This window comes from Microtus pennsylvanicus, chromosome 3 (assembly GCF_037038515.1).
Source record: "Microtus pennsylvanicus isolate mMicPen1 chromosome 3, mMicPen1.hap1, whole genome shotgun sequence".
NCBI lineage: Eukaryota > Metazoa > Chordata > Mammalia > Rodentia > Cricetidae > Microtus > Microtus pennsylvanicus.
The window spans coordinates 27,961,604-28,033,692 of record NC_134581.1 but is presented as its reverse complement, the minus strand read 5'-3'; the positions used below and the strand labels follow the sequence as shown (position 1 = coordinate 28,033,692).

At 38.5% G+C, this 72,089-nt stretch overlaps 1 protein-coding gene across 7 annotated transcripts; it reads right to left on the bottom strand.

Annotated features, from left to right (window-relative positions):
* Nucleotides 1-13,693: 13,693 nt before the first annotated feature.
* Nucleotides 13,694-67,521, bottom strand: U2surp (U2 snRNP associated SURP domain containing). Of its 7 annotated transcripts, none has more exons than XM_075964978.1 (28): nucleotides 67,401-67,521; nucleotides 58,174-58,218; nucleotides 56,043-56,174; nucleotides 50,946-51,044; nucleotides 48,759-48,873; nucleotides 48,191-48,324; nucleotides 47,365-47,432; nucleotides 46,765-46,859; nucleotides 46,650-46,685; nucleotides 46,480-46,562; nucleotides 45,363-45,528; nucleotides 44,981-45,192; nucleotides 44,033-44,076; nucleotides 40,949-41,053; nucleotides 39,384-39,450; nucleotides 39,144-39,307; nucleotides 37,257-37,419; nucleotides 36,824-36,903; nucleotides 34,976-35,063; nucleotides 32,668-32,790; nucleotides 29,415-29,571; nucleotides 28,459-28,554; nucleotides 27,637-27,703; nucleotides 25,147-25,306; nucleotides 19,130-19,240; nucleotides 16,809-16,927; nucleotides 15,382-15,558; nucleotides 13,694-14,270 (listed from the first exon to the last, which is right to left on the bottom strand). In XM_075964978.1, the coding sequence occupies exons 1-28, from the start codon at nucleotides 67,443-67,445 to the stop codon at nucleotides 14,132-14,134; spliced, it is 3,090 nt and encodes a 1,029-aa protein (XP_075821093.1). In that variant the 5' UTR covers nucleotides 67,446-67,521; the 3' UTR covers nucleotides 13,694-14,131. The 7 variants fall into 7 exon arrangements, with proteins under 7 accessions (XP_075821093.1, XP_075821094.1, XP_075821095.1 ...); XM_075964979.1 differs by having other exon boundaries at nucleotides 46,653-46,685; XM_075964980.1 differs by lacking the exon at nucleotides 56,043-56,174.
* Between the last annotated feature and the right edge of the window lie 4,568 nt (nucleotides 67,522-72,089).

Below are 72,089 nucleotides of genomic sequence, written 5' to 3'. Positions count from 1 at the left end.
ATTAATCTGTGTATTACCATGAAGTCATGGCTTACCAGCATGAGTCTAACCAGCGTCCGTCTTGGACAGGAGAAGCATGGCGTCTGCCAAATTACCTTCTTCCCAGCATTCTGTTCTGTCTACTCCACCCACCTAAGGGCTGCCCATTCAAAAGGCCAAGGCAGCTTTCTTTATTCAGCCAATGAAAGCAACACATAGAAAGAAGGCCCTCCTACACCATGTGTGAGCAGAGAGGGCAGGCAGGGCCACATAACTCAGTTTCCTGGCCCTTCTCTCTCACTGTCACCTGCCTTGTGACACCTCTTGTGGTGTATGCTCCCATTTCACAACCTGCTCATTCCAAATTACAAAGTCAGTAACTAAACAAAAAATGGACTTACAGAATTTTAAAATCCATATTTAAGTCATTAGTTTAAAAAAGAAGAAGGTAGCCGGGAGATGCTGGCGCACGCCTTTAATCCCATCACTCAGGAGGCAGAGGCAGGCGGATCTCTGTGAGTTCGAGACCAGGCTGGTCTACAGAGCTAGTTCCAGGACTGGCTCCAAAGCCACAGAGAAACCCTGTCTCGAAAAACCAAAAAAAAAAAAAAAAAAAAAAGAGAGAGAGAGAGAGAGAGAGAGAGAGAGAGAGAGAGAGAGAAGGTAGGGTGGAGAGAAATCACCCATCTGTGTGATTTCTACACTACATATTTCTACATGTATTTCTACATGTTTTTATGGGGTTTGTTTTTGTTTTTGTCTTACATATTCCAAATAAAATTCTGGTGCTTTTTATGTGCTTTTTTTCTATTCTTTCCTTAGACCTACCCTTTAAAAGCAGGACTTCCAGATCAGAAAATGATTAGGGTATGGAATACATGCCCACACTTCTTCTTGAAAAGGATATATCAATTTACAGTGCAATAATCAAAGAAAAAGAATATAAGTTACATAGACGTTTTGGCTTACATAAATGTTTAAAAGAAAATTTAAAATACATTTTCACAATCAATTAGCAAGAAAGATAGCAGCAGCATTCTGGAGTAGGTTGGAGTAACAAGGATCTAACCCAACTGTCCTGTCAGAATCCTCTGAGGTGTGTGTGTGTGTGTGTGTGTGTGTGTGTGTGTGCATGCACGCATGTGTGCATGTTGAGACTAGAGGTTGACATTTGGCATCTTCTGAAATCTTTTTAATAATGAGTCCCACTAAAGCACCTTGGAGAAATGGCTGTTTTGGGTCTGGAGTAGAAGTGTACAAGAGGGTCTTGGAGAATTTGTTATTTATAAAAAAAAACTAGGAAGTTATGGTAAAGCAATATTATCTATTCAAAGTACTCAGGGGCAGCTTGAAGAGGCCGCCATGGCCAGAGAGATGGATTGGTAGGCTAAGAACTGTGAAGAACTAAAGCCCACCAAATCCATCAGAATCAACAAGCTTCCGCCATGTGCAATGGCCACTTTAGAGAGCAATAGCGCTAGGCAGCCACAGAACGACTCAGTTGCTCATGCCATAGAGACACCATGCGCCTCTGAGGGATTACACACAATCTCCTGTAGTGGAATCATGTCAGAATACTTAAACTTTAAGTGCAACCTAGAATCAGGACAAATTACTTATTTTTAGAAAGTAAAACAAAGGTGGACAAAACCTAGACTGTGGGTCAATCTAAAAGAAAGCAATCCAGTTTCTTTTAAGGAAACTGAAATTGGGGCACATCAATGGACTAAAAATATTTGAGAGCTATATCAACGCATGAATGAATCTTGATGGAGGAAGGTCATTGGCTAAAAAAGGAACTGCCTTGGCCCATTTTATTGGTTAGAGCATAGGTAGGTGGAGTAAACAGAACAGAACGCTGGGAGGAAGAGGAAGTGAGCTCAGATTCCACAGCTCTCCTCTCGGGAGCAGACGCCTCAGAGAGAGGCCATGATCCCCGCTCCAGGGAAGATGCACGCATGAAGCTCTGACCCAGGATGGACTTAGGCTAGAATCTTACCGGTAAGACGGGTGCTACAGTTTATTAGAGATGGGTTGATTGGGATATCAGAATTAGCCAGTAAGGGCTAGAGCTAATTGGCCAAGCAGTGTTTAAATGAATACAGTGTCCGTGTAATTATTTCGGGGCATAAGCTAGCCGAGCAGGCAGCCGGGTTGCTGAGGACGCAGCCCCGCCGCTCCCCTTATTACTACAGAATCTGATTTAGGCTTTCAATGGAGGGGGGCAACCTTGTAAGACAATTGTGAATTTGTGAACACTGCCAGTACTGTGTCTGATGACACCAAGAAGTCACATGTAACTTTTTGTAGGGGTGCTACAGTATCATTTTGCTTTGCATTTTGCATCTTGTGGAAGAAACAGCATGCGGACATAGGGATAATTACAGTACCACGTCTGGGAATTACACAGGCTAAAGTGGCTTTGAAGCCTGGGATCAACTCTACTTTTCTTTCTCCTTTTACACACTTTGAATTTTTCCAGAATTTAATGCAAACAGACACTGAGTCCTAGGCCCCTCTCCAGATTTGCTGGATCCGAGATCTGAGTTTTTGAGAGTTCTATGAGTCTTCTGGAGTTGATCTTTGGGCTGGTGCCTGGGAAACTGATGATTCAAGAGAACTGGAACACACAGACAAGAAATGTCTTGCTCACACTCAATCTGTAGAAAAACCTAGGCTGCTTCAGTCTGACCCAGAGTCCTTCATGAGATACCTGCAGATACCTGTGAGCCTTCCATTCCTGAGTAACAGGATGCTTTGACCCAGTTTAACTGCACACACTCAGAAGCTCTCCAGGGAGATGTCTGGGATCTTTTATCACCCCTGACCTGAAACCATTCTTATTTGGCTGCTCGATCTGTGAGGACCTCCATGTCTTCTCTGTGTGGAGGGTGACTCACAGACAGCTGAGGCTAATTCAAGAAGGGACTATATAGGGAGGTCACAGCCTTTCCAGTCACCCTCCAGCACCAGAATATAGCTTTAGCAAAACTCTCTGTATCCTTATCTTTTATGGATTTTCTTCAGATAAACAAAATGCAACCCTTTTAGTCAGGATGCTAAAGATGCAAAAAGTTTTGTCAATAATGCTGGATTTTGAATCAGAGCTTGAACGGCCAATAGCTAGGGAGGAGAAAGGATAGGCGGGGCTGGAAGGCAGAGAGAATAAACAGAAGGAGACATGAGGAAGCGAGAGGGAGCAAGAGAACAAAGAGAGGAGGATGTCAGGGGCCAGCCACCCAGCCACCCAGCCAGCCAGCCAGCCACAGAGTCAGAGTGAAAGTAAGACATACAGTAGTAAGAGAAGGAAAAAGCCCAGAGGCAAAAGGTAGTTGGGATAATTTAAGTTTAGAAAAGCTGGTAAGAAACAAGCCAAGTTAAGACCAGGCATAAATAAGTAATAAGATTCTGTGTGTGGTTTATTTTGGAGCTGGGTGGTGGCCCCCCAAAAGACCAAAGAGTAAAGAGTCAGAGTAAAAAGCGACCAACAAGTGGTTGTCTTAGTTACTGCTCAATTGTTGTGAAGAGACACTATGACCAAGACAGTCCTTACAAAAGAAAGCATTTTATTAGGGGCTTGCTTGGTTTCAGAGGGTTAATCCATGGCCATTACGGGGGGGGAGGGGGTGTGGGCAGGCAAGCATGGCTCTGAGGGCTCACAACTGATCCAAATGTTACAGGCTGAAAGAGAAAGGCTTTGGGCGGGCTTTTGAAACCTCAAAGACACCACCAGTGACACTTCCTCCAGCAAGGCCACACCTCCTAATCCTTTCCAAACAGTTCCACTAACTTCAGACCAAGCATTCAAATATACAAGTCCATGGGGGCATTCTCATTCAGACCACCACGGTGGTGTTATAACAAAGAGAATTGCAGGTTTAGTTGATTCATGGAGAAGGAAGTTGAAACCAATTAACCTTAAGAATGAGCTCTATTAGAAGAGCAAGACTCACAACCATGAGACCATGAGCAGACCTTGAAGTGGGTATTATGAACATTCTCAGAATTCCAGGAATAATAGTTTGACAGAGCAGAAGAGAGAGCCCATATGCAAAGCATGGATGTAGGTGGGGAGAGCCTCAAGTACGGCATTGGGGCAGGCAGGGAAGATCCTTCAGAGGAATTTCCCACCAAGGAGGTTTTCTGTCTCTTACAGGCTTTCAGGAGATGGTGGGAAGCTTCCCATGACAAGATTTAGTGTATCACAAACTATGGCAAGGAGCCAGGTGTTGGTAGGACCCATAGATTTATCTCATAGCTATGAAAGGGAGAGGCTGAACTTGCTCTCCTAACCCATCTCTTCTTGATTTGTGTCCTCTAACCTTCACAGCAAGGGCCCTGTCAGCTGCAAGTAGGTGTGGCTTGATTTGAGATTACAGACTCTGGTAGCGAAAGGCTCTGACAGGAAAAGGAGGGTTGAGTGTCTGGTTTTCTCATGACCATTGTGAGGGCCTCTTCTTGACTCTTAGCAATGGTGGTGTCACTATTGATAACCTGACCACTCTTTGGAAAGAGGCAACCCATACCAAACACTCTGACAACAGGCTTGGGGTACCCTCACTCATGGCGAAGGGAGGGATGCCTTCCTCTTCCACATGGCAGCATCTGATACTCATTCCTGCTACTCTGTAGACAATGAGCACAAAATAAGATCTGGAGGTAAGAATTCATAATGTAGTGTCCGATAAGCTCTCCGTGAAGAAGGGCCCAGAGCATCCAACCTCATCTTCATTTTGAAGAAGACTCCCAGGCAAATCATCTGCAAGCACACAGTAGAACTAGCTGGATGCACTCCAAGGGGTCTCTCTTTGGAAGAGGACAGATACTGTTGTTCAGTTTGACTTTTTTTTTTTTAAAACTTAAGAAATGTCTTCCTTGATCCCCACCAGGCAACACAAGCAGACTTAGGGTAATATATTTGTACATACACAAAACTAACCCTGCAAAATTACACATGAAAATTGAGAACAGGTGAAGTCATCCAAAGACTTGCCTTGAAGCTGGTATATATTTTCTCTCTTTTATAAATAGTAGAGTGGTTTGAAGAAGGGAAATGGGCTACAAAAGACTCCTACTGGGTGGCTTTGGCTTTGGGCCTCAGCTGTCAGAGGAAATCGGTGAGCATCTGGGGACATGGCTGCCACTCAGCATGGTTTATGCAAGTGTGACTGCTTTAGAGGCACAGATTTCTCCAGATGACTAAGCCAGTTACTTCACTCATCTAGACAGCCTGCCAAAATCCCCCCCTGCTGTAGAGTCCAGAAATCTCCCCAGCTGGGAACAAGTAATTTCATCCGATTTGAATTCCTTTTTGAAACAGTGTGTCACAGATTCCCAGGGCTGGTAGAGGTGTGGTACATACTCAACACCACAAATCTAAAACAATGGCACTTTTTCTTCCTTTTTAAAGAAACCTGACAACATGCACCATTGAACTTTAAAATGTTTATATTCTTTGACCCAATAGTTCTATATCTAAAAATAAGCCCAAACTTTTGTGTGTGCTAACGGTATCAGACATGGTGAGTCATCACAGCATTGTTTAGAATGGGAGGAAAGTAGAAACAACCCAAGCTGCTAGCTGGGTACTGGCAAAGTACACTACAGTAGATGATCTGATCATAGGTACCCTTAACTTCTCAACATTGATGGCAGGGGTGGATGGGTGGGTGGTATCAGGCGCCCCTTCCTGGAATCTCTGGCCAAGACAGAGGCTGAGGACTGGGGCTTCCACCCTACCTGGTGGGGACCTGCTGGACTGCCCTTGTGATCAGTTCCTAAGCCTGCTGCTTTCTCTCTCGGCTGCACTGTCATTTCTCTGTCCCCAAACGGATCTTCCCAGGGAATTCATTATTAAAACAGCTGGAGACAGTCTTGTCTTTTTTAATCAAAAGACATGAAATAGTAGTTACCTAACCATGGTTCCAACGAGTTTTCCAAAGTGTGTCTTGTAGTGCTTTAGCCTCCTGAAATGAGGTTCAAGGACATGCATGGTCAAGATGGACTCCTGTAAGGAAGCCTGCTTAGCCCAACATAGTTCATCTCACAGCTCGGCTTTCCACACTCCACCAGCCCTCGGCAGTGCACCAGGGGGCGGTGGCAGCAGATGAAAATGCTGAAGACAGAAGAATCATTGTGTAGTATATAGTTTCATCATTTCCTCACGTGCCAGCAAGAGCAAGGAGCCCTGCTCATCGCTGGCAGTCCTGCATAAGAAGGCAAGCGAAGTCAATCCGGGCGAACACTCAGCCTCTGTTGTGGGTAGGAACCACAGGACCCCAGGAAATGACGAAAGTGCTTATTTAGATGAGAGCAGCTACATGTTGGGCAGTGCTGGATGCCTTACTCACATGATCGCGTAACCTGCACGGCCATGAGCCCCTCTCTGGTTTCCCTGCTGCTCTTGTCCGTCCCATCCCGTCTGTGCAACAGTCATCTTTTGAAATTGCACCTTGCTTCCCCTACATAAAATGTCAGGCTTTCCCTGGTCGCATCTTGTGCCATCCTCCATTCCTCCCTGTCCTCAGGCTATGGTGCCTCCCATTGTCAGTGCAGGGGTACTGTGGTACAGGGTATTAAGACAAGCTAACTCCCAGCCCGTTCAGCTTGGAACTCTGTTCCCACCGCCAGCTCCATCCTACTACTGAACCCCCAGTTCAGGCATTACTACCCTCTGTGGCAGTTCCTCTCCCTCTCCTCCTGTTTTCCATTTTTCAGAACATGTTGTCATCAGAAGCCATCCTGTTCAGTTCTGGGTCTGGCCCCTCCCATTACGAATTCCCTGACAGACTTCTCTGTGGGAGCCCATCTATATCAGAGTTGATAAAAAGCTTAGGTACTGCTACCAAAATCACTTTACAAACTACCTTAAGAACTCAAAGGTCCTGAAGTCTGACTTTTGGATTTACTCATTAATGAGATTGTTAGTGCCAGCCTTCCATACCCTTACCCCAGGCTTCCTGCATTGAGCCGCTTTGGTCAAAGGATCTATATACATTAAACAGTTGAGAGGAACATCATTCTGGCCAAGACCAGGTAGTTTGTTATTTTCGGCTTGTTCCCAGCACACAGTGCAAAGGAAAAGCGCTAAAGGCTACAGAGAAGAAAGAAAAGCACTGCTCAGGAAGGCAGGGCAAGTCTTCCATTGACCCCCCCCCCACACACACACCCAAAAGCCCATCACAGGTACACCTTTCATTGCAACGGAGACAAAGTATCAATACCCACAGAGCTTTTGCAAGGCTCTCAGGGACCCACAATTCCCCGGCGGGTGTTAGGTAAAGACACAATATAAACTGGCATCAGACACCAAGATCACAGTGCAGGCTTCCTTCCTATCACCTGAGTTCTTTAAGGAGATGAGGTCCTGGGAAAACTGGCAATCTGTGTCACTACGGACTTTTGAATTCCACTGTAAAGTCTGGCCCCGAAAAGCACCTGAATTCTTCACTGAATAGACACTGTCAGTATAGATGCCACAAGTACAAACCAAGAATATTTTAGAGATAAGCTATTCTGACACTTAGGAACAGATGTGAGGTATAGAGCAGACTGCTTAGTTCTTGACACCAGACCTCTCCCATTCTCTACACATTGTTAATTCTGGTTCTATCATTTAATATTCACAAAATAAAGGTTCCAATAGATTTTATTCCAAAACATATGCAAATATTCTGAGAAGCTTTCACAAGTTCTTATGTCAATCATGAGAATAAACAAGTAAAATGATCAGGCCCACTTCACGACTTTCTCTAACATACCTGCTATTTAAGTCAAATTAAGCACGCTTTCAGGGCAATCAATTCAGAATTAAACCACTATTTTTAGACGCAGATGTAAATGCTTCTTGAGATATATGGGGAGTGGTACCTCTGCCTTGTGGCACTTACACTCACAGAATTTAGCATCAATGGGCATACTGCAGATCTTTCTGGGGAACACATTCTTAGGATAGATATATCCTGTGCACAATCTAAAACATATAAGCTACATGTAACATGCCATTTTAAAATTTGCAGATCATTAAGTTCACGTTACCTAAATATTATGGCAGTTAGAAAAGATAAAGTCTTATTAATGAAACAATTTCTGGTATCTAATACCTCCCTACACTCCTGGAGAGGCTCGTCAAGGCTCTGCTAGCCTTTATTGGAATGTTAGCACAGCAAACTTGATAAAAAGCAGTTTCCTGAACGCTTTAATAAACCGCTTATGCCTGGTAGCTGCCGCACACTCCTGTAAGATATGCTGAAACAAACAAACAAACAAATCAACTAATACCACTTCTCATGATGGGAATATTCAGCTGGTAAGGCAGTTGATCTGCAGCGGTGTTTATTCAGGGCAGTGTTTCAGCTATATGATGTTTTTAATCAGCTAGGCTCCTCCAAATTCATGTTTTACAGCTCAGAGAACTCCAAAGGAGCTTTGCCAAAGTCCTGAGGACATTACCACAAAGCTGCTATTTCTGAGTAGAATTTAAAGTCTCATTTCCTTTTCAAATCCCATATAGTTATAGATCTAGTCTAAAAGTAGTTTTAGGGCACATTCCTTCTTGCACAAAGCTACGGGCTCTAACTGGCAAATACATCTAAAATACAAGGGTGATCATGTCCGCTTGGCCCGCCTTCATTTTCTTAGAGGACTTTGTTCTGTCAGGTTTATGAAAAGTACTTATGTTTGCTCAGCTCTATTAATTTGCATAGACTTAAACAAACAAATAAAAAAAACACACTTTGAACTTGGACAACAAATCTCCGGGCTCACCCCACACACCTTATTTCAGCCGCTCATAGTCAGCAGCATCTCCTTCCAGAAGTCTTCACTAGAATTCCACAATAGCAGATGACAACTGGCAAAGATATTTTACTTTATACCCTTATTATTTCAAGACAGGGTCATACCATGTAACTCTGGCTAGCCTTGAACTACGTAGACCAGGCTGGTCTCAAACTCACATGATCCACCTGCCCCTGCCTCCCAAACGGGATTAAAGGTGTGCACTGCCATGTCTGGCATTTACAATAATGTTTTCTTCTAAGGGAACTGAGAACAAAAGGTTATCCTGGGTTAACAGATTAAGAAGTGACCGATACTGTGTAACACACACCAAGAGACCACAGAGGTTAAGAAATAGTAACCAAATGTAGTGATTTTTTTTTTTAATTTTTAAAAACTGTTTGAGTGGTTTTGTTTTTGTTTTGTTTTACTTAAGCACAGGATGCTTCCACCATCAGTTCCCAGGAATAGTGACTATTTCTTTAGTACCACGAAAGAGTCACTATGCCGCTGCGTAGATGTCTGCACCACCAGCTCCCAGGGGATAAGAAATAAAGCACCACACATACCCTAACCTGATCCCACAGCCCAGGTTCTTCCTCCTCTTCTACTATGTTATCACGCCACACCAAGTTTTAAAGCCCCAAAATGAGGTTCTTTATTCTAAGACAATCTGACAACACTGTTAACTAAGAGGAAAACAACATTCAAAAACCAAACCAGCAATTTATCTCCCCTCCCGCTTTGTAGCAAAATGATTATCAAAGCGAGCTCTAAGCTTAGCAAGTTCTGAAAAGTTCCACGAGCCAATAAACATAAACAGAAAAGCATCTGAGCATGGTCATTAATATTAATCTACTGCAGTTTCAAAACAGTTTGCTTCCCGAGTACATTTTGCCAGGCTATGACGTATTGGTGTGAAATTACATCATACAAACCATAAGAGAGACCACAGAGCACACCATGTAGTACAAATGGTAAAGAATTTTAATTAAATGTTTTATATTTCACTTTCTAGATTAGTCAAACAGCAACAAAGCAGAATGTGGCTGTAAGGGGCATGGCAGGGGGAGAGGGGAACTCAGTGGGTACAGAGTTTCAGTTTTGCCATGAAGGAGTTATATAGGTTGGTTGTACAACAATGTGAATATACCCAACACCAGCAAACTGTACATTTTAAAATGTTTAAGATGGCAAATATTGTCAAGAGCATTATCATAACTAAAACAAAACCTGAAAAAGGAACCAGTGAGTTTTTAGTGTGATGAAACCATGTTGATTTTAAAAATCAAAACACATCACTACTAATTAACAAGTTGATATTTACAGCCTGGTGAATAGATGGCCGTTATTTTATGCTGAAGTCTGTAGTTTTCCTTGGTGAAATAAACAGAACTTTAACATAGAGAATAAGTGTATGAAATTTCCTAGTTAATAGGGAATCAGCTATCATGAAACTATCTGGTGAGAATGTAAGAGCATAAAATGTCGCAGCTGTGTACCTACAATGGACAGACATGGCTCCTCGCATCACCGTTCTGCATGGGAGAAAGCTGGTGAAAGCTAGGTTACCCTATAGGGCTCCCAGTAGAAAACTGTATGCAGAAAATTACATCAACAATCTAAATTTACCATTGAAAACAACGTATTTTATTTAAGTAATTAAAAGTAAAAAAAAAAAAGCAATAAAAGTGAATTCCATGAGCTTTGTTTGCGACTAATCTTCACGTCTCGTCTGGAAAGCAGCTCCACTGGCCGTCCATGGAGTCTGCCCCACTCAGGGCACTTCCGCGGAGCCGCTTTCCTAGGTCACTCCACTTCTAGAAATCTGTCTTTTCTGCTATTTCAAATCACCAGAGACAACATATAAGACCCTGCTCAAGTGAGAAGAATAACTCTAAGCACAATTACATATGAAAGTGAGGACATTTTATCTACAAAACTATACAGATTACCATTATACACATAATTCATTTACACTGGAGATCCATGAGGCGGTACTGAATCAACAGAGGCATTGAAATTAGCAATGGAACAAGGCTCACTTGGAACAGCAGCGCATTCCCATCTCCTCGCCTATCATTACACTCCCCTGGGATTTATAGTCATGTATTAGCTAAATCCTAGAAAGCTGATAAAAAAAATGAAACAGTCGAAAAGATAAGAAACACTCCCTAAAATCTATCCCAAAAGACACACGTGAGACGTGGAAACACCAAACTTTGTTACTAATCACAAGACCCTTTAAAGTTACAGTCTTCAGAATATCTGCGCTGAATTCTCTGCGGCTGGGCTTGTCCACTAAAAGTCAAACAGTTGGAAACAAGAGCAAAAGGCTAATTTCTAAAAAGTATTGTTTTAGAAAAGTGGTACTGTTTATTTTTAAAAACAACTTTCTCTGCTAAAGAAATCACACTGCTGTCGTCTCAGAATAGGTTAAAGCACTTTGGCAGAGGTTTATCTGCCCTCATTTTTAACCATGATCAACTATTATCGTTCTATAATTTTTCAGAACTTATACCACCATCACAGCAAAAATGTATAGGATATTTCTAATAATCCTAAATTTGATCATGAACAAAATTTATTTAAAGTATTTTTAAGTACTCAAGAATATTAAAGAATGGGGGATACATAGGTCAGAAGGAAGTATGTCCTCTGACACTCTCTAAATGGAATGCAATTCTCAGGTTAAGACCACAGGAATGGTCTGCAATAAAGAAAATTGGGTCAGCATAGAGCAATTTCTACAAAATTTAGCAAAAAAGAAAAAAGCCAAAAATATTGTGAGCCAAATAAAAGGATCCTTTGGGATCAGGGCTTTCTGTCTGCCCCAATACTTTAATCTCCAACTCCCTAGAGACAGAAACCCCCACATGCTGACTCACAGCGATACTGAAATACAATGCCAAAGAAAACCAAACACAATCCTTTTAAGTCACAGGTCTCTTTGGTAAAAAAACCGACCACCACGTAACTTTCCAACTGTGTGCAGTGAAAAGTGAGACAGCATTGCCTTGGTAAGGGACCCCTGTTTTAGGTCCTTTGAAGGGATAGACCACAGAGGCTCTGCTCACACATGCAATTTAGTGGAGGACAACAGCTTTGTGCTACATAGCTGGAACCATCTTTCCTGTAACTCAGATCATTTGTGAACATTTTAAGTCAACTCACAGCAACTATGCTATATGTTCTTTAGATATGAAAATTAAGCTATTAGGAAAAATGTGCAGAACAGCTTACTTCTTGTAAGAATGTACCAGTTCCTAATCCCACGACACTTACAAGGAACATGTTTTTGAGATAGGCTCTCTGTCTTTTGCCCAAGCTGGTCTCAATTCCTGAGCTTCTGATCATTGTGCCTCTGCTGGGAACAGCTATGTGCCACCCAAATCCATTGTGAACTTTAACAGCTTATTCTAGATGTTTCCTTATAAAGTAAAACTGGAAATAACCTAGTTAATGCTATTTACAATTCAAGAAAACAAAATTCAACACAACTTAATATATACATTAAAAAACTCCAGAAAATATTCTGTCAGGTCTAAGTAATTTCCCATCTACCCAAAGGGAAGCCAAGTCTATCTGCAGCAAAATTTAACTAGCGATGGATTCATTGCAGTAGAAAACACTACAAATGAACACCCAAAACCAAGCTCAGGTTTTTTACTCAAGAGAGAAAAGTAACTAGCTATCATAACTTGCCTGAAACTAAAAGAAAAGAAAACTACTTTCTGACCAATTATTTCTTGGCCTATCCAAAGACCCAGAGAAGAAAAAATGTGTGCCTTCTGTAACAGCTGTATTTATAAAGGTCTTTAAGTGTCAGCACCAAATGTTCACATAAATTATTCTAAGCAACTTTAAGGATTTAATATTTCCTAATAAAGTAGGTAAACAAAGGACTGAACAATATTTTCATGCTAAGAACCACTAATGTCTAACAAAATGATTGGCTCATTTCTAAAGCTGCTGGGGATGTGCTGGGTGGGGAAAACAAGCCTTACTGTACAGCTGGCGGGACTACTCCCTATCAGGGTCAGGAAGCCTTATTCTGTGATTAGGCAAAATTAAGTAAACAAGGTAAAAGGAGTTTTAAAAATAGGTTAAATAAAACAATCTGTTATTAGAGGAAAAACAAAACAACTAGGCACACAAAGTACCTAAATGAAACACTGAAGGCAAGATTGACAAATACAGTGACAGTCTGAGTCTATGTCACCCTTTATTACATTATATTCACTGCAGTATTTTGACCAACATTCACAAGTTTTCCTATTTCTCCCTCAGACTACAGCAAGTTCTTTCCTGTTCATAACAGAATTCAACTCTGCAAATGGTTTAAGTCAACTTTTTGCACCTTGAATTTACAAACCACTGAGTGTTAAAATTGCCTGAAAACCATTTAATTTTTAATTTTATTGAAAGCTGTACTTCAAACCCAAACCTTCAAAACAGAAAAGCTGTTTCAAACAAATTTGTACAAATATCATGATACCAGTGTTTTAAAGATAACCTACAGACAATTATAAAAAGGCAACTATTATACAAAAGAATTCTATGGCAAATCTTTTTTATAAAATCTTTTATAAATAAACTTGCTTCATGATAGAAGATAAAAATTAAATCTACCCTAAAAATACGTAATTGCTCAGAAGACGGGTTGAGTGCTTTTGAAATCATGCTGCTTTTTGAAAAATGAAATTTTAACTGGGCAACAAATACCACGTCATACCCACTCACTCAAGCCTTCTCATCTCTGGGTATGGAAACTTACGGGTTTTATTTTGGTAGCCACCTTAGTAAACATAAAACACTAGCTGCTTTCACACTGGAGCTTGTACAGTGCACTTGGTGTAAAAAACAGCAATAGTGCCAAATTCACTTAGTAGGTCTTTAAGGGACTTGGTGTCACCAACTGGGCAAAAAAACAACATTATAGTTTTCTGTTCAGATTTTATTTGAAATCTAATTCAAATTGTCAAAGCTACAAAAGAGGGGAAGACATCTGTATTATGTGTCTAAGTCACAACATCCTAAAACAAAATACTACTACTGCCAGCAGATCCATTATACACATTTCTGATGAAATTCATTAGCACAATAAAAATTTCATCTTGAGAAACAGCCACAACAAAAGTAATTTATACAATATAAAACAATGACAGGTCTACAGATGCAGTTACTCATGAGTTTACACATGCATTCACAAACAAACAAACAAACAAACCCAGGAATGCTCTTTCATTAGAATTTTGTTTTTGTGTGTGTGGTTTTTTTTTTTATTAAAAAAAACAAACAAAAAACAAACAGACCATTCAGGCACAAAACAAACTTGCATTTCCAATAAGTGACAGCATCTTAAAAATATATGTCAGTGTTTGTTTTTCTTTGACTTTTTATGAGACCTGTGTGGAGACCGGGACTGGGATCTGGATTTCTTTCCTGACTTCTTAGGCGACCTAGACCGAGACCGCCTAGACCTTTTAGGCGTCCTTGAACCAGATGGCGACCTGCAGAAACCAGTAAATAAGAACAATATCTGAGTACTTGCCTTCCAAAACTGCTTACATTCTTATATGGCTTAAGATAAGCTTCAAGTGGGCATATAAGCCACTAATAAGAGAGCAAACTCAAATTTATTCTTACTGTATACACACACAGATTTATTTTGTACTTAACATTCATGTGTGATCAGTCAACAAATCACACATGATATAAAAAGTCAGATTTCTGAACTTTACTACCGCTCTACTGAGAGTGTGTATCTTTAATAAGCTCCCCAAGAAACTAATACCCCCAAAATTTGAACCTGTAATCCACAAGATAAAATTCAAGGTGGGAACTAAGACATTCACACACTTTAAAAGCACAGAAGCTGTGCATTCTATGATTTTGTGGGGGGAAAAATTTTCTTACTCAAGGTCATTTGAAACAACATAATTTATTGTTTTTGAGACAGAGTCTCCCAGACAGTGAGTGGGCTTAATCGCACCTGCCACCACATCTCACCCCAGTAATTTTGCTAAGTTTGTTCATGAAGATTTCCCAAATAAAAAAATATATATACACACACATACATATGAGTATGTGTAGTCTTCAAGAGGAGAAAGTAATCTATTACATAAAGACTGCACAGAAAATGGTTACAATAATGAAATATTAGCATATATATTCAGGTGCAGCTCAAGAAAATTTCCCTCTGTAATATCAATATATTTATGAACTACTTTTGTGGAATTAAAAGGCTTAAATAAAAGTATGAAAGTGTGTATCGAAGAAATGATCTACATAGTATTCTATTTCCTTACCCACATACTTGCTTCTGTGGGGAGGAGGTATTCTTTCTCTTCAGTTCTTACAAAATCTAAGGCTATTTATTACCCAGAAACAAAGATCAGAATGAAAAAGTAACACCCCATCCCCAACAGTGGACAGCCTTTAACTGCTAGAATTCTTCTATACCTGAACCATGACAAAACTGGAAAAGGAGCAAAAGAGATAATCTAAAATAATTAATCATTTTTCTGGGTTTTTGAAATCTTAACAAAAGGGCAATCACATCCTCTCCAAAGCTGTAGAACACTGGTGACTGACCTGTAGCTAAGGGTGAGTTGCACTTACCTTTTGGCTTTCTTGCTAGCATCTCTAGGAGAATCTTTGTGAGATGACCTGGACCGTGAGCTTTCTTTATGAGATCTTTCTGAGCGTTCTGACCGTTCTGATTTTGGAGATGGGGACTTCACTCGCCTACCACTGCTACTCCGAGATGGGCTGGGAGAAGTACTATGCCGTCTTTTCCTACAAAACAAAGCACATAAACTCTATAAGTGACGAAAAATACTTAAGTATTCATTTTCGATTTTTACTGAATTAGCTACAAATGCTTCCCAGCTTACAATAACTTAACTCTCACTATTCATACTAATAATATTTTCCACCAACAGTCAATGTCCTTTATTTCATAAACAAGTAAGTTTATGGGCAAAAGACAGTTTGCACAAAAAAAAGACACAAATGAATTCGATTCTTTTTTTTTTTTTTGCTGTAGAAAAGATTACTAGGAAGATGAAGAAAGTCTGACACTTTAGACTGGGTAACAATGAAAATTTTTTTCAGTGCTAACTTCTTAATGTGGTACTTTTACTGAACTTGGATGACCACTTAACTGGCTGCAGGTGAAGTAGAAGGGAAGAACTAAGAAGAGAAGTAGAGTGTTTTAATAGGTGGAGCAATTGGGTGAAAGATACATGGGGATTATTTGACCTATTCTTATAACTTCTATGAAACCGAAATTACATCAAAATAATAAGACAAAAAAGGTTGTATTTCTTTGTTAACCAATCTGTACAATTTTGCTTTTTACAAGTATGGACAGAGTGATTATGACAGGTTTCTCATTTGCAACCATTGGTTTTTACAATGTGGAAAACTTTGATCCTATTTACTGAAGCAGCTGCTTCGCTCACTAGACATTTAAGAACTACAGAAGTAGAACATGGTCCAGGGAAATGGTTCAGCAAGTAAGAACTCTTAACCTGAGCTTGACCCTCTGGAACCTACATGGCAGGAGAGAACCAACTCCCACAGCTCTCTTCTGACCTCCACAAGATAATGATGGCATATATGTACCCCAAAGAATAACATACACACTAAACAAAAAGAACTTAACATGACAAGCAAGCCACTGTGGCTTCTATATAATCTTATTTCATGACGAAAAAAGATGCTTACAGTGGAGTCGAGAGGCAAATATCACAAGTTCTTATGTAAGCCGTGGGGTTGATACCCAATAGTGTAACTGAATTCCTACAAGGAATTAAGGCTGAGGCTACCACATGAACCAAGTAAAGAGATGATGTCCTAATTAGTTAAGCCAAAAGGCAACTGCCACTCTCTCAGTCAGTTCTGCCTCCTACAGGCAGAAGCCAACCAAGTATGTTTACTGTGAAAAGGCACTTCCAATTTGTTGCTACTAATGACAGAAATACTTTAAAACCTAACAGCACTCCAACTCTGAAACAAGGCAGAGTAACTACGACACGCCATACCTTTCTTTTCTTGTTGGAGTACATTCATCTTTTTCCTTCTTGTCTTTGGATCGGGATTCCAATTTTTCTTTATCTTTTTTGTCTCTTTCTCGTTCTCTTTCTAACTCTTTCTCCTTTTCCTGTTTTTTAAAAGAAAATAATTGTTTTTAAAAAATGTCAGTCTAGGCTATCCTATGTGTCTAATCCCAGTTTCTCTAAATAGTAATTAAGGTATGATTATCATTTTCATTTTCAGAAACTATCTAGCCATTTCTCATATATCACATCATCGTCATCATCATCACCATCATCATCATCATTGTCGTCCTTGTTCAGCAGCAAAATATTTCCTGAGTGCTCATCACAGCCCAGACAACATAGTGACAATTTTCCAAACACTAAGTCATTCTGTGATCCTTTACCACACTATCACTCTCAATCTAGATATGGAAAACCCGACTCAGAAAGTTTAAGCACAATGACCATGGTCACACCAGAAAGTCAGGAACTCAGTCTAAGAGTTCCTATCTCTTCACATCCCTACCACATCAAAATAAGGGAAGAAGGTAGAGAGGGAGAGAGAGAGAAGTAGAAGGGGAGGGAGGGAGAGAGAGAAGAAGGGAGAGAGAGGAGGAGGGAGGGAGATGGGGAGGGTAAGGAAAGAAGAAATGGATCAGGAAGAGCTAGTAAGCAACATAACTGACCTTCCCATCACAGATTTCAAGAACCTAGTTATAAAAGCAATTCTGCCTGTATACAGCAGGTTCACTTAATAAAACATTCTTGCCAAAGACTTTATTATAAGTAATGATAAAAGGAAATGTAATCCTTACTTATAAACTGATTATATAATTATATAAACCAGAAAAATAACTGTTCATTCCTAGTTGTCCTAACTGCCATTTCTCAATAAAATTCTAATTTCTATTAATAGCAGAATAGTCAAAGTAGTGGCTAAAGATACTGAACCAACTTAGTTCTTTAAGAGCAGAAATAGAATTTATTTATAATTGGCATACATCAGAAGTGTTACCTAACTGCTGCTTCCTATTTTTAAAAAGAAATTCTTATAACTAAACACTGGCAAATTGTTTTACAGAGTCAGACCAAAACTACTTTGTCTTGTGGGTTATAAACAATCCTTTTAACAATGGCGCAACTGCACTATTGCAACAAGAGAACCACACAGACAATACCTAGGTCAAGATGCATAGCTGTGTTCTAGTGAACTTTATATACAAACTGACAGAGATCATAGTTAACTGACCTTCAGCATATGCCTTCTAAAACCACAATCTTGTCTCCAAGTAATGCTCATGGGATACAGAAGACTAAACTAGCAATTGACATATCTTTTAGTTTGTAGTCACTGAGATTCAGGGAGCATTTCAACATGTCATCTTCAATGCAGGCTAATAACCAGTTACCATCACCAAAGGGACTCAAAAGGGTATATATAGACAACTAATACCATTTTAAAAATAATCTCATTTATCTTTTCCCCAAGTACATCACAGAATACAAATCCAAGGAGATACAAAGGAGATCAACTTCTCTTAATGATACTCAGTATACACTTACCTGAATGAAGATAAAATTATTTCTTGATTGACTATACATTTTATAGAAACTATACTACAATTAGTCTATTTTAAACATTCTGATTTAACACTACAGAGCAATAATAGCAATCCTATCTAAGACCCATCAGAGAAAACTCCAGTGGCACACAGCAGCGATGGCAGAGGATTCCACAGTCAGCACAGCTGTCCAGTCACTTTACTAGGCAGCTCCCTCCCACTGTTTCTGTACCTATAAGCTCCTAGGGATGCCTTTTTCTTGTTTGATACTGTTACTATCACTGTAATGATGGCAAGGTACAGGACAAAATAGCAATTACAATGGAAATCCTGGGCATTTCCATAGTCACCACATGGGGTCTTAGAGCTGGTGCTCTGCACATCCCTAACTCACTGAACCTAAAAAGCCCAGCACTCCCTGATGCCGTAAGTATTCTACCCCTTACTACACCTTCCCAAAAGCAGGACTTTCCAGCCCTCATCTTCACCTTCATTAGTGTTACTTCCTAGGACTCCTGGTTCTTACTAGCATCAATGCAATGTCTTCCCATAGCATTTTCCAGTTAAGAAAGCATATTCTTAGCAAGATTAGCTAGTCCATGGGTAGTGCCCTGAATAAAATATTTCTAACCATCATTCAATATTTATACATTAAAGACTACTGTTTGCAATGTACTTCCCTTTAGTATGCTATGACCCTACTAGTCTACAGATAGGTAGGTAACTGTGGAAACGCTATTACTGAATAAACATATTCCTTACTCGTTGCAACAATTTATCTCTGTAGTGCTCGACTTGTTCCTGGAAGCTCTGGCCTGGTTTTTTAGGTCTCTTTCCAGATTCCAATTCATCTTGAAACTTCATAACTTTGAGCTGTAAAATAAGACATTTTTATAAGAATTTTCTATAACACTTTCTCAAGCACTGCTTTTCTCCTACAGCAAAGCAGTGACTGGTTAGGACATGATCAAAATATAACCACAACAGAAGGTCTGTTAAACAAACCCTCTACACAAAATTCAAGCCATCAAACACAAACACAATATTCTCAACTTGGAGAAGATTAAACCATAGACTGTTTTACATCCTTAAGAACATACTTGTTAACCTAACAGTACCTAGTTCTCCAAATCAGAAGGAAAAAGTGAGTACAGGCAAGCACACTTGGAGCAAGATTTAAGAGTCAGCAGGACACAAACAGAAAACAGGTTAAAGCAACAAGAAAAACAATGTTGGTGTTCTAGTTACAGCTCCTTAGAACAACATACACCGCTGCATGGCATGAAGGCTCCACTCTATTTACAGCAGTGTAACCACGGACCATCAAAACACAGACTTAAACCATATTCACACTGTACCTTTTAAGAAGAGTAAATACTGATTTAAGAAAGAATTTCTTGCTTCATTTCTTAAAATGTATCCCTTAGAATATCCATGGTCCGTATTCTGTCAATTACATTTTAAATAAACGCTGATTGGCCACTAGTCAGGCAGGAAGTATAGATGGGACAACCAGACAGGAAGTAGAGGTGGGTCAAGGAGAACAGGAGAATTCTGGGAAGAGGAAAGCCCATTCCTCTGCAGTTGTGAGCCCGCCAAAGAAGAAGCAAGATGTGACTGCCTCGCTGGTACTGAGCCATGTGGCTAGCATAGACAAGAATAATGGGCTAATATAAGTTATAAGAGTTAATAAGAAGCCTGAGCTAATGGGCTAATCATTTTATAGTTCATATAGACCTCTGTGTGATTTCTTTGGGACTTAAGGATTGTGGGAACTGGGCAAGACAAAAATTTCACACAATACCCCAAGCTTATATGATGAATATTTCCTGTAGCATACTAGTAGACCACTTACATATTCATTCTAACATTTCTGGCTAATTCTATGCAAAAAATCACAGATTCACACACACTTGTAATGGGTATCAATCTGAGAGCCTACACCCACCATCACAATTCCCCCTCAGAAAAACCCAAACATGTAAAATCAGTAACAGAAAAAGAAAATATAAGAAAAAGTGAGACTAATTTCACATTTTATTCTGGAGATTTAAATATTTTGGCCAACCCTTACTCCCAGAGACAATGTCTTACAATCTATTCCAGGCTGGTCTCAAACTGGTGACCCTGACCTTCCCAGTGCTGATTATAGGGGTGCTGTGATTATAGGTATGCATCACCTTGCCTGAGTAAAACTTTTACAATTCTGTAAAGACTACTAAAAAAGATAAACATGGGCCAGCGAGATGGCTCAGTGGGTAAAGGTGCCTGCTGCCACATCTGATGACCTGCTCCATCCTAGGGACCCACATGCTGGAAAGAGAGATCCACAGTTGTTTTGACTTCCATTTGACTGATGTGACACATAAAATAATAAATGTAATTTTAAAACTTTTTGAAGAGAATAAACTCATGATAAAACTTAAAGTAAGACACTAGGGTTGGAACGATGGCTTGCTGAGAAGATCAAGTGTCATGCGAGCCTGACCACCTGAGTTCAACCCCCAGCAGCCATGTTTACCTGGATCTGTAATGCTAGTACTCCTACATGACACAGTCACTGGGAAGTCTGCAGGTCACTTATCCTGGAGCACACAGAATGGCAGAAATAGTAAGACCTGCCTCAACAAGGAATAAGAGAACAGACTCCTGAAATTGTCCTGACTTCCACACAATGCACCTGCTCTCTCCTCCCACCACATCCCCTAGACAGACAGACATACACCCACACACACATGCATGCACACGCGTGCGCACACGCACACACACACACTACAAAATTACTAAAATAAAAACTGTGAAAGCTTCCAGGAGCTTAAATGTCCATGAAAATTTAAAAGGTAACAGTAGTCTCCCTTTCAACTAAGGGCAGGAAAGTGATGAGTGAGCAGCACACGGACATCCCACACCTGTTCAACCCTGTCTACGTAAGAAATAAAGAGAGCGTCCTAGCAGGCTAATATCTCACTCTACTCTATGTGTAGATATGCATTTGAACAGACTATATACTTAGTAAGACATTTAGGAAATGAAGCCTGTGCATTGGAAAAAGGTTCTAATCCTCTCCCTGTCCCACAAGTTAAAGAAGTATTGTCACAATATCTGAATTCATGACTGTATCTTCTAAATTCTTTGATTTTTGTCCTTTTTCTACCTAGTTCACTTCCATAGCAGTGTTTTATAAACCAGAGACTAAGATTCTCTCCATTTTTTCCTTCAAACAAATCTTAAAATTAGTCTTTACACTTTTCATCTCTTAATGAATTATACATTTTAAAAGACGTCAGACACTAAATTGAGAGAAAAAGCAGGATGATGCAAATGCCTGAATTCACCACTGTATGACTCCTCCTCTAACCAAATTCTGTTGCATAGAATGTAATGTTGGTAACTGGTTTAAAAACTAAGTTAAACAATAAACTGAATTTTTTGTTTTGAATAACTCAGTTCTTATTCCTTAGAGTAGCCAGCACCCTTGGTTTCTTTTTTTGTTGTTGTTTTGTTTTTGTTTTTTGTTTTTCTTAGAGTCTCTTACTGAAACCCAGAGCTCAACAATTAGAACAAGCTGGGTGGCCAGAAAATTCTGCAACTTCTGCCTTCTCCTCTATGGTGATGCAACATCGCATGCACAATACCAAGCCCAGATATTTACATGTGTTCTTGGAATCTAACTCAGGTCTTCAAATTTGCATGGTGAGCTCTGTAGAGACCGCACTGTCTTCCAGCCTATTTTATTTTGAGATAGAGTCTCACTATGCATCCAAGCTAGAATCAAACTTGTAATCTCTGATCTCTGCCTCTTGAGCGCAAGGATCATAGGCATCAGCCACCACATATGACTAAAATTATTTTTTGAAATCATTATAAATCCCACCTTAAGAGTTCCTGACACTGGGACCTAACTAGGCCCAAACACAAGTTAAGATATCCATAAAAAAAAAAGTGACCACACTTCTCAACACAAAGGGAAACAGTCAATGCAGATGCTGCCTTGAGACAACAACCAGGCTCACATTCTCACTTCAACAGTCTTTTGTTAGGGACAAGCAGAAAAGGTTCCCCATCACCAAAGACTTTTCTTGGTCTTTGGCTCCCAGCATTCTACTCCCCAACCTCTGTTGGCAGAACCTGGGAAAGCAAGCAGCACAGGAAAAATAGTACTAGCCTATCTTGTCAGCACAATACATGGTTATAGGTTTTCACATGTCTTTGTAGAGAATATGAGTATTGTAAAGCCACACGTCCATTGTTTCGGTTGTTTTTTTTTTTTAAATTAATCACTGGTTAAGGTTTAGCTGTTAGGCATTTTTATAAAGACATCACATTTGAGGGAAGAAGAAAAACTGTAGTATAAAATACAGTATATAGTAAAACTACCTAGAGAAACTAATTTAGAACTGTATTCTTTACTTAAACAGTTCTCTAATAAAAGCACTGGATTTTAAGACCCAAAACTGATACTCAAAGGGACAGGGAAACAAAGTTTGTGAGACTTGAGTTTTGGTTAGTCTGCTACCTGCTGTGAAACCGCTCCAGGACTTAAATGTCCCAGAGTAACAACAGAGAAGAATCTAGGTACTATCAAGACGAAGACCTACCTGCCTTTTAAACCTAGGATTTGCCTTATTTCCCAAATTCTGAGATAGGTGAGAATTATGAGAGCTGGGGAGATAATGAGTGAAATTTTAACAAAGGGATAGGGAGCAGACTATAAAAGATCACATACAGTGCACACACACAATATACACCACATATATACAGAATTTGAAAATGATAATGCTCATAAAACCCAGCTAACAAAGATACATTATATGGTTTTCTTCTCTTTATATTAATAAAGAAACAGAACATTCTAAAAGAAGAATTAGGCAGTCCGTATTGGCATTTTTTAATATTTGTGTGAGTCCAGACATGCCATGGAAATTCATGTGGAGGTCTGACTAAGATCTGTCCCTCCACCATGTATGTCATAACCATCAAACCCAGCTCATCAGCTTGGTGGCAAACACCTATTCTCACTGAGTCATCCCTTCTCCCCAAGCCCTATACTGACATTGAAACTCCAATTATCAAGAAAATGTATTTTTATTGAATGCAGTCTTTATTTCTATACCCTACTCCCCAGTCCTGAGGACTGAACGACCAGTCTTTTACATGCTAAAACAACCACCCTATCAGAGAACCACATCCCCCTCCCCCCCCACCAGATACTCAGTATTGCTTTCTTTATAGTTTGAAACAGTCTGCCCAGGCTGTTCTTGAGCTCTCTAGGTAGCCCAGGTATGTCTCTACTTATCCCCTTCCTGACCCAGGCTCCCAAGAGTCTGAGGTTACAAACATGCACCACCATGTATAGCTCATTTTTACTCTTAGTAGCTGTGCCAAATTAGGAAGAGCTGCTCAAGAAGACAGAGGGAGTTATACGTTACAAAAGTTTCACAGGAAGAAAAAGGTCCAAAAGTGAGTGTGTTCACCTCTACACAACACCCCATTCCTCTAAAATTGTTAAGAGAACAAAAAAGTATCCTATGGAGAAATTAATTAAATTACTAACTAAAAGCTTATCTCTACATACTAACTAGAATCATGCTGATTCTACACAGGGTTAAACCAAAATGTTTTCTTTGGTTTGGTGACACTAGGGAAAGAGGTAGTGGAAAAAGCCTTCAGTGATTATGTAGAAAAGTAGGAAGGAGATCATCCAAATACAGCATGTATCATAAGAACTAAGATACTGGCACATCGCAGGCATTCCACATTACTATTAAGTGGGGACTATGGATTGAGGACTCACATATTCTTTTCAAGTGCTAGACTAACTGGCCATTTTGCTGGGAAAGTTTACCACCCTGAGCACTCAATAATGCTTTTATCCTCATGAGGTCCTGTCCCTCCCTGAGGATCTATAACAGTTAAAGGTTCTCATGTGAAGGAGAGACTTCCCTGTAAATAAGCTCAAGATCCCAAAGCAAACCTAATGAAAATTCATTGGGAGATGCACACATTCCAAGCACAGACAGACAGACAGACAGACAGACACACACACACCAGTCATGAAAGTGTAAGATTGATTGGAAACAAGAAGATACTCAATGGAAGTTTGGAGGGTGGAGGGGACAAAGGATAATGGGAGTTGAATATGATCAAAATACATTAAATCAATGCATGAGAATGTCATAAAACTCATTATATAGAGTTAATAATATGCTAATAGAAACCATTTATTTTAAACTTCCCCAAATGCTTCTCTCCAACAAGTCCAAGTAGCCTGAGATACAAAACAAACAGCATTGTAAAAAAGCAGTGAGAGAGGAGGGCACAGTTTGCCTGAGATAGTTTGGGTTTTCTTCTTCTTAATGTTAAGACTCAGGCAATGTATACACTATACCCTATCATAAAACCTTTCAAAGAAACCACTATAATTAATAAAATGTAAACCTAAATTCAATGTGTCAGAAAATATTTTTACCTAGTTATATATGGTATGCATTCAAAAATCAAATGGTTTTTCCTATTCCTTGGAATCCATTTCCCAGAGGCTCTCCTGTATGCCATGCATTCGAACCGAGAACAAAATACACACATACACACATCCAAATAAAATCATAGCGATAAGTGGGACAGGAAACAAGGCTAGCGTTGAGAAAAAGGGATACTTGAACCAAGAAGCAAAGTTAACTCGGTTTCCAAGCATAAAGAATGCTGTGCCAAGAGGAAGCTGACTTCGTGTGGAACGTTAAAAACCACTAAAGTAGTTTTCATTTGAATGCCATACAAACCTCAATTTCACGAAGCTTAGCTCGTTTTTCTTCACTCATTTCTGAGTATTTAGAGAACTTAGACTCAGTCATTTCTTCTCTGACAGGGTTAGAATACAAATGATGTTCTTCTGATTTGGAACTCTGAGTGTCTTCTTCATCTTCACTTTCTTCTTCTTGACTTTGGAAACAGAATACACCGCATGTCACAGCAGGGACACAGAATACTGTATTCTACAGTTTGGGTATTTGTTTCTCACTGTCCTGGACCTTAAATGATACTGCAGAACAACTAAACAAAATACTGTATTCTACAGTTTGGGTATTTGTTTCTCACTGTCCTGGACCTTAAATGATACTGCAGAACAACTAAAACATTTTCTGCACCTATTTTAGACAGTTCTGAAAAACGTATCCTTCTACAGAGAAAGTTGAGTTTCAATATAATATAATCATGCTTTTAATAAATTCTGTGGTAATGTTATCAGTGTGCTTTTCATTCTGCAATAGTCATCCACAGAAATAAAATGAAGAACAAATGGGTGTTGCATACGCCTCAGTTCAGTAAACTCATGAAGGCTTGTGCATAAAAAGCCCAATGTTCAGCCCTCCTTCTGTAGAGTATACCCTAGAAAATACATGATTTTGTCACACTCACCATAAAAACACGTAAGGGCCTCAATCCAACACATAAGGACCCCACCTGATTAGCACATTATACTAAAGCACCACATAAAGTTTGAGCATTAAAAACCTTCACCTAAGGTTATAGCTCATCCTGAAAGCTAGCTCTTGTTTTATTTATGTTTATAAATAAATAATTTATGTTTATTTTATATTCATTTATTTGCATGTATGAATATTTTGTGTACCCATGCCTGCTGCCCATGGCCATCGGTAGAGGGTTTTAAAACCCCTGGAACTGAGTTAAGAATGGTTGTGAACCTCAATGCAAGTACTAGGAATCAAATCCAGGTCCTCTTCAAAAGTAACAAGTAACAAGTGCCACCTGCTAAACTTTTATGAAATGTGGAATTTCAAAATTCTAAATCTATACCAAATTCATTACAAATGCTACTATTTTTAGCATTTCTTTCCAACTGCTACAAGTACTAATTTTAAACTCCACCTCTACTAAAAATGTAATAGTTTATTATTATATGAAGCAGCCCTCAGCAAAAAGGCATTTCTGATCCAGCCACTAGAGAGTAGTAGTGAGCTGTAAGAAATGTTGAAGGACCAGGAAGCTTTGTGCAAATCAGCGTTCCTCATCTGCATAAGCCGATGCTTATATTAACATGGGAGTTCTAAGAAAAATTAAAAACATGAATCCTACTTCTACTGACCCATGTTTCTAGCAATGATTACTTCAACATCAATACTAAAATAAACTCATACAGTAACACAAAAATCAATTTTATGCCCCTAATGCTTTCAGAAAATGAACCTAACAATGTATCTGGCATTCTCTGATGAACTTTCTACCCTTCACTGTAAAAGGAAGAATTATTTGATCAGTACAGTATATAGTTAGCTAATATTTGAGATGTTGCTAATGACAGAGTCATGGATATAAAAGTCAACAAAACAGTTTCAAAGCAAACTAACCTGAATCATTCACTCTAGTATTCTTCAGTTCCTGAGACCTATCGCCCCTGGTTTGCCACACTTCTACTTTCTAATCATTACCAACTTACTCAGTCACACCAACAGAACTGCCAGTTTCCCCATGCCATCAAACCGTCTACAAACTACTGACTGAGCACACTTCCTTGCAAGCCATCAGTCCCTCTACCAAGTACACACAAATGCACATTCTGTGCTGGGACAACAAAAGGGCTTCCCCGATTTTCTTCTTCCATCTGAGAATAAAAGATTATAGTTTTTACAGAACAAAAAGTTCTTCCCAGAATAATCTTGATAGCAATTTTTCCTATTGCAAAACTCGATTATTCAAAGCAATGAAGCTTCATAAAACTTATCATACAAACTTTACATTCTTACTACCACAATGTTAAAAGCAAAAATACTTCTGATGATTGCAAAAGAGAAAAAATCATCATTTCTTTATACTCATAAAGCCCACTTATTCTTACCTCTTCTGACATGTTTTCATTTAAAATAACAAAATAGTTCTTAGCCATGCACTATCCAGAAAAAAAGGAGTATAATCTTCCCACTTAACATTTTAAAAATCACTTTTTTGTGGATCCAAAACAATATTTGATGACAAAGATTTGAAACAAATACAACAGATGAAATAATAGCTACAAGGCAGAAATGTATAGCCTCGGTTAGAAAACCCATCCATGTGAAACCTAGTGCAAAGACCAGAGACCAAAGCTCTTTATTCACTGTAAAAAAAAAAATGAAGACGAAAGGTGACTCTCTCACAAGGATTTGAAGGTGAAGTTATCCTCTTCACTATTATTTCAACTATAACTGTCAGTAAGAAAAAGGGGATGTATATGTGCAGGGAACTGTGTGTGTGTGAAACTTAAAGATTCTTACTTTTGGTTTTCTTCTTCTTCTGATTCTTCATGCTGGTCAAATAGCTCCCACTTGGAAGTTGTCACAGCTGCAGAGGGAAAGGTAAATTAGCATTCTGCTACAGCACAGTAGAAGCCCAGCTTTAGAGCTGAAAGTTTATATTACAGAAGCTTTTATCTTCATCTTATCTTTTCATGTACTATACATCTTTTCTCATACCTACACTATCTATGTAAACTCAGAAATGATTAAAAGCACTGTCTGTATTTCTATGGTGAATGGCATGACTTATTTTATCACATCAACAAATACTAACAGACACGGGTCCCAGTAAGTGTAAAGAGAAAGGCAAATGTAAACGGGATCTAAGAACCACTATGGGAGGTCAAAACTCAGTTTCTAAAACAGATTTCCAAATGGATGCTGCTTCCCATCTACACTTTCTATAGAAACACCTCGGCCTGAAAGGTTATCACGATTTCTCTAATTGTACTCTCAAAGCTTCCAAATTGCAGGATCTAAGACAATAACATAAAGGAGTAGTAATTCAATGAATTTCATTGAAATTCAATAAAGTCCAGTGAATGCTTATGACAGACCTAAAACATGATAGCACTGACTCTGAAGGCTGAAAACAAAGGTTTTACATACAAAGAAAATATACACAAGCAAATACAAAGGCACCAATAATTATTGTAAGAACTCAACTTTCTTCCCCCTCAGCAAGCGCTGGGGATTCAATCCAGTGCCTTACACATGCTAGGCAAGTACACTCACTACCAGTGAACACACCACTAACGCAGTACACAACTGCATAAAGCTCAGTATTTGTGATTTACTCACCTTGTGCTTCTAATTCAGATTCATCTACAGCCTCCCATTTTGATGGGGCAACTTTAAATATGGGTTCATTCTTCTTAGAGTCTTCAGTTGCATCCACTATTGAAGAAAAGATTAGCTATATATTAGGGGATGACTCAAACTAATGGGCTTATCAAAAAGCTAATAAAAGTAAGTCCACATGTAGGAAACACTGACAGCATCAAGGATTATAATTAACACACTTTTTTTTGCTTCAACCCAATTTTTAAGCAGTGCAAAGCTTTCTTTTACCATAGCAGACACAACCCAAGACCTCTAGGAAATGCCTGAGCCTATGAACACCTCGGAATTATGCTGTTTTCTTATCCACACATACTTATAAACAAGGCACAGTAAAAAAGTAATAGAAACAATCATAAATGTACTCTGATACCTAAAACTTATGAATTTTTTGGAACTGTCCATTTAATATTTGTAGACCAAAGTTAGCAGCGGGTAATTTTAAGCATGAATAGCAAGGCAGAAAATGGGCTTAGAGGAATTACTGCATAGAAAATCAGGTAAAACACTTTAAGCATATGGAGCTGAGAGGAAGAAAAATAAATAATACTTAAATCATTTTCTAAACTAAAAATGCCATACTTTATCAACACTTTAATGTAATTTTAGACAAGAGAAGAGACAACACTGAGCATCTGACATCATGACTATAATCAACACAAAATGTTGCCCATAGCTTTAAGACAACTGAGACAAAAGAGGAAAGCTGCTATTATGATAGAAGAGTGGCATCCTACAAAAGAAAGATGGCTGTAAGAAAGCCCTTTCCTTGCCACAGTGAAACATACTGCTAGATATCTGAGTTTCAAATGTCAGAAAAGTAACTTGACACAGTCAGAAACAAACATTTCTCCAGAACACCATCTGTGAAATTAAACCTCTTAGTTAGTCTTTAAATGTTTGAAATTGGAACTTACAAGGCACTCCATCCAGATCATCATCAAGACTTTTTATAGGGACTCCATCAAGATCGTCAATGGGAGTAGCATCAATGGGAATCCCGTCCACATCTTCCAGAGGCGCACCATCAAGCTCTTCCTCAATGGGAGCACCATCAAGATCATCTGGGACATCCTACAGAAACATGCACTACTGTAATATTTTTTTGACTTGCTTAAGTCTCTCACTATTAGATTAACAAAATCCAATATCAATGTGGCTGGAGCCAGACACAATGTAAACACACACTTTATTGTCTAGCCAAAGCAGCAATTATCTATACGTTTATTTATCTAATATGTACTAAGTGCTTGTTATTGGTGCCAGGTAGCATGTGATGCAAAGATGAACAAAATCAGGTCTGGTTCTTCTGTCAAAGAACTCAGTAAAGGTTTTTGTTGTTTAGAAAAGAACAGAGCAATAGATCAAAAGGGTACATCACCATCTTATACTATATAATAATTAAATTTTACTTAAAGAAGTCAGAAAGTACCCTAAAGTTACACTTAGACTGAGATCTGGTAACACACAAGGTCCAGAAAGAACATGTACGAAGCCCAGTGGCAGGAAGAACACTGTACCTGAAGAAACTAAAACAAGAGTTTAAGAAGATGGCAGAAAAGTAGCTGTCTCCTCACCAATTGGTGAAGGAGTCAGGGAAATCTACAAAGGAATAGAAAAACATCCTGGAAAAGAACAGAATCAAATAAGTGTAGTCAAAAGCAATTTACTAACCTCACTAAAGGGTATTGCATACTGAGCCCTCAAAAGGCGGCTTCTCAGTAACATTCCCTACTGCAAAACCCCAAAAGGATAGTCAAACCTACAGGTACACAGGCTACACCACAGCAACAGGAAAAAGATGAAAGTCAAAGACCACCCAAAGATCCTAAGTCCTCAACTAGGAAACTCTAATACTGATATAAATTAAAAGTCAGAAGAAACTTTGCAAAGTTTTCTTGTAAAACTAATGAATGATACAAACCAGGCCCTACAGAAGAGTCAGCAGAGAGAAAAATTGTTAAGAAAATTAACAATATGGATTTAAAAAATTAGAAATGAAAACCCCAATGAATCAAATAAAATTACAGTAGTGAGTCAGCAAGACGGTATGGCAAGTGAGACACTTGCATCTAGGCTTCACAATCCAAGTTCAATCCCTGGACAAAGTAAGGTGAGCAAGAGAGGCTGACAAATGTTGAGACAGCTTCTGGCCTCTCTTCGTGAGCTATGACAACTGCATGCCCACTCACACTATAAAGTTAAAAAGCTTTTAAAAAAATAAATTAAAAAAAAAGGAGGTTGGGTTTTTTTTTGTTTTTTAGCTGTGGGGGGCAGACTGGGGAGAGGGCTCAATGGTGAAGAACACTTGCTCTTCCAAGAAAATTTGGGTTCAATTCTCAGCACACACAAGGTGGCTCACAACCATCAGCAATTTCAATTCCAGGGGATCTGATCCTTTTGTCTGATCTCCATGGGCACTACTAGGCATGCATGTGGTACACACGCACACATGCAGACAAAACACCCATATGCATATAAATCTAAAGCAAAACAAAACAGTAGGAAGTATCACCAATACTCTACCAAACAAAACAAAGAATATCAGGTATGGAGGACAAAGTGGATGAAATATTGCACTCAAATATCTATAAGGAAAACAAATGAATAAACGATCAAGACCATAAACATCCAAGAACTCTAGGATATGGCCAAGAAGTAGAACCTAATCATCCCTGGGTTATAGAACACATTTAGATAAGCACTAAAAATACAAGGGATTAATGGATTCAGTGAAATTTAGGAGCAGCAAATTTCACAAATCCAGAAATTTTGAAACACAAAAGGTTCTTGGAACCCCAACATGGTCAAGACAATAAAATACAAAGTAAAGTAACAATAGGTAAGGGGAACGTGTCAACTAACCCACAAAGGCAGAAGCATCAGAGTAATATCTCTCAGCAACCCCAAAGTAGGAGAGCAGTGAATGATATAAATCAAGTTCTGAAAGTAAATAACTGCCAACCATGCTATATCTAGATGTCTTTTAAAACAGCAAATCTGTCTTTTAAACACTGAGAAATAAGAACATTTCAAGACAAGCATAAACTAAGGCAGTTCACAAGCACCAAACTAGCACTGCAAAAGATATTTAAATACTATATACAAAAAGAAGACAGTCTCAATCACAAGCACCAGGAATGAAAAAAATTTCAGGAAAGGATGAATAAACAAAGAAAAGATAGGAAAGAATTCATATCTAACCTGATAAACCAGCAAACCCTGCTCCTAACGGGAAAAACTCAAGAACAATAAAACAGAACAAAACAAAGAACAATTAGGATTATAACAATTAGGAAACCTTTCTCAATAATAACCTTAAACATGAATGACCTCAACTCCCCAACAGAGATTCATGTGTTACTACCAGAAATGAAGATGAAAGATTTATAAACCATTTAGGAGGGAAAAAGCAAGAGAATGATGAACACAATTTGGTACCATCAGGCTGCATGATATATGTTTACTTATTAAGCTAACTTTAGAAGTTTTTATACAGAGATAATCCCCAACTCTTGATGGCTTGACTTACACTTTTTAAAAGCTTGCAACAGTGAAACACAATACACATTCAGTAGTAACTGTACTTCAAATTTTGATCTTTTCTTAGGGTAGTGATACAGTGTGATGTTGGGCAGTGGTACTTAGTTATGGGTACCAGTCAACCATCTGATCATGTGGACAAACAATATCTATCTACAGTGTTTCATTTTTAAATACAGGTCTTCAGTAAGTTAAATGAGATACTAAATACTTTCTTTTAAACTGGGTTTCCTGTTAGATCATTTTAGCCTAGCTATAGCTAATTTAAGCTCTATGAGATATTCAAAGTAGGCTAGGTTAAGTGGTCAGGTTCAGTCATATAGGTAGAAGAATTCAATGTATCTTTAACTTAATGAAATTTATTTAGATTATGAAGAACCCCTTGTAAGTTGAGGGGCTTCTGTGTATTATCTATATTCTACTAATATATCACAGATCTTTTTGTGCTAGAAAAAAAAAAACAGCCACCATCACATAAGAACACAACAATGAACGGAATATCCCTGTCATATCTCACATTGACTCCTGGGTTACTTAATGGTAAACAGAGGCACTTTTCACAAAGAAATGTTATATATGTATATACCTCTCTCTCCCAAGAACAATTTTTAAGTACAGAATACCTACCTCTGTTTCCTTTTCTTCAATGATATTTACAAGTCCTAAGAAAATATTTTGAAGTTTGATCAAAAATGGCTCTGGGTAGATTGCCCAATCTTCCCATGCTCTGAAGCAAGTCATTACCCGTTGCTAAATAAACAGAAAACAGACAGTCAATGACAGTTGAGGTAGTATGTTTCAAATGAGGATAACCAATGTGATTTGATGAATTTTCCTTTAAGTTGCTAGATCATTTTTCTTCAAATTAAAAAAATAATTATATATGTCATTTCCAAGCTTTTTAAAGCAACACTATCTTCTAAGAATAAAGACCTAAAAATACTTGGGGGTGGGGGAGGCACCACTTGTCTTTTAATTAAGGCCAAATCTTACATTGTCTGTAGTGAATGTGAGCCACATTCTAAAAAGCAATCTCACAGTGCCTTCTGATAACTAGAAACCAAAGCAATCAAGCTTGACCCTGAACGCATCTGACCCAAAGATGTCTTGTTTAACACTTTTCTTTATACATTTCCTATACTTTTCTAAGAAGTATAACTTATAATCAAAATATGAGACAAAAAAATTTAATGGATCTATTTGAATATTGTAGTGATTTAAATAGGTAAAGCTCCCATAAGACTCATGTGCTTGAATGCTTGGCACACAGGAAGTGGCATTATGGCCTTTTGGAGAAAGTGTATCACTATGGGGGCAGGCTTTGAGGCCTTCTATGCTCAAGTTATGTCCAATGTAACACAAAGTCTCCTTCAGCTGCCTGCACATCAAGACACAAAACTCTCAGCTCCTTCTTCAGCTCTTTCTTCTGCCTGCAAGCCACCATGCTTCCAGATGATAATGGACTAAACCTCTGAAACTATAAGCCAGGACGAATTAAATAATTTCCTTTCTAAGAGTTGCTATGATCATGGTACTTCTTCACAGCAATAAAACCTTAACTAAGACCAATATCTATATAACGGGGTCATGGGACAGCTTCCCATACTAAAGAAATTTCTCAACAAAGTCTTCTTCCCACAACAGTATATTCATTTATTCAATTACTGCCTTGGGTGGGAGGAGCTTTGGCTGGCCTTCTCCTAAGATTGGTCTACAGCTTAAAGTTAAGGCTATTGATTTTTCTTTTAAGAGGTTATTTTAAAAAGAAAAAAAAAACGGAATAGGTTTTTTCCCCTTCAAAGCAGCTCATGAAAATTATTCCCAGTCTGTCTTAAACATGTACTCATGATTTAAATAAGAACAGTGTCCAGCACTCCTCATACTCCAAGAAATTTTAAATCTTCCATACAACTTCTGAAGATCAAATTTCCAGATCATTATCAAGGACATTCTCAAGCCACCTGTGCTCTCACAACTGCACAGCGTCATGCTGTCATGTGGTTAGCGTCATGCACCCATCTGCACACTGGGAAACCAGTGGTGTCCACTCTATTTCTACCAAGGTCTGCACCCAGACACAGCTGTGAGGAACTGGGTCTCAGATGGCACTCTGCTTTCAAAATGACACACTTCACACTAGGGTACAGAAGGGGCTTTCTGATCTGGTGACAATTTGTGGTAGGTGGCCAATAAATCTAATCAGTTTTCTTATTTTATGGAGGAGGGAATACAGGCCAATGCTTCAGGCTACCCTGAGATTCTGGAAGAAGTGGTTGGCTGCTGCCTTCCATGCTGTTCCAGATCCTCATCCCAGCTCTAGCATGGTACCGCAGCAGACACAGGGCCAAGTGGCACCTCCAGGCCCCATGCCACAGTAGGTGAGGCCACATATCACAACCATCTGCTATATTGAAGCTATCAATGCCCTGAAGATACTTTCTACACAACCATGAATAACCAAAATGCATGTTCCTAATCCAGACAATTTATATATACCATTATAAAACACATGGTCTTCTGAATATGTTCTGTGAGGAGGAAAAAAATCAGTATTAAAAATATTTAAATAAGACTTGAGGACCTGAGTTCAGCTCCCAGCACCTACATCAGTTGGTTCACAATTCCCTGTAACTCTGACTCCAGGGGATCCTATACCTCTGACCTGGATATGCACCTGCACACATGTATACATATCCACACAGAGACACATACACATAATTAAAACTAATAAATCATTAAAGAAAAATTTAAACTAAGAATATTTAAATAATTAAAACTAAAAACTGTCTGACAATACAATATTTTAAAGAACTTTGAAGCATAATTTCAAAAAGACCAAGTCTTAAATATTATATTTGTCTTACATTCTTTTATAGCCCTCTAATGCCCTCCTCCTCTATAACACACCAGGGCAAAAACAATAAAATATACATACCTTAAAATTTTCAGATTGTAAATGGCCTTGAATTGTACGATAAGTAGCATTGAGGTCTGAAAATATCTGACATAGCTTTGTTTCAAAACTGAAATTCAAACAATACATTCTTTAAAATAGAATTTGTTTAAAAACTCACATTCTCTTCAGCCTGCTAGCCAATGAAAACCTCTCCTGGTCTTAGGGATAAAGCAAATTAAGAAATGTAAAATACCCAGTGTCCTTTAGCAAGCAATTTTATATTTAGGATGAATTTAGCCATCTGTCTCTCCTCTTTTGTGTCATATAATAGCAAACTTAAAAGGTAAGTGATGTATAGAAGGAAAAAAAGTATTAGCAGAATTAAAAACTGGGCTCTTTTCTTCATCCCATTCTCCTTCTCTCACCTGCACAAGTACTTACAGACACACATGCATATATACCCAGTATAGGCTAACCTAGGACTTGCTATGTAGCCAAGGATAACCCTGAACTTATCCTCCCACCTCAACATTCCAAGTGCTAGACACATACCACCTCATCTGATTTTATACAGTGTTAAGGACCAAACCCAAGAGTTTGGGGCACACCAGGAAGCACTCTACAAACTGCACTGCACCCATCCCTAGGTCATGACTTGTGGTTTCAAAGGATCACCTGGACAGAGAACAGAGCAGGGGGGGATAGAAGAAAAACCAGTTAGGAGACTACTGCTGTAATTCAGATGAGACAATGGGAACACAGGCCAGCAGCCAAGAAAGTGGTGTCAGTCAGCTTCTGGATAGATTATAAAATATGTTTTTATCAATAAATAGTGTTATGGACAAGGTATGGGGTTAAAGAGAAAGAGGGGAGTCTGAGAGACTTCAAAGAGCTAAAGAGACTAAAATGCAAATCAGTCACCAGTTTCTTCCTGACTATATAGCTTAGTTAGGATGACCTTGAGAGCTGCGGATCCTCCTGCCTCTGCCTCTGGACTGCCAGGATCACAGTGTGCACTACTGGTTTTAAGTGGTGCTGGAGATCAAACCCAGGGGTTCTTCATGTCAGGCAAGCACTCAACCCTGAGTTACAATTCCCAGCCTGGGCCACAATTTTGAATTTCCTTTTAGAGTCAATTCCTTTCCCCGAGCCTGACTATTTAATAAACACAAATAAAATGCATGGCGGTTCATATTATAATCTCAGCACCTGGAAGGTTAGGGCAAGAGGATTGCCACAAGTTTAAGGTCAAGTTTTAGACTTAAGTTTAAGGCTACAGAGTAAACTCTAAGCAATCTGGGTGAGAGTGAGACCCCATTTCATTTAAAAAAAAAAAATCAAACAAGAGTAAGCCACATGGCTCAGTAGATAAAAACATTGCTGTCAAGGAGGACAACTTGAGTTCAATCCCTGGACCCATGTATGTGGTGGAAGGAGAGAATCAACTCCAAGTTGTTCTCTAACCTCTGCTTATAGGTCATGTTTCATGTTCACACATACGTAAACACAAATAAATGTCATTAAAAAGAAAAACTGAAAAAGTTTTCAAAACAACTAATTTAGTTTACACTGGTTTATTTCAATAAGCATAAGTCTATTTCTTTAAAAATTCTACTAAATTTCTTTTAAATTGTATTTATTATTATTGCTATTATCATCATCATTATTATTATTGTGTGAGAGTTAAAATCAGGGTCAGGAGAAAACTGTGGAGTCATTTCTTTCGTTCAAACTTAGTTATCAGGTTTGTATGGCAAGCATTTTTAACCCGCTGAGCCATCTCAATGACCCCTAAAATAAAGAATACTAACAGAACAACCCTCCTTTTTGATCTCCTCATCCTCAAATCCATAATCTCAAGAGTTTCAGCTCGTATCTTATACTTACAATTTCCTATAATATGAAGCATTGGCAACTTTGGCTGAAGAGTTGTACAAAACATCAGAAACCAAATATAACCTGGCAATCTGTAATACAAAATGAGACAAAAGGAAAACATTAGCCAACAGCATACCTAAAAAAATTTCTTTTAAAAATTGTACACTCATTCCTTGAAACAGTGACAGAGGCTAAGTTTAGGTATAATTTAATAGTAAATACTAATTATTACTATATGAGATCCGTCATTACAAACACAATTTTCGCAGGAATACAACCCTATTGATTTACTTACATTTCAACCAGTTTATCAGCCAAAAGAATATATAGAAAATAATTCATCAGTCAAGCTCTTCATGTAAAAATAAGCTTATTCCAAGAAAAAAAAAGTCAACTATTCCCCCCATTAACTAATGTTCAGAAAGAGAAGCCATTCCAATACCTTCTTGGGAAGAGGTGTCTTTAAGATGGACAAGGACTCAGTAATGCAATCCACTATTTCTTCAGCAGCTTCAGCATTATTAAGACAGAAAACCATGGCATCTCCAATATCATTTTTTCTTGGAGTTAATCCTCGCAAGATTTCTTCTAATTTATCCCGCTGCCTGAATATAAGTTTTTCACTTATAATTATTAAACATAACATTCCAAATGTTCCAATAACCACTGCTCAGACTAGGTGAAGTCTCTGAGTGTTCCTCTACTATATACCAGTTACCATGTTCACCTCACAAAAACTCAGATAAAATGGTTTTAAAGACACCACCACCCATCTACACTTTTTTTAAAGAACTTATACATAGAGCAGAATATTTTTTCTAAAATTAACAACATATTTTATGACTTTTTAAAAACTTAAAGTATGTAAATTTCAAATTATGATCATTTAAAGTCTCCAAAAGTATTCTACTCTTACTACCCCCCATTAAAATAGAAACTGTTCAAGTTCTCCATAGCCTTCCTTTGGAAGAACTATTACTTTAGCACTTCTACAAGGAACTAAGTAGGACTAGCCTTTTCTGTAAGGGAAACAATATTTTAGGTCCTGCAGTCCACATGGTCTCTGAAACACACTTCCTCTACTGCTATTATTCCAAGGCAACCTTACATACATGTAAAGAAACAAGCACCATTGTGTTTCAAAAAAACTTTATTTGGAAGGCAAGATGGCAAAGTAGGTAAAGGCACTTGCCTCCAAGCCTGATAACCTGTTTCATCCCTAGGACCCACAGTGAAAGGAGAGTCCTGCAAGTTGTCCCCTACCTAACCTCCACATGCATGCCACAAGTACACACACACACACACACAAATAAGTAAATGTAATAAAAACTTTAACCTTCGTTTACAAAACAAGAAGATAGCTATATTTAGACTAAGGACTAGATCTATAGCTAATGTAATGACCATAAACCTAAAGGAACAAATACACTCAACAACTGTAAGATTCCAATGTGAGCAAATACCCTTATTTGTATTAAATATTAAGTCTTCCACACTGTGCATCAAGTATGTAATATTACACACTAAAATCTTTTAGCCAACGTTTTCCATGAGGTATGAAAAACTTCTAACACTTAACGTGTCTGTCTTTTAAAATGTAGTTAACTCATTATAACAGCTCAGAATGAGCACTAACTTTTTTTGTAAGATTTAATTTTTATCTTATATGCTTGAGTGTTGTACCTCCATGTATGTATATACATACACAACATGCATATCTGGTCTGTGGAGAGGCCAGAAGAAGACATTTGACCCTAGAATTGAAGATATATAGATGGTTGTTGGCCATCATCTAGATGCTGGGATCTGAACCCAGTTCCTCAGCAAGAGCAACAAGTGCTCTTTTTAGGTGACCCACCTCTCCCAGTGGACACTAATAATGTTTTCCTACCTGCCATCTCAGAACTACTACACACTATTAGTAGTATTTCCATAGTTCTATATAAAACTATAGAAGTAGTAATGCCTGACCCCACTACATAGTCATTTTTCTTCTTTTATGTTGCACTCTGGCAAAAATTCTCTAGTAATTTAGTGTCTAGGTAATTTCTATAAGAACATTAAGTATTGCAATGCTAAAGAAAGAGCTCAACTATGTTTAAGAGATGATCACTAGTTTCCTAAGGAAGTGGTCAAGGTCAACAGGATACACTCTTATTATTTACCATTGTCTTTCTCCAAGATGTCTAAAATCATAAAACATGTTACTATTTAACACTGGCAAGTGAAAACACCATTTTATCACATGGCTGAAAGAGCTACAGCAAGACAACTAAAGACAGCGACCAATAGAGCAACTTTCCTGAACACAAAACAGAAAAGCTCTTACTCTTCCTTGAGTGCTCCCTTTTTACTAGGTTCCTCCACAAAGGCTTCTGCCTCTTGCTCTTCTGACATCCCATGAAGGTAAGGATTTAATGGTGGTGGCCTCCAAAAAGATCCGTTTTTGAACATACGAAAATCTTCTGTCCGCCATTTAGTTGGAGAATCTCCCTAATAATTATTAGAAAGCTATTAGAAAGCTCTAAAACTCAGAGTTCAAGTCAAAAAAGTAATTGACCCTACTTACCTGCAGAATAGAATAAAGCTTCCACCTGTAGTAAACATGCGCTGGTGTCTGGTTTTCAAATAAGAACCTAAACAGGACAAACAAAACAATAAATACCTTATTCTTTAGGAGGGTGCTATCTACTTTAGTGTCTACATAAAACCAGCTACTTGTAAGCCTGAGAGGGAGGGAGGGAGGGAGGGAGGGAGGGAGGGAGGGAGGGAGGGCAATTATCAATTAAATAAAACAAATGAGAAATATTATTTGCCCTCTTACTTCTAAAGACCAAAAGCAGAGTCCCTGGGGCATGGAGCTAGGGAAGGGGTCCTTTTATCTTCCATAATATTCACCTTCCCCGTCCCAGACTGCCTTAGAAACTAATATGAACACTCAGAATGACTGTTTTTATAATTAAAAAAATTTTTTTTTGTTTGGCTATTTCAGACAGGATCTCTTTATGTAGCCATGGCTGTCCTGGAACTCACTATATATACCAACAAGCTACCCTCCGATTCACAGATATCTGGCTCCCTTTGGCTCCAAAGAGCTAGGATTAAATGTGTGGACCAACACGCCATAACTGGCATTATTAAACACAGGTCAGAGAATATTCTCAAGTACTAGAGAGGTTTTCTCAGCATGTAACTTGAAAAGCTTTTACCCTATTTAATATAGTATAAAATCAATGTCTTAAGTCAAGTAATTCAAATGACAAATTTCCTTTCAAACTACTTTGCCCAATTCTAGCTTGCTTATGACTCTTTCACTGGAACGCATAATGAAAGCTATTTTCCTCCAAGACAATGCTAAGAGCTAAATTTTTATGGTCTTAGAATTTTATTCCTGGGGGAAAGACACACACACACACACACACACACACACACACACTGCTTGTTTGTGTGTATGTATATATGCACATCACAGAACAAAAAGCAGTCAATGGACAATTTTTGGGGATCTGCTCCCTTTTCTTCCCACATGGGTTTTGTATTTTGAACTCAAGTTGCCAGTTTGGCAGCAAAAGCCCTTAACCCAATGAGCTGTCTCACTAGCCTATTCTTGGAACCTGGAAATATTTTTAATTTCAAGAAAGAAAGAAACAGAGTTAAAAGGCTTTAAAATATCCATTTGAGGGTTAGCAAAATATAGAATATAGACATAGACTTTAAAAGGAGCTGGGTGTTGATTTTGCCTGTGACTCTCAATACTAAAGTAAGATAAGTACAGGGCAGTCTAGGCTATAGAATGAGATCATCTCACTCTCCCTCTCATCTGCCTCCAAAGTACTCCGAAGTCAGTCCCAAAAGACAAATGAGTTATGATTCTACACCTAAGAGATATGTAGAGTAGTCAAATTCACAGAAATACAAACAACAGTGTTTGTGAGGGGCTGGGAGGCCAGACAGATGGAAAGTTACTCTTTAATGAGTATGGAGTTTCAGTTCTGGAAGGTGAAAAGATGTCTGGATGTGAACGGATAAATGGTAATGCTGTAAAATAATGTGAACGTACGTACTTAACGCCACTTAAAAATAGCTAATGCTAAATTTTGTTAAAGATTTATAACCATAATAAAAGAAGCACACCTGAACATAGGATTGTTGATTTCTCTGTTCATAATCATAGCTTCAAACATTGGCCCTTCACGCACAACAAATTCTATCATTCGGTGTATCAGAGCGAGCAAATTCCTACAACAACAACACAGTTAAAGAAAATGGATTCAGACATACCCCTATATAAAACTACATTTGACCTAAATTACTATAATGGTGCAGTTTAAAAAAAAAATCATTCTGCTGACTAACAGAATTTAATACAAAAAAGTAACCTGGAGCACACATTAAAGGCCTTGTGCAGTAAGAGGGGATGGGGCAGTGATGGGTAGAGGAATGGGAAGGAAGGAGAGGTGAAGGAGTATGGGAAGCCACAAGACAGCCTTATAGTAATAGACTGAATTTCCTAAATACCACTTAATATTATTTTCAAAATTCAAAAAAATTAAATTATAAGTAACAATTAATTGGATGGCTGCAAATATATATAAAATCAGCAAATTACAATTCGCATGTTACAGCCATCTAAAAATGGATACAATATTTTTTTTAAAGAAAATAGTCCTAATACAGACACTTCACAATTATATTAAGATGTTGTAACCATAACTTTAACTTATAAAAATGCAAAACTATTAACAAATTTAAGAACTGATTTAATAAAAGACCCACCCACATTCCTGTGTTTCTAGTACACACATACCAGATGGAGTTTTTATTAAATCTGACCTTTAATGAGGCAACATCCCTTTGAAGCACATTTCAAAATTAGCTTAGAATTCCTAATGTGTAATTCTGCCTGCACAGAACCAACCAATGAAAAAATTATATTGTAAAGCCACGAGTCCTACCCTCACAAAACAAGGGACATGGTGAGATGCCCACTTCTGAAATGCTTATTCCAAAAAGATATGAGCTACTGTTTAAGTCACTTTATTGGTTGCACTCATAGGAAGAATTTTATTTTTTAAATCTGAAAATAAAATCTTTAATAAAAGATTCCAAACTAATTTCAGACCGACTACTATGTCAGCAGAAACGACTCTGCTTTCGTATCCATAAGCTGCTCTTGACCTCTTGTCACCGGTCCCTAAGTACAAAGCTGGCAAGTACAACTGGGAAGAGCAAAAGGATATTGGCTCTTGGTATAAGACACACATAAATTACATTCTGGGCATTCTTGGCTCAATTAAATCCATGTAAAACTGCTAGAATATAAATACTGTTATAGAAGACCGATTTTTTTTTGAGGGGGCTCTATAATACTTTGCTTCAAAGTACCTGACAGTGAAATAATCTTTTATACTGACTATATTTTCTACAGTTTTCAAACAAGCCTACTCAAATGGACACCAACATTTTTATATAGTAAAAAAAATAGTTCTAAAGGTCAAAAAATTATATGGAGGTTTAAATCTTTACAAAAGGGAAATTATGCATTTAGAACTATCAATTCAACTTCAAACTACTTTAAAAAAATCGTAATTTTAACTTAAAAGTTCTCCTTCACAAAAGTATTAACTGCTGTGCGGACATGCAGTACTGCTCCCAGCTGAGAAGGAACTCAGCACCACGCAGTCTCTGGCAATGTTTAGAAAGGGGCCATGCAGATATTACTAGTTCTAAAATCCCCACTGCTATAAGGCAAATTAAAACTCAGGGAAGTTTTAAGTGCAAATCATAATACATGACCAATTTACCATGTGGATAAACATTATAGACCCAGAGACGTCTATAAATGCAGTCAAAAACAACTTGACTTCAGCAGTTTAAGAAACATGAAAAATGGTTTATCAAGTTTAAAACCAAATGATTCATTCTAATGGTAAGTCAAGACTTTTCAGCAAAATATATATACAAAATTTGCTTAAAATAAGCTGAGTCACACATAAAATTACTGGACATATTTTTGAATGCTAAAAAATTACTTTCCCTGTGAACATTTTAACAGTGGAAAAATAACCCACTGTAGTTTTAAACAGGCTTGTAACTGATAAAAATCTATCTTTATAAAATTACAAGTTAAAGAAAATTAAAATATTTCATAACTATTTAAAATCAAAATCTGACAATTAGTTGTTGCTGTCTTGGAATCAAGAGTAAAACGTAATCATACTCTTCCCTTAAGGATTATGTAATTTTCTTATTTGAAAAATGACTTTTTTTAAAAACAGTGTAGTACAAAAATGTTATATTTTAAAGTGCATTATTTTATTTTTAAACAGCAATTATCTTATTCTGAGCAACCACAACAAAAAAAAAGTCTCTCAGTTATAATAAAACCACAGTTATCGGAGTCGATCGTACCAATGTCTGGTCAAAAACTGTATACTTTCCCAATCCATCCTATGATGTTTTCCTGGTCCCCCGCTGCCGCAGACAGTTCAGCTGGTGTTGCTCACCAAGGCCAATGTCAAAGAGAATTTGGAATTCTTTTGTGTTCATTTATTATTCAACCAGTGTTGTGTTCCTGTGTTTGGGAAAAGGCTGAGCTTGACTGAGCAAGAGCATACCTACAGCATGAGTGCTCTTCATTAGCAATGTATTATAAAAAGAAAAAAGGGGAAGAAAAAGATCCAAACACCTTTGTTATCATGACTAAAAAAATCCTAATATGTCTAATATCCATGAAGACAACTGGAATTTCTTCTCAAATCAAATACAAAAAAAAATACAACTGCACCTCCTATAAGATCTAAAGCTAAGACTGTATATTAAATGCAGATAATTCAGAAACCAAGAGAAAAGTAATAGATTGGTTCAAATTGTAACAATATCTAAAATTTAAGACACATTTTATTTAAAATGCCTATTTTTCCCTTCACAATAGTTTTAAATTACCAGACCAACAATTCCACATTAATCTATTTAAACATTCTAACTTCTAAAGCTATTTAGCGCTCTAAAGTGGTAACAATCAAAACAAAAGAAAAGATGACATAAATATGACATAATGAGTACTAGACTCATTTAATTTATACGTATCCCCCAAAAGCACTGGGAAGGAACCATTGCTCAGTCAAGACAATACCTTTTCCTCAACACCATTTCTTTTCAATTCAGAAGGGGATATTGTCTATATTTAGATCAGTAATAATAAAGAAAAACATGTACCTTTCTGTTGGGATAACCACTTTGACTATGGCTTGCGACAGAGTCTGTATATGAAGTCACATCAGATAATAAACATAGAATATGTGAGTATTGTTAACAAGTAACAAGCAAAAATATACATAATGCATTGAAAACACTACACATCTAATCACAAGTTCTGCAGGCTATCACTGCATCGGAAGTAATTATACACTAGGCAATTACATAAATGCAAATGGATGTGTTCACAGCGAACAATTAATGTTCACCAAACGCAAAGAATCAGAACATTCCTGCCAGAATGCACATCAATGCACTGAATAGGTACTACACTGAGAATTATCAGATAAAGATTTTAATTTGTGAAATAATTAACTGTTTGCCTCTGACCATACAGTTTGCTACTTTGTTCCCAAGCCTTTAAAAGTAGCCCTGTGGTAACAGAACCAACAAATTCCTACAACTTGAAATTAAGTTGGTTTTATGCTTAATAAAGAAAAATACTCACCCTTTGCTTTTACTAGATTAGTTAACTATTTCTGAAATACCATATACGTTATATAGTCTACTACCTCAAAAACTTGAAAGCTAAGTTAGTTTGCTGCCATCTAAGCAATTTAACTATTTAGGTGTTTTTTCTTCTAATTAAAAAATCTCTTAACCAAATAAAAACTAGAATGTTCTTAGAACAAAGAAAATTCAAACACTGAATTCAACCAAACCTGAATACAACACTGGATTGGGAAGGGGCTTACTGAGTGGTCAAAAGGGAATGGTAGCCACAAATAAAAATATGACCTAATGATTCAATATAGGGTTTCCATGGACTAAGGCAGGGAACATATCTACTTATTTCTTTATGAGTTGCCAGAGTAACACACATAATTCTATAAAATTGTTGAAAAGAAATACTACCACAGATTTAGTATTTACATATTAGATGCAGCTCTATGTACATTTTTAAATTACCTTCTCGAAATCCTCCTTGTTTTTAGGTGGTGGTAACATGGGCGCATTGGGGTTTTTTAATCGCTCTCTAGGCTGCGCATTAAAAGGCAGTCCGGATGGAGGTGGGGGAAGTGTGTGTTCCATCATAGAAGGCGGAATGTATATTGGATGCGGGGGAATAGGTACAGCTTTACCCCAACCTAACTTCATTTCAAAAGACATAATCATTTTCCCTACAAAAGAAAAAAGTTACTTTGACAAACCTCCAGAAAAGAAAGCATTTCTGGTAACTTAAATTTCCTTAATAAGCTTTCAAATTTGATATAAATTTGAAGTATAATTTTTGTGAATAATCTACACCAAAGAAATATCTAAATTCTATAGATGGACCACAGAACTTTACCATTTAAATTTTTTAGAGCTCTTTCAGCATCTCTTCTATTCATAAAAGCCACAAAGCCACAATTTCTTTCTCTTGCTCTTTCTTCATCAGTTCTAGGCCACATAATTTTTACACTAGCTAATGGTCCAAATCTTCCAAATTCTTGGCACAGCATTTCTTCATTCATCTATTAAAAGATGAAAGCGTTTGGTTATGTAACACAAAGGAAGGGAGGGGCAAAAATTCTATGCAGTTCAGAAAGCAAAATCATTTTTACAAAGTAAAAGGCAACATATTAATGCTACAGTATTACATTAAAATTCTAGAAACTCAAAACAGGTGAAACCCTGTCCTACCACAGCATCTGCATTATTTTCATATTTATTATAAAGTCTTCTATTTTATTTAAATAAGTAGCTAGGGTTTAGGGTCTTAGAGCTACTGAAACCAAAGTCATGTCTGAATTCTCTTCTTGTTTAAAGATCTTGGAATCTACAAATCTATTTGGCAGCAGTTTATATCTATAAATTAATTGAGCAGCATTTCAAGCAAGAGTGTGGAGTGCACCTGTCGATAATGGAAGGAAAACCAGAGTGCACAGCTTTCCTGTCTCTAGTACCCATCTACCAGGGTGATCAAGAACAGAATCAGAAAACAGTACATACACAGCAGGGTCAAAAGTATAATTTTTTTTTTCAACAAAAATATTTCATCTAACCTACCATATTCTCCAAAACATACTAACCAAACTGAAGCAGAGAAATTAAAACATTGAAGCCAGTGTGGTATCATGCTGCAGAGGGGAGGTGGGAAACAGGAAGAGCCCAAGCTCCAGTTAAAGCAGGAAAACAATGCAAAAAGGGAAAAGCACAAGGAGGAAAAGAAACAGAGCTCCATAAGAAAGCAATCTATACATTCGAAAAGGCCCTCAAAGAACACTGTCTAGTTACTAAAAGGGAAGACATGTCTTCAAGAATGTACAGGAAACAATTTGGATCTAACCAGTAAGTCCCAAGTTTACAAAACAATTATTAAATAATAATTCCAGCTTTATCAGCTTCACAACCTAAATTTTAGTTTCCTAACTAACAATAAAAATAAACATAAGCCAACACTGGCTTTATTTTACTTATTTTACCTGTGGATTAATGTTTCCAAGGTATAAATTAGTAGTACTTGGATCTCCTACATCATGTGAGCCAGGTGCATAATCATCAAGAACTAAAACAAGGGAGAAAAAAATTATACCCTGTGAAATACAAAGCTGAAACAATTTCTATTAAGTAAAAAAGCAAAAAACTGTATTACCACCAGATGATCGATTTCTTCTTGAAGGCACATCCACTGAAAGAAAAAAAAACACAACTCTTAGTTTTTAAGATAATAAATCATAAATATGTATATTAAAATAAACATCACTTACTAGAACGCCGCTGACCATCAGAATCTGACTGAGGAGGCTCAAATCGACTTAACCTGCCCTTTGTTTTATGTCTCTCATCACGTTCTTCCTGAATTCTGTTGAAAATATTTATAGTCAACTTAGAGTAAGCCACATTCATATTTGGTAAGAGAGCTTATCTAAGTAACATCTTCAAATAATTGAATGTATTTGCATTACCAGTAATTATAAACCAAGACTAGTGAGCACATCAAATTGCAAGACAGGAACAAGTACATATCTACAAGTCCACACTGAACAATAATGCCTCTTTTGGGGTGAAAAGAAAATTCAACATGAAACTACTGCTTACAGTTTTGCTCTTAATAGATTTGATGACCTCCACCCTAGTGAATAACTAGGATTCCAGATAAGAAATAAACCAACTGCATTAAATCTACATATTACAAGCAGCAATGGACACTGACCAAATGCTAGTTGACTCTCAAGCACATGTTATCATCTATTGTTGATAGAGTAAGCTCACTCGCAAGCCAGCTGATAATAACTAGTATACATACCGACATCTCGAATTATCAGTCCAGTATGGCTATCATAGAGAATTCTCCATATAAAACTTACTGTTTTAGTTCTTCTTTGAAAAGTTCCAAATTGCTTTTTTTCTTTTCTTTCTCCCCTTTCTTCAGTGGCTATGAAGAATATGATAAGTTATAGTTGAAACAAAGAAGATTAAACAAATTTATGGTTTCTTTTGGCAGTGATAAAAATCTTCTAGAATTGCAAAAAAGCAATTTTTGAAAAACTGTGAATATACTAAGAGTCCACCTAATTACATAAATTTGAAGCAAATTTTAAGGCGTGTGAATTACATAGCAATAAAGCTGTTACATTTTAATTGCTTCCAGTGCTATCTTAACAACCACTCAAGAAAAAAAAAATCAATTACATCACTATTTAATCTATCATATTTAATTAACTAAATGTGGCTCCAAGTGACTTGATCCCACATATATCAACCTATTGTCCTCTGTAAAACTCCTATTTCCAATGAATAAAAAACTCTATAATGAGAAATTAAAAGATATATCAGCTCTGATAGTAATCCCCAAGAAGTTCTAAAATCATCCTAAGAAACATGTACATGTTGCTAATAATTTTAGGTTCTTACTTCAGAACTGTTTAAAAGAATATTACCCTACATTTACAACAAAATTTTTGACTTGCAATATATGAATACAGTATCAAATGTTCAACGAGTACTATTGCCATGTCCTAACCTGATCTACCACTCTCATCTCCATGAGTTACAGAGTTAGACATCAAAACTCAACACCTACTCCAAGACTTATTATAAACCATAAAAAATTTTCTTTCAGAGAATGCACTCAAAATACTAATGACAATGCCAGCTTCTAAAATGAATGCTCAATTATTAATAATTACTTACAGGCTTTTTCGTTTCAATCACAAGAAGAGATGGTGGCCTTTCATTGGATGACTGATTTGGAGGATTTTTTTGATCTGCAAATCTTGAAGATGGCTTATAGATTTTACCTCTTTTTTCATCTGTTTCATGTTCATCTGAAATTTAAAATGCTAAGTTGTAAAACTAATTTCATATAATTTTTGTATTTGCTATTTTTATTTAAGAAGAAAATTAAGATGTTTTTAATATTAAGATTTGAATGTGAAATTAAATTTACATTATTACCATTCTACCAGCCAGAGTTTAATCCTTTATAGCAAAACTATGAAAGATTAAATTTTCTGCAATATAATCTGCTTTTTTTTTTTTTAAAGTTTGGCACTATGTTTTTTTTTTATTAACTGCTTCATACAGTTCTGTTAATCACATTCAGTATCTCTTCATTATTCCATATTTGGGGATTTATTTTGCTTCTTAATTTAACCACCAGAGGGTGCTAATAGAAAAAGAAATGTGAAACTCAAGTCTTCCATAACTAATGTGTTGCTGCGCCATCCAAGCTTTGTTCAGTCTAGATCTCTGGACTCACCTTTAGCTGCATTAACAACCCCGCCTCGAACAAATGTTTTCACTTTATTACCATCACTTCCTTCAAAAGCAGCAAGAAATTCCTCATAAATTTCAGCAGCTGCCTTTTCATCCTCCTAAATACATAACCAGATATTAGTGACATAAAAATTGCTGTGTGGATGTGACTTGTTTTTTGGTTTTGGTTTGAGACACGATTTCACTATGTAGCCCAGGCAGACCTGAACTCAATATGCAGACCAGACTAATCTGGAACAGAGATCTGCCGCTTTCACCTACCAAATGCTAGGATAAAAGACAAATGTCACTATGTAGAAAGACAGCTCAGCAAAGAGCAATGGCTCTTCTTCCTGAGGACCTAGGTTCCAGTACCCACATGACAGCTCGCAACCATCTATAACTCCAGTCCTCGGGGATCAACTCCCTCTTCTCAAGTCTATGGGACCAGACACACAAAGGGCACAAAAATAAAAAATATACAAGCAGGAAAAACACCCATACACATAAAAGAGAAAAACAAAATGAAACTACATACTCAAAGCCTCTTCTTTCCCAAATAATTCTAGTATCTACAACTTGGTAGACTTTGGATATTACCAAAAATTATATGCTAAATATTTAAAATATAAGGCTTTGCTCCTTTACTTGAAATTTAGAGAAGCAGAAAGTAACTCACCTCATATGGGTAAACAAGTAAATGTATTTAAAGACAGTTCAAGAGTCAAACTGTAGGAGAAATGTCTAAATAAAAACATATCAACCTATTACTATTTAAGAAGTCCTCCAAAGTATGATGACTTAACTCATCAAATATAAAAATTTCATTCTCAAATAACTGAAGATCAATAGAAGCAAAGACACAGTACTTATTTTTAACCTAGCATTAAAGAAAAAACTAGAAGAACTAACCTTCTCAGCTATACATCATCTAAATGTCATATACACACACACACACACACACACACACACACACACACACACAACCAGGCTGGGTATGGTCGTGCATGCCTATTACTTCAGAGGTGAAAGCAGGAAGACAGAGTTCCTGACCAGCCTGAGCTGCATAGCGAGAATCTACCTCAAAAACCCAAATCAAACAGAAGAGTGGAACAAATCAAGAAAGAAATACATCCAATAACCAGTAGAAAATTGTACTCAAGAAAGGGTAAACATATCAGTAAAAGGAGTGGCTAGTGTCAGAAGGAGATACACGGACTTTCCCATAAATGAAACTACATAACAACTATTTGAAAAGAGATAAAATGAAATCAATTCTTTGTGTTATATGTCAGGAAAAACTGCATAAAGATTAAAATTTCTTAAAAATGGAAACAACCCTAGGAATTCATTGGGATTCTCCTAAGAATGTAAATTCTATAAGAAAATACAGGGAAATTCTTCTATAAGCCAGAAATGGAAAAGTAAGGAAAACAATTTGGTTAATAACAAAAAATCATGGGGGAGACTGGCAACTGATTATAACAGGTTTTACAAGAATAAACCAGAAGAAAAATAAAAAATACAATGGAAGGAGGCTACTCAAATGTATTCCCACTGAAAGAACTGCGAAGTCAACACTACACTGAGGTATTATTTCCACATTACAGACTGGCAAAGACCCTGTCAATAGGATTCACCACATGCAAGTGTATGGGCTGGGGCCCTCACTTTTACTAAAACACCATTCACTCCAACAATCTCCCCTTTCAGGAGTCCCAAAAGAAAAAAAATACCTATTCACAAAAAGCATTTGTACTATAATATCCAAAGAGCAAAACCACAAATCCCTCAATAGGCTTTTAAATGAACAGACTATTATAAACCTACAAAAGCCATAAAAATGTAGACTTTTTCTATCCTACAAGTAGCCACAAAGATAACATTTAGTTAAAAAGGTAAATGGAGTTAAGTACTCTCACTCTACAGCATGTTATTTCAAGGGAAATGGGACGATACAGTATACACACACAAACACACACACACTCACACTCTGACAAAAAGAACACATCAAAAGATACCTAATCATCACCCAGAGGACAGGCAGAGAAGCTGAGCTCATCTGAACATCCCTCTGTGTGTGTGTAGAGTTGCAGACATTTAAGAAGTAGAACTCTTCAGGAGACATGGCTTCTACTGCTCCCTTACACAATCATTTCCAAGTATAACCTAAGATACACTTCAACATTACCTTTTTCTTCAGTTCCTCTTGTTCCTTCTTACTTAAAGTTCGCTTTGCTGTGCTCATTTTTCCAATACTGAATGCTTTAAGCTTGTTTTCTAGAAGAGGCTATGAAAAGAAACAAAAAGATTGTTTTTACATACAAATTTTAACATTACCTATGAATTTAACACATTTGAATTGACAACCAAGTCTTTAAAAGAGTTACTGTTTTAAAGTATCAATGCAAAGAAAAGCTAGGGTTACTCCAAGCAGATGCTATCTCAGGCTGGGTCTGTAAATACCCACTCATTGAGGAATGTTTATTTCCTAACTTGAAGTAGGTAAGAGGCAAAAGGCTTTTTTAAGAGGAAAAAAGAGGTTAAAATAACAAAGAAACAGAAATCAAAGTGTAGTTGGGTTTTTTACTCTTTGGGGGCCCACCACCCAGCTCCCAAATAAATACACAGAGACTTATTCTTAGTTATGAATACCCGGCCTTTAGCCTGGCTTATTTCTAGTTAGCTTTTCTAACTTAAATTATTCAGCTCCTCTTTAACTACGTTTTGCCTCTGGGCTTTTTACCTTTCTTTATTCCACTTATCTTTCTTTCCTTCCTACTCCATGGCTGGCCCCAGGTGCCCTCTTCTCCTTTTCCACTCTTCACTCTTCTTCCCTAGATTTCTATTTATTCTCTCTGCCCACCAGCCCCACCTGTTTCTCTTTTCTGCCCAGCTATTGGTCATTCAACTCTTTATTAGATCAAAAGGGCAGGCAAAGTTAAACAAATGTAAGAAAAAAGAATGCAACACATCTTTGCATCATTAAACTAAACAAATTTCCACATCATAAACGAATGTAACACATCTTAAACTAAGATACCAAGGCTTAGAACAAAAACAAAAGCATAGAGGGAAAATATAGACATCTCCAGGCAAAAGTGGCAATGACAGAAAACAGATCCTCAAGTGAGAGGGCCATAAATTTCCACTCTCAGGAAGCCATCTGTAAGTTCCAATTCAGGTATAACAAATCACATCACACCCTTTTATAACCTGACTAAGCACCTTATTTATCAAAAATATTGGTATTAACATAATTTCATTTTCTTTGCTGAGAATCTACTACAAATTTCAGTTGTCAGTATATATAAAACTCTATCAATAATTTTTGAACAATAAATGAGCAATCTGAAAATCCAAAATCTCCATACCACAAGTGGAAGGTTCCATACCTGATCTCAAGGAACAGGTTGCAGTCAAAAGCTAGGTGCAAAATACTGTGTAACAAATTACCTTTGGGCTGTATGTATAAGATATATACAAAACTGAGATGGAATTCATGTTTAGGCTTTAGTCCCATGACCAAGATACCTCAGATATAAGAAAATATTTAAAAGGCAAAATCTAAAAATAAAATAAAATAAAAAAATAAAATTCCAAAATCTAAAACACTTCTTATGCTAAGCAGATGAGTTACTCAACTGTTATAAGAACACTGTATCTGGCAGCACTGAGACCCAGTGGTTTTAAAAAGGAAAAAGTGGGAAGTCATCCTTCCCTCCTCCATCCTTTTGTTTGCCCACTGACATCTCCACACACACAGGCTTAGCTAGCTCCAGATATGGAAGGGGGTGGGAGGTGCCTCTGCCTGATAAATGCAGTTCTCACCCTCAAAGAAGCTTTTCTGTAGCAGTCAGAGACCACCACAGAAAACTACAACTGTTCAAAATAAAGGTAACAACTGACTGCAAGGTGCCCAAACTCAAGGAATATACCTAAAACACAACTGGAGGAAGAGACTTCAGAGCCAGAGACCAGCAAGTCTGCTTTGAGATTATCTCCTAAAAATAAATGAAGCCACACCCATGATACCTTAACACGGCTGCCTAAGCAGACTCAAATATTAACACCACCAACAGACATCTTAAGTGGAAGAGGGAAATCTCCAGGGGCCCTACCTCTAGAGAAGACAGGAAACTAAAGACTGCTGAGAGGGAAAATTAGGTTTCCTCGGGAATGAGGTCCACAACCGGTTATACAACACCAAGAGATCAGCCCTGAAATCACATACACATAAGCAACAAACACTAAAACCAACTCTGCAAGTGGCGTGTGGAAAACAATAATAATTAAGGAAAAGGGGGATATGAATTTGAGAAGGAGCCAGGAGGTGGGGACACCGGAGGGGTTAGAGGGAGGAAAGGGGAAATAATGTAATTTTACTTTAATTAAAATTTCAAAAATTAAGAAAAAGAGCAAAAAGTTGGAAGGGAAGGGAGATGTGAGAGGAGTTGAAAAGGGAAGAATGGAGATTGGATTTTATCAAAACATATATACATTGAAATTCTCAGTTTTTAAGAGAAAACATTTTTTAAAAATTTAGTACATTTTATTTTTGTGTTTGCATGTGACAGAGTGCATGTACCAAAGCATGTGTGTGAAGGCCAAAGAACAACTTAAGAAAGCTGGCTCTCTTCATCCACCATGTAGTTCCCAAGGAACAAACTTGGGTGGGTCAAGTTTGGTGGCAAGCATCCTTACAACTTGAACCACCTCACCAGTCCGAGGGAACAGTATTTTAATAAAGTCTTCACGTGTACAATTTAGAAGCAGATGCCTTCTGAAATCTGGTTTAAATAGTCTATAGGCCTTCAGTTGTTCCATGTTACTCATTTGATTCACAAACTTAAAAGGTAGGATTGTTAATTAAATACAACCTAAAATACTGAAATCTGAAGTGTTTCTCTTCCTTATTAGAATAAAAAGTTAAATAACTAAATTACTTTGAAAATTCATATAGAAGAGAAACACTGAGGCCACTTAGTGAAGTTACATCAAAAGACCTCTGGGAAAGAAAAGCAGTTAATAATACAAAAGACAATCAATTAAGCAATCTCTCTCAAGATTTTTACTTATTTTATGAATGCTTTGCTTGCATATCTGTAAGTGCATTACACGTGTGCCTGGTGCACAATGAGATCAGAAGAGAGCGTCAGATCCCCTGGAACTATATAGATAGATGGTTGTTAGCCACCTGTGGGATACTGGGAACTAAACCTGGGTCCTTGGCAAAAAGTGGCAAGTGCTCTTAACCACACAGCCATCTCTCCAGCCTCAAAAGTCAATTTTTTCAACAGAGTCAAAAGTCACCTTTTCCTCAAAAATGAAAGAAAACTGTCCTGCCATCATTCAAGGCCATTGGAGTTCGCTTAAAAGGTTTAAGCAAACAAAAATTACACAGAAATTCAAGGAAAAAACACAATTTTAAGAAACAAAATTTGTGGCTGGGAATGGTGGCATATGCTTTTTATCCCACCCAGCACTCGGGAGGCAAAGGCAGGCAGATCTGAGTTCGAGGCCAGCCTGATTGACAGAGCAAGTTCCAGGACAGTCGGGACTACAGAAAAACCCTGTCTTAAACTCACCCCCCTGGGGCGGGGGGGGGGGGGAGAAGAAAGAAGGAAGGAATGAACAAAATATAAGATTTGTGTGCTCAAACTTTATTAATATCCTAACAGCTACATTTAGGTATCCAGAACAGATAATGGCAAAGAAAATTACTGAGTGTTTCTCAAAGAAACACTACAATTATTTATGTAAAAGTTAGGTTTTTTTCTGAAATAAAAATACTGGGATAATATTCTATTTTAAGATGTATTCCTATGAAATGTATCTCGGAAAGGTAAAAATATATTTATGCTTAAAAAAATTAGAAATATATGACCAGGCTGGATGTTTCAGAGCAAATCTTTAATCCCAGCACTGTGGAGGCAAAGTCAGGAAGATCTCCCACGTTGAGAGTTCTAGTACATAAAGGACTGCACAGAGATCCAGATCCTGTCTTTTTTTAAAACGTAAAAAAAGTTCTGGGTGGCGGTGGCACACGTCTTTAATCCCAGCACTTAGGGAGCAGAGGCAGGCAGATCTCTTTGAGTTCAAAGCCAGCCTGGTCTACAGAGTGAGTTCCAGGACAGGCTCCAAAGCCACAGAGCAACCCTGTCTCGAAGGACCAAAAAAGAAAAAAAAAAGCATGATCAGGGTTTAATGCTGGCTGATGACGACTTAATATCTTCTGAACTTTATCAAGAGAAAAATTAAGTTGTACACTTTTAAAAAATAGTGACAGGAATTGAATATAGGGCCTCATACATGCTAGACAACTATGCCACCACTAACTTAAATACCTACCTCAAGAAAAATTACTTTAAATAGATTTTTAAAAACTAAAAGACCCAGGGATGCTTTGTAGTAAAGAACCCATTTCTCAAGGAGATAACTCAGTCAGTGCAATGCCTACATCACTGAGAACATATATATGGATCCCCAGAACCTATGCAAAAAGCCAGTGGTAGTGGCTATGTGTCTATATAACCCCAGCACTGTGTGTCTGAGGCTCAACAGTTAGCCAGGCTTGCAGAATGGAAGTGGAGCTCTAGATTCAGTGAGGAATGCTGGTTCACAATATACAAGGTGGAGTGACTGAGAAAGATGCCCAATGTTGACCACTGGCTTTTACTTGCACCTATGCGCACATACACGTATACACACACAGAAGAGAACCTCTGTGTTCCTGACTGTCCCAGGACTCCACTTACCCAAATGACTAATGTCTAGTCCTGTTTGTTTTCAGAGAGAACATAAGTTCTTAGAACACAAGGACTGCATCTTTTTTATACTGTGTATATGTTCACGTAGTGGATAGGTGGTATGCAAACCAATGCATGTCTATGGAGGTCAGAGAACAACTTTGTAAAGTCATTTCTCTCCATCTACTTATGCATGGGTTCTAGAGATCTAACCTGGGTCTAGGCTTGCACAGCCAGCACCTTTACCAACTGAACAATTTCACCAGATCAAGGACTGTCTTAATTGGCTGAATATGCCTAGTAGCTCAATAAACATGACAATAACCACTTTATAGTTAATGTTAATTTCCAAATAAAATTAAACATCTTCAATGAAACATCTAATATAAACTACGTATTTTTCTTTAAATAAATGGGAGTTTATTGTTAATAAAAATATTAATTTCAAATAGTATAAAATGAAACAGTACCAACCATCATATTCAGCAAGGACAAAGTAAAAGTGTTAACCATCCTTTGTCAGCTTTAGCAATACTCACTCTTGAAAGATTCTGATGAGGAGAATCACAAAGGCTTTCACGGGCACTTTCATTCCTATAATTGTGTTTTCTTGGGCTTTTAGGTCGTGTTCGACTTGGCATATCACTATCTGAGGGTCCAGATGCATCCATCTTCAGATAAAGTTTTAAAAATGGTTTCAAAAATAACATCATAGTACTAAAAACTAGAATTAATCCAAAGTGTCTATATATTGACAAATTTCACTAGGTTATCTAAAAACACATCATTAACAACATCATGTTATAAGTAAATTCCTTAAGAGTTTTTCAAAAACTCTGACTTGCCCTTGAAAGCTCAAATATTATATTGGAAACATTTGTTACTCTTGAAGTAACAAGTTCTTTCCTTCTCTTTCAAGAGAATAACCTGTCAAATACCCATGTCAGATAACAAGTTTATACATCATGCATTCCATGAAGTAAGAATGGTACTTTATAGAGTAGTTACTCAGTACGCTAGGAAGCAGCAGACTTTATATACTTGTTTCATCACAGAGGATATGAAAATGAAAGACCCATACATGAGTCGAGTCTTAAGAATTTTACAACTTTACTAAAAACAATACTTTTTTGAGTCAAAGTCTGTTAAAATTGTGGGTCAGCTTCAACTTCGTGATTCCACAATCTTCCTTCCTGCTTTATCCTGGGGTTATAGGCATAGCCCTCACCCAGGTTCACCCTCTAAAACATTTTAAACTAGCCTATTTTACTGTATATGCTAGGAATGAATACAAGCTTATTTTAGAGTCACTTTCTTGATTCATGCTAATGTGCCAATAGTTTGCCTACCAGTTGTTTCTGCACCATCAGGGAAAATGTCAACACAAACAGAAAGGCAAATAAACCTTGGCATTTTTACAAAAGGCTTTTTATTGGGGCCTACATGAAGCATGGAGGGAGAGCACATGTGCACTTGTTCGTGCTTGAATCCAAAGGTTGGTGTCAAGTATCTTCCCTAGTCCCTTGCCACCTTATTATTTGAGGCAAGGTCTTCCACTGAACCTAGAACTCAACAGTTCACAGAAGCTGGCTAGCCAGAGTACTCCAGGGATCCATCCACCTGTCTGTCTACCCAGGACAAAGGTTAAATGAAACAGAAACCACCATGCCCAGCTTTCACACAGATACTGTAACGAGTACTTACTGAGCCATCTCCCAATGCCCCTATTATAAAATAGCTCTGAGTTCACATATTCCCAAAAGGTTCTCAACAGCTTTGTAGGAGGCGCCTGCACACCATACTTTGAATATTGCTATAACATGGGAAAAAATAGCCATTGCAGTATTCAAAATGCTAAAAAGGCTTAATAAAAAAAGGCATGTACCCACTAAGAAAACAAATACATCTACCTTTCTGTAGTGGAACATTATATCATGAGAAAGAACTGATCAGCACCCTCTATACCAGCTGATTTGTAGGGATTTCGAGAGGCAGGTACAATGTGCAGCAAGAAAAGGGTGTATATAATGTAATCATTATGTAAACAAATACATTTATAAGCACAATAAAAGATAAAAAATACATGTCAAGTTTCTAATGCAATATGAGGTGCTGTGAGACAATGGTCTGGTATGCTGTAAAGATTTTTATTTTTATTTGTATTTTAATAAAATGCTGACTGCCCAGTAGCCAGGCAGGAAGTATAGATGGGGCAACCAGGCAGGAAGTAGAGGCGGTGCGATGAGAACAGGAGAATTCTGGGAAAAGGAAAGGTTCAGTCTGCAGTCACCCAAACACAGAGGAAGCAAGATGAGAATGCCTCGCTGATAAAAGGTACCAAACCACATGGCTAACATAGACAAGAATAATGGGCTAATGTAAGTTATAAGAGTTAATAAGAAACCTGAGCTAATAGGCCAACCAGTTTATGATTAATGCAGACCTGTGTGTTTCTTTGGGAATGAACAGCTGTGGGACTGGGTGAGATAGAAATCTAAGTCAACAATGAAGGAGTTTGTTTTTTTTAAAAAAAAACACACACACACAAAGGCAGACACAATTAAATGTTCACACAACATAACTGTATTCATTTGCCATGTAACTCATACATATATAAAGAAAAATTGTATTTTCTAAGGAAAAACAAAAAATGCTATCTTTTATACTTACATGCGCATCTGAAGATCCAGATGAATGCACATCTGATGATCGACTCTACAAGTATCAAAACAACAAAGCAAATATTTAAAGGATCAAAAAGTCTTTCACCATTGTTTCTTATGCTGCAGAGGTTTAATCTTCCCTAGCTTTCAGCTACTGCTTTTCAGCTAATGAAACTGAACAATACAATTGCATTCTGTCTTATAAAAAAGTTGTGATCTAGGCAAATGTGTTGAGTAAATTCTTTAAAATTAAAAACGCATATTTACCAAATACATGGCACAAATGCAAATGAAAAAATTTTAAATGTAACTACCTTTTCAAAGTAAAGCCTGCAGACCTAACCACTATTTATAACGAAACATTTATACAAAGGCTTCTCCCAAGTCCTAACACTAACACTGCCAGGGCAGCACTTCTTCGCACATAGAAATCTCCCTTCCTTTTTCTAGTCGCTCAGAGTAAACATAAACAATGATTTGTATCAGCAAGAAAACACATGCTTTAACCTTCACTGCTTAGTAGAAGGCACAATATTCACTGCAGAACTAGTTCAAGGAAAGGAAAATCTTATCGAATCACCATTTTCAACTTGCTACAAGAGAGTTGCTTCTGCCAGGCTGATATAGTGCAACCATTTAGTCCCAGCACTCAGGAGGCAGAGACAGGAGGATCTGAGTTTGAGGCCAGCCTGGTCTACAGAGTTTGAGGCCAAACTCTGGGTAACTCAAGACTATACAGTGAGACCCTGTCTCAGAGAAAGAGCAAGTCAGTGAGAGAAGTGGGCTATTTCTAATGAAACATGCCACAAGGCTAACTTACGGAACAGCAGAAAAAAATGTCTTCAAATACTACCATTTTTTAAAAGAAATCAACTGTTAAAATTTCACATTACTTTTTTCTTAAATAACACATTTCAGAGAATATAAGGTGTTGAGTATTGTTTTAATTACCTCATCTACAACATTTTCTTCTCTAAAATCCACTAAACTGAGACTTAAGCAAAAATGCATAAAAGGCAGCAGGCATTGTGGTCCCTCCCAGCTTCATCTTTCTGTCTATCTATGGTTTGTCCTCAATTTTTATTGTGCCCTTCCCTGTAAATTTCTCAAAAGTAAAGATGATGTGGGGTGTCAGGGTAGTTGCCATCTAAACTATGTAAAACACATCTTGGTATCTGTAGTCATCTGGAAACTAGAAAATCCAAAATAACAAATACCTATTTTTACAAAAGAGTAATTCAGCAAAGAGGGTAAAGGAAAACAACTGCGTTCCAAAACTCTAGTATTAACCACTAGAAAACAAAAATAAATGTAACAGTAACAAGAAATAGAAAATCTTCAGAAATTATTTTAAAAAATTTTTTTTAGAAAAAACACAAATTTTATGAAAAAGTTCATTCATTCAAATCACCCTCTGAAGACTCATTCCTGGACAAGAAGTACTAAATTATTAAATATTATTCATCTACTACTAAAACTATATTAAAATTACCTAAAATTATTTATGTGTAACATGACTTTATTCAACAGCTGAAAATCCTACAAAGAACCCTCTGCAGTCCGCGGGAACTGCCAAGGAACCCTGAGGCAGCAGCGGTTTGAGGAAAGCAGCTAAACCAGCATCTCCTTATCTGTGTGTCATAACCAAACGGCCTTTTCTAGGGTTTAATCTTTCTTTTTTTCATTTCTAAGATTTAAAAATAAAAGCCACCAGATACTGTTTTAAATCTCTTCAGACTGCCAGACATTTGTAATCTAGTCATCAAGACTGTCGCCTAGGGCCACTGAGACAGCAGGTAAAGGTGGCTGCCACCAAGCCTGATGACTTGAGTTCAATCCCTGCGATCCACATGGTGAGAATGAACCAGCTCCCCAAAGTGGTCCTCTCCCCACAATAAGTAAAAACAAAATGTAACACCAAAAATTAGAAAGGGCTATCACTTAAATAACTGTTCATCAAGTTAGTAAATAATCTCAAAATCAAAGGTAGCCAGTTCAAAAGTCAGCTACAACGTGCTGACTTGTATGTAAATAAAGCAGTAACAGTAGGACCTGAGATGAATCAACTGATTTCAACTAAGGTAAGGTGTCAATATTTACTGCAAACCTTTTACCAAAGATATGCTGCTTAGTTACCCAGCATTCAGATCAGAGTAATGTTATGATTAACAAAGATATGCAAATTGAGGTTCATGAGACTTTTACTTTATGTGCATGGCAAATAACAACCCGTAGAAAGAAGTTAGTTCTCTCCTTCTACCACCTGAGTCTCAGAGATTGAGCCCACGTGGTCAGACTTGACAGTAAACACCTTTACCTGCTGAGCCATTTCCCTGGCCTAGACACTAATTTAAAGAAAAGACAGTTGAAACAATATGGTTATACCACAAGAGCACGTGTGGCCAGGCAAATCTTAACCTGGCAGGAAAAGAAAGCTTGCCAGAAAAACTTCTAGGAAAGGATATGAAGATATTTATAGTAATCCCTCATAAAGCCCGCAATGCAATAACCTCCAACCTCTGGCCCTCCAACCTTCAAATTCTTTCTAATTGTATTTTGGAACAACTCTCTAATTTTGGAATTAAATTAAATTGTATTTGGAACAACTTTCCAGCTCTCTAATTTTATTCCCTATATTCAAACCTCTCCAGAATTTAGTCCAATCATTATCTGTCCAGTCTTGTACCTTTTATTCTCCCTATGGAAGAGCACTTGAAGACTACCTGGACTGATCATTCAACAGTTCATTTCCCACTCATTTACTGCCTTCATCTTCCCCAGTTCTTTCTAATGGCCCCAAACACAATCTTAATAGCTCTGCTCACTATTCAAAGCAATCAATCAAATTCGAATAAGCTCTGGACAGCTCCCCATCTCCACTCAAGCAGGTATCATTTCCTTACTTTCAGACACTTCTGACAGCTCTGCCCTGTTCTGTGTACTGACTCTCTCCTGCTATACTGCATGCTCCCTCAAACTCTAATTTCTTATTTGAAATGGTGGACCTCAGCATCACACTCAAAAATCAAGCAATAGAAAGAGCTTCAATATAACTGTTGACTTATACCCAGTCTACACCAGTACCTACCAAAGAAAACTACACTCTAGACCTCACACCACTCTGTCCACTCTTAGTAAGTGGCTATTCAAGCCAAACCAAGGTTTCCACTTAAAACAAAACAAAAACACGCACAATGTGAAGGTTGGAGGGATGGTTCAGTGGTTAAAAGAGCACTGACTACTCTTACAGAGGACCTGGGTTCAATTGTGAGCACCTACACAGTTGATCACAATCATCTGTAACCCCAGTTCCAAGAGATCCAAAGCCTTTTTCTGGTCTGAGTACCACACACACACGGTCCACAGACATACATGCAGGCAAAACACCCATACACATAAAATAGCATTTCTTAAAAGCTTTAAGAACATTAAAACATTCTGTATAATTATTTACTCATACTCATAAATGCTATCAATATAGGAAACAAATAAATTTTTTAATGTCTCTAAATTTTCTTAAAAGTTGAACAGATGTATAACTCTTTAACATAGTCTCAAGTGTTATTTCAAAACTTATTTCTGGGGTTGAGGGTGTACTTCAATGACAGAGTGTGCACTCAATGTGTACAAGACCCTAGAATCAAGTCCCAGTGACAACTCAGTTAAGAGGCAATATGCAAGATTAATTTTTTTATTTTAAAATTCCACAACAAAATTTTTATTATTTATTTCAATAGTGATGCTCTTTGTCAAAAAGGAAGTCTTCAACTTGTACACCAAATGATCTCTTCATTCATCTGCCATTATGATAAATGTATTTTCTAATGTTTATTTTCCAAGGGTTTCAGAAATAAAAGCCAAAAGAATTAAAACAAAGTTCTTTAGAAAACAAATCAGTCCAGTTGTGGGTCACAAGCCCTTAGAGGTCAAATGGCTCGTTAACAGCAATGCCAGTTCCAGGGGAGTGATGCCTTCCTCTGACCTCCTTGGACATCAGGCACAAACATAATGTATATACACTATTACACTCCAGCAAAACACAAAATACAATAAATATATCTAAAATCAAGTCTAAAACATACTCATCAAGAAAATGCGAATTCAGAGACCAGAGATATAACTCCATTCGGAGAGTGTTTGCCGAGCATGCACAGGCCCTGGGTTTGATCCCCAATACTTTATACACCAGAGATGACACATGCCTGTATTCCCAGCACTCAGGAGGTGAAGACAGAAAGACGGTAGTGTACAACAATTCCCTCCAAAGTAAGCCTCCATGTTGGAGAGAAGATCGTCACAGACACAACATTCTAAAGGGAGGTGAACATTCCATCCTGCAAGGAAGCTCAGAAAATAAACAATCCAAAAGCTTCAGGAAGTCCCTGAAACTAACCAGGTACCCTAAACTCCTACCTTTTCAAGGGAATTAAGTACTGAATACTCCTGAAAGAAACTCTCAGACCAAAGTGACCTGAAAGAGAACGGTTAAGCCGCCCAGAAGGCTCTCAGACAAGCTGAGTTACCTGGAAAAAGCTCAGATCAATTGCACATAGCTGTTTTCGAATCATTTCTGCTCCTGTAAATGACATCTCACCCATGCTCCTGTAAGTAACCCCATAAACACAGTGCTTCACCAAGCTGGGCTTTGCTGGTATCCTTACTTCGGTCTGCCTGTCAGTTATCTCTCTGGAGTAAGTAGACACTGGTTCACATCACCCCAGAAAGTGTTACACAAGAGATGATTTTTAAAAAAGAAAAAAAAAAAGAAAAGGGTACTGGGGCAGGCAAAATGGCTTACCTTGTAAAGGTGTTTGCTGCCAAGCCTGGCAATCCCAAGTTTGATCTCCAGGACCCAAGCGACAGAGGAAAAGAACCAATTCCTTCAAGCTATCCTCTGACCTTTACCATGCCCACACATAAACACCCACAATAAATGCATTTAAAAAAACAAAACAAAACAAAGCAAATGAGTACGTCACTGCCAGAGTGAAATTATCATTCTCTTCAAACCCTCATTAGTATGAATATGCAAACAAAATAAGGTCAAATAGCATTTTTTTTTCTTTTTTGAAACGGGTAATCTGTGTAGTCTTGGCTGTTCTAAAACTTGCTCTGTAGATCAGGCTGGCCTCAAATTCAGCGATCCACATACCTCTGCCTCCTAAGTGCTGGAAATTAAAGGAATGGACCACCACCACCCAACAAATTTTTAATAAACTATTTTAATGGTTAGCAATATCTTAGGTTAACAACCATAGGTTCTGTCTCTGCCCTCGGAAACAAATCTATAATGGCTCCAAAACCCCTCCTGAAACCAAGCAACACTTTACAAAAATGGGGGGGGGGGATGCAATAAGAAATTTCTATTCATTCCTAAAATATGTACTCAATATCCACCAGAAGATATTATTAAAATGAAAAGTTGAGAACAATTACATGAAGTGTAGATCACTTGACTCTAAATACATAAAGTTAATTTTTTTTTTCTTTTTTAAATTTATTTATTTATTAAAGATTTCTGTCTCTTCCCCGCCACCGCCTCCCATTTCCCTCCCCCTCCCCCAATTAAGTCCCCCCCCCAGCCCGAAAAGCCATCAGGGTTCCCTGTCCTATGGGAAGTCCAAGGAACCCCCACCACCATCCAGGTCTAGTAAGTTTCAGAAGGAGAGCGAGCATGAGCAAGGAACTCAGGACCGCGAGGGATGCACCCACACACTGAGACAATGGGGATGTTCTACTGGGAACTCACCAAGACCAGCTGGCCTGGGTCTGGAAAAGCCTGGGATAAAACCGGACTCTCTGAACATAGCGGACAATGAGGACTACTGACAACTCAGGAACAATGGCAAAGGGTTTCTGATCCTACTGCACGCACTGGCTTTGTGGGAACATAAAGTTAATTTTAAAGCTCTAGTGGTTTGTGTATTTTGTAATTAAGAGAGAGACTAAGGGGACCAAAAACATGTCTTGACTATAAATACATAAAGTTAATTTTAAAACTCTAGTGGTTTGTGTATTTTGTAATTAAGAGAGACACTAAAGGGGGCAAAAACATGGCTCAGAGATTATAGGCACTTGCCACACAGCCTAGAAACCTGAGTTTAATCCTCAGAACTCAGGGTCCTCTGACTTTCACTTAAGCATTGTAGTATGTACTACCAACCAGGCCTGACCCTGCTTAGCTTCTGAGACCAGACCAGACCAGGCGCAGAGAAATGGCCCAGCAGCTAAAAGTGCTGCCTGCTCTTCCAGAGCTCCTGAGTTCAACTCCCAGCAATCATCTGGTGGCTCACAACCATCTGTAATGAGATCTGGTGCCCTCTTAAGGAAGAGACCTGGTCAGTCATCCTCATCAACTTAAGATTATAAAACCCAATATGTGCTGCCAGTGCGCACTTCAGCATTACCAGGACATAAATTTCTATTTCAAATTTCAATTGTGGAGTGAGGGTTCAAACACAGACGCTTCTTGTAAGAGAGAGAAAGAATGGCAAAAGACCTGTATCACGTACAAAGATGACATTTCTTTTTTTTGGGGGGGGGGTAGATTTTTGAGACAGGGTTTCTCTGTAGGTTTTGGTGCCTGTCCTAGAACTAGCTCTTGTAGACGAGGCTGGTCTCGAACTCACAGAGATAGCCTGCCTCTGCCTCCAAGCACTGGAATTAAAGGCATGTGCCACCGCCGCCCGGCTGACATTTCTTCAATATCTAGGAATATTGATGGAAATACCAAAGAACATGAAACAGAAGTATCTACTTACTTGACATACATTGTGGAATACAAGATAAATACCTATTATTTCAGAGAAAGAAATCAAGTCATATGAAAGGCTGGAAATTGCAAATACTGTAGGACTAGCCAAAATGATCTTATGATCTAATAAGGTCTGAATCTATATTCGAAATTAAAAAACAGCAATTTGAGCAGTCATTATGACAGCTGATGTAAAAATCACAGGACCAATCTGTATCCTGAAATTTTGAAAATCAAGAGCTATTTCCTTTAAAAGGAAAAGGGAGCTGGAAATGGTTAACATACACCTATAATCCCAACTCTGGGAAAATGAAGGGAAGGAGAAACAGGACGCTGAAGGTTATAGTGCAAGCTCAAGCCAGCCTGGGCTACAGGAGTCACTGTCTCAAAAACCTAGCAGCCAGGTGTGGTGGCATGCACCTTTAACCCCAGCACTCTGGAGGCAGAGGCTGGCGGATCTCTGCGAGTTTGAGGCCAGCCTGGTCTGCCTAGTGGAGTGAGTTCCACAACAGCCAGCGCTACACAGAGAACCCTGTCTTAAAAAAAAAAAAAAAATCTGTAATAAGATGAGAAAAGTTGAGGGCTCTAGAGATTAAGCAATGTGCCTTAATATTATCACAAATATATTTAATAACCAAGTCAGGATTTGAATCCAAATGTCTTGTTTGTTTTCAAAACCTATAACCTCGCCACTCAATCACAGACAGCACTTCCACACTGGTGGAGAAACCATGGCAAAACTCTGAACCTTGCAGACACCAGTAAGAAACCTGTTAGCAGCCGGGCAGCACTCGGGAGGCAGAGGCAGGCCTGGTCTACAAGACAGGACAGGCTCCAAAGCTACAGAGAAACCCTGTCTTGGAAAAACAAACAAAAAAAACAAAACAAAAAAACGAAACCTGTTAGCAACACCTAAAGGACTATAAGCTGAAAAAGGCGCTAAAAGAAAAATCAACAAGCCACTTAATACTTAAAAGGAACAGCTCCGCATTCACGGCCATGAGAAATATTCTTTCAGAAGGAAGTCTGAACACAGACATACTTTGAAAAGTTTTCAATATATCCAGGCCTCAAGTGAAAAAAAAAAAAAAACACAGCGTTTATGGAAGAGGCTGGCTTTAACAACAGCCCACCAATAGAGTGAGAAGTTGTTTTTGTCATGGGTCTGAAAGAAGGCTGGCAGCATGAGGTAACCCTTTCTTCACCTTCTCCCCAAGAAAGGTGGAGGGGAAATCTACTTGAGAGAAAGGAAACTTACAGTCAAGGTTTGGTGTAAGGCATCCAAAACTGCTCCCCACCATAGTTTCACCTAACTAAAGAACTTCTAGTAAGGCCATTGCTATATGCACAGTAAATATGGGGCAGTCACTCAGCGAAATGGCAAAAACCAAAACTTCAGTCTTATTAGAAACATCAAGTATTCAACGTGTTGTTTCTCAAATGAAACAGCAAATACAAGACTCTCTTTTCTGTAAACTTAATGACTTAGTAATTGATAATCATACACTTTTAAGTCCCTAGACTCTTTAAAAGTGTTACCCAACTTGGAGTCTGTGCATTTAATGCCGCACAACTGCTTTATGGCAGTACTTACTTATCACCTTTAATGCTAAGTTGGGGGATGAGAATCTCAAAGCAAAGTAATACAGGATAAAAATAAAATAAAAATAAAAAAGGATTAAACGCCCTGGGCAAGATGGCAACTAATACCAGATATTGCACAGCCTTCCTAACAAACGACTTTCACAGCTCAACCGTTTCCCCAGCAGTGCCCTGGGCTCCCGGTAAACTCAAATGCGAGGTACTATTCATTGGGCACTTTCCAGTTCTACGGTAGTTTTCCTTCCCAGCAGAAACCCCACACAGCGATGGAGACCCCCAAGTCTGCGGCCCTCAATAGTGGTGCTCACTTTCCACTTCCTGAGAAGTGATGGAAAAGCCACATGTGGAGCCCCAGGGCATAGAGACCGGCTCCCTCCGCACGTCCCACCCAGAAGCCCCCACTTGCGACCGTGCTGGCTCAGTTCCTCCAAGGTATGAGAGAAACTGAGTAAGGCCAGGAGCAAGTGAGACCCAAAATAAAGAAGGTGGTGGTGAAGGAGAGGAACAGACACTTAAGATCGGGAACATTCCCGCCTCTCCCAGGCGCTAGCCCGCGGCCTCCGAGCGCAGCAAGCTGCGACACAAGGACACCGAACCGATATTTCAACCGCTTGTCTGACTCCCCCCAAAGCCAAAAGAGAGGCGAACCCCGCTCGCCACCGCCCCCAGGCACGTTAGTGTGGGACTGGATCCCAGCCGGGACGGACGCGCGCTCTCAGGCCTCTCAACCTGCGCACCTTGGTGCAGCGGTGCCAGGCCCACCGTGGCGACCAGGCCTCAGGCCCTCGCCCCAAAGAGCTCTCGAAGGCCACAGATTTCTGGAGGGCCCAGAGCACAGGAAAAGACCAGAAGACGGACGGAGATCTCTAAGAAACTACCTTTGAACTGGCCTTCTGAGATCCGCCTGGCGTTTTGTCGGCCATCTTGAGCTTTGCTCCTCCTTCAGCGGAGGCAACAGCGCGGGTGAGTCGAGCACCGAAAGAGCAGATCCCCGCCAGAGACCTGCCAGGCTGAAGAGCCGAGTGCCGAAATCAAGAACTCAGCGGCGCCGCGGTACAGCGTGACTTCCGCGTCACGTCGCGTCGTGCGCCCCGCCCACTCCTCCCGTCTTCCGGTGAACTGCGGTGTCTGGTCACGTCACGGGGCCGGGGAATTTAGGGAATCTCCTTGACCCGACTTTCAAGGCCAACTGGTAGTTCAGGCCTTTTCTTTCTCGAGCCAACCGGCGTTCGAGGCGAGCGGGTTCTACTTCCTGGGGCGGGAAGGAAGCTGCTGCTTAAAAGAACTGCGGTAGCCGCGTGGGCCGAGCGTCTCTCGGCTCAGAAAAGAACTAAATCTGCCGGTCGGGACATTTGTTTGCGCCACGGCCCCTCGGGAGCTCAGATTTGCAATCTGCTCAGGTTAAAATGGTGAGCAGTCACCTAGTGTTGGGACTGCAGAGTTGGGAAGAGGCATTTGGCCCAACCTGAGAGTAATCGGATTAGAAACTGTTTTAGGATGTCTGAGTATGGTACCTACAGAGACTGAAAGGAAAAAAAAAGTCGCGAATAGAGACAGTGTTCTAAATCGAGCGTATGTGTAAATTTTATTTTATTTTTTATTTATTGTTAACTTCGTAGTGCAGGCACGCCATAACAACCGCGCTAAGGTTAGAGGATAATTTGCAGCTTGGGATCCGGGGATCGAGCTCAAGTGGGCGGATTTCCTTTTACCCTCGGAGCCATCTGACTGCCAGTGTCTATTTATTTCTTTGGAGCACAGTCACAAAAGCTGCGCAGCAGAAGATGGCTTTAACTGCTGATTCTCTTGTCTCAGCCTGGGGTCCTGGAGTTAACAGTCTTAGGCCACCATACCCCTGGTTTTTTGTTGCTTTTGGTTTGTTGGTTGGTTGGTTTTTTTTTTTTTAATTTTTTTCTCGGTTTTTCTAGACAAGGTTTCTCTTTGTAACAGTCCTGACTGCCCTGTTCTGGAACTCACTTTGTAGACCAGGCTGCTCGAACTCACAGAGATAGCCTGCCTCTGCCTCCCAAGGGATCAAAGACGTCTGATCTGTTTTCTTTGTTTTGGTTTGTCGAGACAGGGTTTCTCTGAGCCCTAGCTGTCTTGACATTAACTTTGTAGACCTTACTGGCCTCGAGCTCAGAGATCCACCAGCCTCTTTGAGTCAGGGAACTAAAGGTGTGCAGTTGAGCTTGTCATTCTTTGAGTTGGTTTTTGTTCTAGACAAGGTTTCTCTGAGCCTGTCCTGGAACTAGCTCTTGTAGACCAGCCTAACCCTAATCCCCGAGTGCTGGGATTAAAGGCGTGCACCGCCGCCACCCGGCCACTTTGAGAGTTCTTAATCAGGCTCAGGATTCAAAGGAAAGCTTACTTGAGGTCAGTCTGGAATCAAGTGGGAAAATGGAAAGGTATCCGGGAAGAAATAGTTGAAGTGAAAGCCTTATGGAATATGTCAGTACCATTCATTGTACAGGTCACCATAAACATCAAGTTGACCAGGAGTAGGAAGGGGATAGGAACAAGTTCACATAGTATGCCCGGGTAAGATCTGCCTGTCTCTGCTTCCTGAATGCTGAGATTAAAGGCATGTACCACCATTACCCCACGAGCCCTGCTGTTTTTAGTATATAAAAGCCTGCACAGCATTGTGACTTACAAAAACTGGCAAATATAACACTGTATAAAACTTGAGAATAAGGACAGCAAACAAGCAGATATTTGAAAGTAACCCTTGCTGGGCGGTGGTGGCACACACCTTTAATCCCAGCACTCAGGAAGCAGAGGCAGGTGGATCTCTGTGAGTTCCAGCCTGGTCTACAAGAGCTAGTTCCAGGACAGGCTCCAAAGCTACAGAGAAACCCTGTCTCGAAAAAAAAAAAAATAAGTAAGTAAGAAAGTAACCCTGTACATAATTGATGCTGAAGAAAGGACCAGTAGGGGTGGGAGCTGAAAGATAAATTAGCTCTGAATTGTGGGAATGGGGTGAGGAGACGGCTGGCAGATTCACAGAAGCAACATTTACCATGCAGAAGTTGAATTTTGTCTTTTGGTTGATGGGGATATGGTGAAGGGGGGGTCAGAGAAGTACTTAGAATAGGGGGCTATTTGTTGGACCCTCTGAAAGGATCAATAGAATCTGGTGCCAGGCAATGAGGGGTAAACTAGCAGGGCAGAAAGGGTAGAAGCCATAATAATAACAAGCCAATGATTAGAAAGTAACAGTTGCCACATATGAAAGGACAATAGAATGCTGTTCTGTACCTTGCAGCCTGACTGAATTTATTTCCATCCTCAGATCCTCTCTCTTCAGTTCTGAGCCTCTTCTCTCAGTCTGACCCTCACTTGTAATTGAAATCAGTTAATGTTTTACTCTCACTAAAGATACCACTTCCTTTGGGAAGATTTACAGACTTCCCTCTCCAGCCAAGCCTGTTGGAAACCTGTTTCTGTTTCCATGGGAACCTGTACTTTTCTAGCTAGAGTTTGCCACATTAGATCTTAATTGTTTCGTTTAGGATTAGAAAGTGAAATAATGTCCAGGCGTGGTTGCAGGTGGATCTCTGAGTTGAGGCCAATCTGGTCTACAAAGTCAGTTCTAAGACAGCCATAACTACACTGAGAAACCCTGTCTCTGAGGGGAAAAGAAAGAGTAAAAATGATCGCCTGAGCAGAGGAAAGCTTGGGAGTTCTGGCAGTTCCACCAGTTGCCTTGACTGTATGAATATATGCAGCTCCTCAGTCAAACTCCCAAACCCCTAGTTTTGAAAATACTTTTTACTTCAGAAAACCACAACCAGTCAAACTGCAGGGTTGTGGAGCCCATTCTCAATGGATACATCTGCAAAACACCTAAGGCTTTGGGAACACTGCAAAAGAGCAGGCAGAATGACTGTAAGAGCCAGAGGATCTGGGTTTGGCTGTGACGTTGTAATATCAGAAACTACGCCCACGGTCTCACAATGTGACTGCCCTAAGCAGGATGACACCAATGGACATGCCAAACTGGACAGAGCTAGTTCCAGGACAGGCTCCAAAGCTACAGAGAAACTGTCTCAAAAAACAACAACAAAAAAAAAAAACTTTGAAATCATATTTATAAACAGTTTAGTGCATTTAAACCATGTCATCTTGGCCTGGCTATTCAAACCACAAACTCAGGAGACTGACTCATTAAATTATTCCAAGTAGACTCATATATGAACCTCAAATACAGAATTTGATTATTGTTAACCAGGGGCTGCACATGAGTAAAAAGCACTGTACAATTCTCTGCACTTAGCATTGCTGCTCTACCATGACAGCAAACACCACTTTTGTCTTCCTCGACTGTCAGCTTTCCTGTCCTCCTCACAGGCATCTGTTCAGTTTCCCCTGCAATGGCCCTTTTGGTCAGAAGTTGCAAAGTAGTACCGACAACAGACCATCAAAATATTTTATTTAGCTTACTCAGATTTTTTTCTTTGAAATTTGACCTAATGTTTTAAAATTGGGAGATTTTACATAAAACTCAGATTTTCTTGGAAAATGGACAAGCCTAGCAATTCTGTGGGACAGTCCCAAACTGAATAAAAAGTGGGAAAAGAGAAAGTGAGCTGAGCACTGGCATTCCTCTCTCCCCACTCCCACTTCCTAACTGAGGGGACAGTGTAACCAGACACCTCACACTCCCACTGTCATGTGTCCCTGCTAGGCGGATCCCTTCCAACTTTGAGCTAAAATGAAACCTTTCTTCCCTGAGCAGCTTCTGTCTGGAATCCTGACACAGCAACGAGAAAACTGACTGTATATTGATGATTTCAACTGAACACAGAGAATGTAGGGGCTGTCAGAAGGTGTTAAGGAGCGCCAATGGTAAATGTCCCTGCTAAACAGGGCTGTGTGAAGATGGCCCAAGCTGAAGAAACAAGTACAGAAGCTCCTACTCTGGACCTATAAGAATCAGCAGTGTGGAAGGCAGAGCAGGAAGGCAGGTAGAAGCAGATACAGTTTCCTATTGCTGCTATAACAAATAACCACCAAGTCTGGCTTATTAGCAATACAAATTTACCATCTTACTGTTCTGGATGTCAGAAGTCTAAAATGTGTGGGCAGACCTGGGTTCGTTTTGAGGGTTCTGGAGGAGAATTTATCCCTGCTTTTTCCAGCTTCTGAATGAAGTTCACCTACAGTCCTCAGCTAGTGGCCCAAGGAGAGCTGGAGAGCTTCAAAGGCAGCAGTACAGCATTTTCTAACACGAGTACCTTTGTGAACCCATGATCACTGTGACAATCCAGGATCATCTAAAGGGACTTGTCCAGCCACAAAGTCCTCTTAGGATGTATGCTAGAATATTTGCATGTTCTGGGGACCATTTGAAGGGCCCTGCTCTAGTCCACAACAGCTATAGTGAAATCTCCGTATCTATATTTTGTCCCTGGCAGGCATGGCATTTGAACCCTAACCAGAGAACTAACATGGAATGGTCCTAATCAATACAGTCATTTCTAATCATCTAGGTTCTGAAATCATTACTAGAAAACTCAGTGGGTGTAGCACCTGCACTACGGGACAGTTCATGAGCTGGGAAA

Bases quoted from the DNA above. Each gene is read 5' to 3' on its own strand.
- U2surp (XM_075964978.1), bottom strand. From the start codon at position 67,445: ATGGCCGACAAAACGCCAGGCGGATCTCAGAAGGCCAGTTCAAAG. The intron at 58,219-67,400 runs GTAGTTTCTTAG...TGATACTTGTAG, and splicing joins CTCAGAAGGCCAGTTCAAAG to AGTCGATCATCAGATGTGCA. The intron at 27,704-28,458 runs GTGAGTAAATCA...TTCCCTCTGCAG, and splicing joins ATCTGAATTAGAAGCACAAG to CTGTGACAACTTCCAAGTGG.